Source organism: Bidens hawaiensis, unplaced genomic scaffold (genome assembly GCF_021521415.1).
Source record: "Bidens hawaiensis isolate Kalapana, Puna unplaced genomic scaffold, B.hawaiensis_p1.1 tig00032494_1, whole genome shotgun sequence".
Taxonomy (NCBI): Eukaryota; Viridiplantae; Streptophyta; class Magnoliopsida; order Asterales; family Asteraceae; genus Bidens; species Bidens hawaiensis.
In genome coordinates, this window is record NW_027495553.1 from 171,434 (window position 1) to 243,522 (window position 72,089).

A 72,089-nucleotide genomic window follows, 5' to 3' on the forward strand; every position below is an offset into this window, starting at 1 on the left:
TTCTTTACTATTAGTTTAGAATCCCAAATTGTGTGGGTGGTAAAATATATCCTATTACTGCACTGCAGTATAGTTTGTTTGATATCTTGTGCAGGATATGCTCTTAGATACTGCATTAAAAAACAAAAATGAAATAAAAATCTTGGTGTTGTATGAAGGAAGACTCACACAGTCGATCACATGCGCATGCTATGCTAGAAACAAATAAATTGTGGCCTTTCTTTCTTAATTGGTGCTGCCCCATTCGATCACGAGAAGCCCTTGCATGCATGGTCATGCCCATCCCCATTCCTCTATATAAACCTCAACTTCCATCTCGGTTACAAACACCCGCAAAAACACACACATTGCATCAAAATGATGTTGAAGGGTGTTTTTATTGTATTTTCTCTTCTTTTGGTAGCCTCCTATGCATCGGTGCAAGACTTTTGTGTAGCCGATCTGTCATTATCTGACACCCCTTCTGGATTCCCATGCAAAGATCCCAAAAAAGTCACGGTTTCTGACTTTGTCTACTCTGGGCTCGGTGCAGCCGGCAACACCACCAATCTCATCAAGGCTGCAGTTACTCCAGCATTCACAGCTCAGTTTCCAGGAGTGAACGGGCTGGGGATTTCTATAGCCCGGTTGGACCTAGCCGTTGGTGGGGTTATCCCAATGCACACACACCCTGGTGGTTCAGAGCTTTTGGTGGTCATTCAAGGAACCATCTGCGCCGGTTTCATATCATCAGCTAACACGGTCTACTTCAAGACTTTGAACAAAGGGGATATCATGGTTTTCCCACAAGGGTTGCTTCATTTCCAGATAAATTCTGGTAAGGGGCCGGCTCTTGCCTTCGTTAGCTTCAGCAGTCCAGTGCCAGGGCTCCAGATTACTGATTTCGCTCTGTTTGCTAATGACTTGCCAACTGAAATTGTGGCTGCAACAACTTTCCTTGATGCAGCAACTATTAAGAAACTCAAGGGTGTTCTTGGTGGGTCTGGTTAAGCTCATTGTTGTTCGTTTGGTACCAATTAATTAAGCATTTTGGCGTCCGGTATTGTTTGTTGTTTTTTAAGGTGTCTGTTTGTAAGCTTAGGAGTATGTTTGTTTTAATTTTTAAATGTAAGGTCCCTCAAATGATGTATGGAATAAGAAGAATATTAGCTGAATTCTATTTCATTGGTCCAAATGCTGTAATCTCACAATCTTTTAAGGAATCTAAATTTGCAGAGAAAAGTGTTTAGATGAATTAAGGAAAAGACAACTATACCCTTGTACATCATTCCATAACTCACACTTTCTACACGTGGGATGTAACGTATAAATATCCACCACAGATCGAGAGCTGTTTTTGTTCTTCAAATTTCCCACCAAAATATTTGTGGCTGGAATTTGTCAACTGAACTAACAGAAACTTAGGCACCTAGCTTGGAAATCATCCTATAAGGTGATTAACATGTTCATCCAGTTGTTCATGAAATCTGGTTTCAGCATAATACATCACATTCATACTCTTAACAGATTTCGAAAAGCCATCAAATACCCCTTTCAGAATCTACTTCGGACAAACACTTGCACCCAACTAACATTTAAAGCCCCTAGCTCCAACAAATTTTAGCCTTAAAAAAAGACAAGACTCAAATTAAGTTCTCAGCTTATTTCACTTCAGTTTGCAGCTTAGAATGAATGCAGTAAGCATTTATCCCAGACACCCCCCTAAACATCTAATTAGTATAGTTCCACCTGCTGTAATTATTATACTATATACATCAACTCATATAATTGCAAGATGTTTACAGTAGCCTGTGCTATAATTTGGGGGAAAGTAGTAGGTATTAAGTTGTTATTATGATTCAAATTGCATATGCATCTCTCTAAACAGGAATGATAAAGACAGTTCAAAAATGATTCCTGGTCAGCAAAATAATCTAAGTAGTTCCGTTTTAAACTCATGAAAACAATAGGCTAGATGATTGTACACAAAAAAAAAATGCTATTTAGCATTTACATTCTACCAAATAAAACATACATCTAATATTCTCCTTCTATGATTTTAAGGATTTAATCAATATATCTTTATTGTTAACCAAGAGGAGGGGTATAGTAAAACACGTTAGGATTCAATGAAATGTAGGAAGCCTCGGGAGGCGTCAGATCAAACGCTTCCACCACTAATAATCAAGTTGTGATAAGATTGTATCAGTGCGTCTAAAAGTTTTAGCGTGCTAGCTGTATCCACAATTATTTGCCCTCTGGTTTATGTAAAGTAGTGACTGCATAGCTAGTCTAATATTCAACAGATGTATTAATCCGAAAGGCGATTAGAGAATGACAAGATATATTAATCCGATTACAGCATTAATACAGCTAATATACAAATAGATGTTTGTGGGATAGGATGATCACCCCTTTTATGAAACTTCACCACCAGACCATCAATACAACGACAAGACTTTTAGTTTTAGGTATTTTCTACAATAGTTTGTGAAAGATCTTGCGTTACACATACATAACATCTAGGAAACAATGGGGTAAGATGCACACGTTGCAACACCTGCAATCATCATCAATTTTAGAAAACAATAGATAATGTTAAACTAGTTTTCTTTTTTAGGTACTCATTTATCTTGGAATGTGAAACAAGATGACATACCACACATGTTTTTGCCCATCTCCATCTTGAAGTAACCATTCAAACCCCAGTCGGCTCCCCACGAGTTCTTAATAAGCCAGTATGGGACACCATCTTCCTCACCGTATCCAACCGCAACAACAGCATGGTTCACATCCTATCACACACAACACATTTATGTACCTTTAAAACCAACAAGCATAACATGTACATTAAAATATTTTAAGACCAAAAAAAACCTCACCATTGGATCACTGCCACACTCATCACTAGTGTAAACTCCTCCACTGTAAAGTTTGAAGTTTTTAATCACCTCAAAGGCCACACTCACTGGACGAACAACACCCACTGCGTGCTTTAGTTCATCCTCGGCACCCTATAAATTAACAAACTTGTAACTTGGCCAACAATGATAATAAAAACTAATTGTGTATTGACATGACAATAACTTAGATAAATATAAAGACATTGTAAAAAGACAATAACTAATTGTGTATTGATATGACAATAACTAATTGTCCATAATCTCACACATACCGAGGTGATGTTGACACTATCAAGCACTTGGATTGCAGAATTCTCTGCTGAGTACTTGCAAACACCATCTTTTCCAGTGTAGGGATATGCTTCCTCGGAGTCAAGTCCACCATTGTATTTGATGTACTCAAAAGCTTGGGATGGCAAGCCACCATTGCAGCCAAAGTTATTGAAGTCGCCAGCACAGTCAACTAGCTGTTGCTCGGATAGAGAAACAGGTTTCCCATAAGCTTGGGTATAAGCAGCCTCAAGAGCTCCAGTGGTGCTGTTAGTATAATTAAAGGAAATGATGATTAAGTATACTCATCCAGAAGCTAGCTTACTGATATGCAAAAGATTAAGCTACATGCATACCTGAATGTCCAACAAGATCCGCAGGATCCTTGATTCTTGACAGGGCTCACAATTCCTGCTTTCCTCCAATCTTGCTGCAATTATTATTAATGTAATGAGATAATTCCAGCAGCACATAAAGGTTATAATAAGCCAAGGCAGCGGCGTACCGTCAATGGAAGGACTGCGTCAGTGAGTTTGTGATTGCCCTTTCGGGTAGCAGAACAGTATTGAGCTGCTCCGAGCTTGGATTTGCTGAATTCTTCCCATGTCATGTCAGCAAACTCTGTTTGTTTCAATCCAATTAACAACTAGTTGTTACTAGCGTAGGTGTATCATGTATGTATTTATGGAGTATATCAAGCAAAACATGATATGATATGCTCTCTAAATTAGGAAAAAGCTGACCGTTGACTCCAAGAGTATAAGATAGGCCCTTGCTGTTGTGCGATCTGATGGTCTCCAGACTCTCAGCAAAAATCGAGTACCTCTGCTTCATCTCTTCACTAGTTTCATATTTCTTACCGTACCTATATAATATATATATATTATTCCAAAACAGATTAAAGCTACTTACCATCTGTCTGTCTATCAACATAATAATACTAATGAATATGAAAAAGGAGGAACCTGCGAGCGAATCGAGCAAAGGTGAGAGCGTGACGAGTGTGACCAATAGCTTGAACAACAGAAGCCTCGAGTTCTCGTAGGCCATCGGACACCACTTGTCTGATCGGATTCTCATCGGAGAATATGGATCCGTGTACTCCGGCGGCACAGGCCAAGATCAGAACTGCTACTACGAGGGATGCCATTTTCTCAGCTGTAAGTTCGAGTGATAGAAGAAGAAGAAGAAGAAAGGAGAATGATTTTATAATGAATCAGAGAGATTCCACCCCGTCTCATCAAAAGTGTTCCTTGATGTCGCCACGTGTACGCTGTGGATTGTCTTCTATTGGCTGATGTCAATCATCCGCCATCAAATTAATGTTATTGGTTGGATGTCGATGATCAATAATAACACGATCACGGAGATATTTCATAACATTTAACAAGGATTAAGTTTTTTCTTTTTTCATGTGATTCTAACTTAATTATTATATCTCTTTTCATATTAATATATTATTACCATTTAGGCATTTGTTAGGTTTTATAACCGGATCGGACAGTGAACCGGACGGACAATCGGTCGAATCAGTTGGACCGACAGAACAACTTTTCTCCCAAAAACAACGATTAAGGCTGAAAAAAAAAATTTCAAACAAAAAATATATTTTTTTTCAATATTTCACGAAAAAATATTGATTGAGGATGTTGAATTATTTGAATCGACGACACCAAATAAAAGCATGCAAGACACATATATCTTGGGAGGCTACTATTTCAAGTATAACCGTTAAATACTCGTGATCACCTCTCATGTATTGACCGCATCATGTCGTTGGACAGTTCATTCAAGTCTAACATATACAATTAGTGCTATCTAGCATTCAAATAAATCCATATTTATGGGCACCTACAAAAGTTGTATGCCGTTGGGAGTTCGTTTAGCAAATATATTTTTTCAATATATCACAAAAGTATTGTAGACTTTCACGTGAAGTTCTATATTACATATTCAAGTATTCATCATACGCATAAGAAACATTCCCATATGTTAGTTGACGTATTACAAATGCACACTTTTGAATTGACGTAAAACACTTTTCCATCTTGTAACACAAGTTAAAAATAAAATTTAAAGTTCATCGTCATATCACCAACTATGCGTAGGAATAGCTATCTTGGCATTTGAAACATTCTCTAAACATATCATCATCAAATGTTGGATATCATAGAATTAATTATGCACGAGACAATCATGTGCACCTTCACAATCTCAAGTACACGAACTCCTCGACTTGCAGTATCTTTAACCTGACGACATAACGTTTCTTAAGAAATTGTAAGGTATAAAAATCGTATCATTAGACGATCTGTATCGTTTAGTTGTTGGAACTTATTGATGTGAAGTAGATATTAGAAATTTGAAGAGATCCATAGTATAGAATTAAGGTAAAAAAATTAAGATTTGGGTTTGTGTATATAGGAGTTGATTTTTTAATTTAGGTATATGTTAATACACATGTAGCCATTGAACACGGGATGATTTTGGGATGTAGAAGCCGGTCCAAAATAAGAAGTCATGATACCATGAGGGAGGCGGGCCAATTCTTCCACTGTCCCGCAACTCCTTGCCCGCTCTTTGTTTCTATCATACTATTAATTACTCATATAACTTAATAAATCAAGAAAAGTGGTGTAGTTATTATTATTAAGAGTGCCATAATTACGTTATAGGCTTGTAGAAAGTTTAAAACGAAAACTTTTGTTATTAGTAATTTGGTGAGTTTTTCAAGGAATATTAAAAGATAAAAGATAAGATGTAGGTGTTTTGTATTCTTATATAAAAGGTTAAGTGTTTGTGAAGAAAATAATAGAATAACAAATTATTTATTCAAAAAGCTAGCCGGGCCGAAATTTTCATACGACTTTAGAGATTGAAAAGCATAACGTACGTCACGGATGTTGCTTTTCGTAGTGGAGATAAATAAATGAAGAAATTAAGTGGTTAATTGTCATCAAATAAGATTTTTTTCTTTTTTCCTTCCGGACGACAATAAAGTTTTATTGAGCAACAAAAGTTGGTGCAAAATATCTTATATGACCCCCTTCCCCTTATCTTCAAGAACATGTGTTCGACCTGGAACCACAATACAATGACCATTGATTAATTGTTTTCTTTATTCAAAAAAAGGAAATTAAATATCTTATATCGCTATCCACTTGGATTAAATTCATACTCAAATGCTGTGTGCTGTCGATACATACAAACTTCATTTATATTTTTTAATCTTATCACCACTTCTCTCTTATTTGCCTTTCTCTGAAATTTACGTATTTAAACAAATACAAATACTATAATCTGAAATATGACTGTCCATTTCTTCAAACTGATTATTGATCAAACTGATAAAGTATATTGTCCATTTACATATATGCAATGCTCTACAATATATATATATATATATATGTGCAATAACTATTTACACATATGTAAAATCTTTAAATTAAGTTACTAAGTTTGTTACTTATGTTGATACTCAATTGTAGGTTGGGCTCTTGATCTTCATTAATTATAATACATTAATAATGCATATCCTTGAACTAAGTGGTTTGTAACACGTTACGTCCTTAATTGCTATTAGAATTTTCAGTTAAATTCATGTTAAATGACCAATGTATCCTGACTTATTATATTGTTTTAAATAATAAAAGCCCAATATAAAAACGTTCTATAATTTAAATAAAACCAGTGAATAATAAACAATTAAACATAAACATAAGTTGCATAGCTTTTGTTATAAATACTTTTAATCAAAAGCAATTGAACCAAATTCTATGTTTAATTCTTACAAAACTTGTTTTAAACAATCATATGATTAATTCAGATTGTGATTATAACTTCTCCCAAAATCCCTCAAGAATTATATTTTGTGACTCTTTTTCTAAATCCTATATATGCCGTAGTATTAACTAAACAATAATAAATTAATGACAAGCTTAATGTTGTATATAACTTTGAATTCATATTATATATATAGTTACCATAGAGTGGGATTTGAAACTGACCCTTGGTTCAAAATCCAAGATTTAATATAACCGTCTGATAAGGGCATCCAAGATTGAATATTAATCGTCCGACAAGAAGATTGAATATTGACCGTTTGATCAGGATTACAAAACAGTTGCATCCTTTCCATCACGTTCGCTCAAAGGCGGTTCCATGCGGTTTCAATTAAATCTCCTTCCATGATCAATATTCGCTCAAATCGATAATCAATATATCCTCAATCAATCGGTAATCCTCTCAATCAATAATCCTCACCAATTCGGGAACTCACTCCAGAAACGAAATTGACATTCAAATCCAACAAGCGACGTTAAACCCCAGGCAACGGTAATTACTCCTTCCGTTTGATTTCCCCTTCAATTGTCTCCCTAACATTTAGACCACGTTTGCAGTGCACTAACTCTACCGCTTCTGGATTTCAAAAAGGTATTGTATGTATTACATCTGCTGCTTTTTACAGGTATCGTATTACATCTTATATGGATGCGGTGGTTTTGATGAATTTGTGACGGAAGGATTCATTTCTAATTCTTCACTTCTTCTGGTTGGTAATAGTTTATGTGTATACCAGTTGTTTGATCAAATGCTTGAATGAAAAACATAGTTATGTATCACAGTTTAGAAAGATATTTGTTGGTTTGAGTAGCGAGTTCATTTTAAGAATTAATGGTTAAAATTGATGATACTAAGCATTGCTAAGTTGCACAAAATATTTGTCTTTCTAGGTCGTTTTCAATTAATTTTATGCTTTTTTTTATTAAACTTATTATTTTTAGATTATACGGTTACTCATTTATTTGATTATCGATATTTCATTTCTTTTTGCAAGGGACAGCTGTCCCGGAGCAACTACTAAGTTATACATACTGTCTTCTGTTTTTTCCGATCAACTCCGAGTCAACTTGTGCACATGCATTCAGGTCAGCTAACTCTCCTTAATTATCTGCAGCCAATTTTGTTTCTGTTTCCATAGGTGTGCTGTCCGGTTATCTCAATCATATAAAAAAGAAAAATAACAAGCAAGTATTATTGATTCATGGAGTAAATAATTACCAACAGATTATTATTCTTTTTCACATAAAACCTCGAGTTTGCTTTTTGATGGTTTGGTGGAGATAGGAACAAATTGATGGCTTGTGATGTGCACAGTAGCTGACTATTATTTTTAGACTTTTAGTTATGCTCATTTTCATCTATTGACTTTAGTGTTGTATGAGTTGTATGAGAGGAGTCTTATTAAGTTTATAGAGTTGTATGAGCTGCATATACTCCAAGGATAGAGCTCTATAGAAAATAAGATGTGGATATGTGTGTGTGTATAGTTCATTTAACAGTGTGTTTAAAGTACTGAATAGGAAATATATACCATACATATACAATTATGTATCAGTAATATTTTGTAGACCACACACAAACATGCATGCATATGTATAACGTATATATCAATCTGTTATTGTAGTTTTCTTTGTCACAAATTAATTGTATTGCATGATGTGCTGAAAGCGGTCTATAAAATATTAGACTAACCTAGACACTCTAGTTTTAAATTTATAAACCTAGACTCTTCTAATGCTAGACCATTAGACAGGCAAGCGTACCTATCAACTGTAGTAAAACCTAATGAAGTCCAGATATCGAACTCAAAGGACACTAGCGACACCTAAACTAGACTCTGACTAAGAACTTAATGATTTTACTTGTTTGACAATTAACTAATTAAACTAAAAACGGAAACTCTATGACCTAGACGAACTCAAAGATGGGAGAAGCCCTACCTAGGTTTAGAATCCTACTTGTAAATTTTGGATCTCTCTCGGCTATGGAAACTATGATGGAACCGGGATCTTAAAATTCGGCACCCTTAAGCAACCTAGTGGAGATCATTCTCCGGGTGTGACCTACATGGAAACTCTAAGGGGCGTGTAAACTTACCGGTTGGTAGGATTACCTGTCAGTCTCTCCAACAATACTAAAGTACCCTAAAAGACAGATCACCCGTCGGTCTCATTATCTCAATACACCCTAAAGTGCAAGGGGTAACCTAAGAACAATCGATAAGACACAGAGTTACAATGAAACTAGGGAAATCTAGGAAACCTCCTGTCAGAGCGTTCTAGCCTAAACACCGAATCCCAAGGACTACCCGACTATCTATTACCTCTCAGTCTCTAGATAGGTAGAATATAAAGATTTAACAAATCACTAATCAATGTTCCTATGCGTTACTACGTCTAGTAAAACCATAAAATAATCACAAACACACAGTAAGCGACCTAGATATGCGTCTATAACTGAAAGACGTTCAACAAGACACATACGGAACAAAGATCAATAATAAATCAAAACTAGATACGCAAAGACATCAAATCAATTATAAAAAGATTCTTTACTCTAGTATTAATCCAACATTAGAAACCATAAACCAATAAAAATCCTCAAATCACAAAGTAGTCATTAAAAAACCTAGGTAGCTAGGGAGTTCAACCCACAATCATACTCAAGAACAAGATAAAATAAATAGGTCTAAAACTGAATTCATAAAGAAAACAATTAATTCAAACCGAATAATAATATTTGGATGAGTAGATATTAATCTTGAACGCTCTCTATACTCGAACACCCTTGCTTGCTCCTCTCTTGTGGCTGCTCCTTTTCTTCTTTCGGCCTCTCTACCTTTTGTTGTGTGGTCTCCCATCAAAGACAGCCTAGGGCTGTCGCCCAAAAAAACTCCTTTCAGCAGTCGTAATATGGCTGCCCACCAATAGGGTGTTTTTTTTTTTTTTTGTTCATGCCTTTATATATTTGTGAGAACCCATTCCTTATTGGATCGTCCCTTTAAAGCCTGCATCACCACAATATATCTTATTAAGTTGAAAGGTGATGTTCGGTTTATTTGTACATATTTAATTGTGTTAACGTACTTGTTTTACGTGTTTAGTTTAGGAACTTTGGTACTTCATACGTGTTTGTTGTGTTTCAGGTCACAGGTACTTAACGCGTTTAATTTGGACCTGTATGAGCATGGAATGAAGACCCGGGATGTCCAGCACGCTTACCGAGGAAATCATGTGAAGTTGCTGAGAAAGGAGACCCATCGCGTAGCGCGATGGGTGTTGAAGGTGGGGCATCGCGTGTAAATGACTGCGTTGACTTTTGGTCCATCGCGTAGCGCGATTGACCAGGAGAGGAGGCCATCGCGCTACGCGATGGTCCCCAGAATCGTGAAAGTTAGGGTTTTGTTTTATATTACGTTTTGACGATCTGAGACGCCATTCTTCACCTTCCAGTCGATTTCTAGAGTAGAAGAGCAAGTCCCGATCATCCCCAATCATCTCTAAGTGTCCTACATGGCCTACCAGATCATAACCGAGGCCCGAGAGATGCCGGTGCGCGGCTAGTTTCTTCGAGTCATACCCGGGATGTAGAGTATTGTATCTTTCAGTTTTTCTCATGTATTTAGAACGAATTGATTGTAATGATCTTTGATTAATCTATGAGTATTGATGTCTAGTATTATTGTGCACTCAGTCAGTTTAGGTTTATTTCGATCAGAACGATTATTGTGCCAGTTGCTATGATAATTGCTTATAGGATTGTTTTGACTAGTTGAATGTGATGAAGCATACGTTTTCCCTTAGTTGAGTCACACTGGCAGGGACTGTTTGATAACCAGTGCCGTGTGTTAGTAAGCGTTGATGCCTAAGGTTTATCTAGTTAGTCAATCGGTATTGATCAGTGATTGTTAATCTGTTAAGTTGCTTGAGTTTACTGTTAGGTTAATTACTTGGATTCCCGGGTGTGATATGTCTTTGTTAATTGATTGAATACGTGATTACTTGGTTGCTTGTTATAACATATAAACCGTTTGCTAGTGTGATCAGCACTTTAATTGAATTACTTCATAAGTTTAGGAATTGATTTCACTTCACACTGACCACATATTCCTGGTGGATACGATACCTGACTTACCATAGCTGCTTAGGTTAAATAGGTTTTTGCATGACTCAAACGACGGTCATCAAAATGGCGCCGTTGCCGGGGAGTTAGTGCGCTTAGTGTTTTTGTGATTAATTGATTTCTTTGTTTAGTTTAGTTTAATTTAGTTTTTGTTTTTATTTTTAGTTTAGTTTTATTTTTCCATTTTATGCGGGGTGTGTTATTTGTGCAGGTAACAGGTTTATGCACACCCGCCATTCAGGAATAAATTCTCCACTGATTTACGAGCCAGAAATCGAACGGTTAGCTCGGCAGAACCGAGCTCAGATCAGACATCCAGACATGGATGGTCAGAACATGAACCAAAACCAAGACCCACCACCCGAAATTAACGTTTTCCAACCCGAACTGAATCCACCAAACAATGATCCACCACCACCGATAAACACCAATCAACAACCCCAAAATTCAGCCCGACACTCCAGAAACCGAAACCGAAACCATGACAGACCCGGGCCATCAGCCCCGAACAATACCCCTCGTCACCGACAGATGATTATTCAAGAGTTTGACCATGTCAGTATTCACACGGAAGATGAAGAAGAGGGAGATGGGGAGGAATTTGACCCGATAAATGAAAATACGGGTTTGCATGTGGAAGAGGTTGAGGAACCGGTTAGGGTGAGAGGTAACAGGTGGAGGAACAGAAATCTTGATCGAGGTGGTATAGGCAGGTATCGGGAGGAACAGAGACAACCGATTCAGGTTAATCGGGAGGTATTGAGGAACAGAGGGCTAGACAAAGGAATTACAGGCCTCCGGTTCAGGGTGTTAACAGTCGGTTCAGACCGGCTATTTCAGATGGCGCGTCACCGATTGTCCCACAGGTGCGTGTTCAGAGACAACCGACATTTAAATCACGTACGTCCTACATCAACATAGTTCCCCATTTTCACGGACTGGGATCAGAAGACCCGTATTCACACTAGTCAGATTTTTCAGCGATTTGTGGGTCTATTGGTGATGGTACATACGATCAGGATGAGGTGCGGTTGCGGTTGTTCTAGTTTTCATTAAAAGACAAAGCAAAACATTGGTTCAACTCGCTACCGATGCACAATATTGAGAGCTGGGCCGAGATGCAGCAGGTTTTCCTTAACGAGTACTATTCACAGTCGAAGACTATCGAGGCCCGAATGGAGATTAGACACTTTTCACAGTTACCGGGTGAGTTGTTTCACGAGGCTTTTATTCGTTACAAGGAAATGATTCCGAAGTGCCCGCACCATCAGATTGAGTTGTGGGAGTTTGTTAAGTGTTTCGTTGATGGGTTTACGTATGAAGACAGAAAGCATTTGAAGGCTTCGTGTAATAGTCAGTTGTTGCATCAACCCGAGGAAAATGATTGGGAATTTTTGGAATTTGTGTGTGGAGATTCCAAGGCAGAGGCAGCAGCAGATCGAACACGAAAAGTCGGGGTCACCCGAACAGTTAAATCAGCCTCGAGCGAGTCAGTCAGAATTGCAGAGTTGGAACGAGAACTCGCGGGTTATCGGAAAGAGAAAAAGGTGGATTGGTAAGGTCGGGGTGAAATTCCCGGTTTGTTCAGATTGTGGTGGATTGGGGCATAAGGTTGAAGATTGCCCCGGGTTCGATGATGACGAGTATACCGATGAGGAGGAAGTCAGTTACGCATACGGGGAGTCAAAGGGCCAAGGGTTCAATTCGAACACTTATCACCCGGGCCTAAGGAATCACCCGAATTTCAAGTACGGGAACGCGTCGAATCAGTCGAACTTGAACTTTCAGGGGTCCAGTCAGAACCGATAGCAGAGCAGCTACCGACAGGGTGGTTTGAACAGTCAGTATAACAGTCGAGGATATAACAGAGATGGTTACCGGGGTAACAGTTCGTCGGGTAATCAGAATCAGGACCAGCAGAAGGGTAGTTCGAGAAATTCAGACGAGTCGATACATTCAAAGTTAGATGCGTTGTTGAAATTCGTGACTGATAATTAGAAAGAAATGCAGAGACAGTTCGAGTTGAGAGATAAGTCAGCAGAAGCGATGTCAAAACAGATTGGTCAGCTCGCAGCAGATGGGGAGAGATTTCAGAAGAACGCGGGTCAGCTACCGAGCGATACCACAGTAAACCCACAACATGCCAGCTCAAGCTCAAAGAAAGGTAATAGTGTGCACATTAACGCGATAAGTCTTGTACCTCATTTCGAAATTAATTGTGTTGAAGTTGAGTCGCCACCGCAAGTTGTTGAGGCGGTGGTGAATGATGTTAGTGATGATGATGTACGTGTTGGTCAAAATGAAATGGTTTTCCAAAATGAAGTGAAATTAAAAACAGACGAATTAACTTTTTGTGAAAACTGCACTTGTGAAAAATTTCTAAACGCCAAATTGACCAACACGGGAGATGAGGAGGTGAAGGATAATACCACCTCAAGTAAACTCCAAGACCCGGGAGTGCCACTCTTGTCAATTCAAATTGGAAAATTCAAAACTGATCGGGCACTTCTAGATCTTGGAGCTTGCGTTAGTGTCATGCCAGGCAATTTATATGATCAGTATGAGTTTGGCCCGTTAGAAAATGTAAACACCACCGTGGTGTTAGCAAATCAAACTCATACACAAGCCCGGGGCATGGTCACTAATGTAATGGTTCAAGTGGACGATTTTTGCTACCTAGTTGATTTCCTTGTACTTAACTATGCTAAGAGTAATATTAAGCAATCTGAAATCATACTGGGCAGACCGTTCCTTGCTACAGCACATGCGGCCATTGATTGTGCTGAGGGATTTTTGGGCATTAAGTGTGGGAACCGTGTTAAGCGGTTAATACTGTTTGAAATGCTACTAACCCTCTTGTTGATAAGTGTGTACCATCGTGCACAAATAATACAAGAGATGGGTGTTTTGTAACTGAGAGGAACGAGCTGAAAGGTAGCCGTGAGAAGAGAGGTTGGAATGAGAGAGACGTTAAAATGAAAGATGGAGAGAAACCGATAGCAAGGAAAGGAAGGAGAGGAAAGAAATCGGTGAGTTCTACGGTGACCTCACAGGTTTATGAAAATACTTGAAACATTTGAGGCATTGTCGAGCTGTAGACACGCAATTCAGCGCTGACCGGGAGGCAAGCCGGGGTTTGTAAGTGTGTTCCATTTTATTTTCTGTTTGTTGAGTCGTTGTTTGACTTTTGTCTCGAGTTTTGTGCAGCAATTCCCAAGTGTGGGGAGGATTTTGGTGAAGTGTGCATCATGGAGAGTCGGTAAGTTCTTGATCAATTTCACATCAATCCAGGTATGCATTGCAGATTTTAACTTCGGAAACGTGCTCAGGTGATGACGGGATGTCGAAAAGTGACCGGGTCGTAAAATGCCCGACGCAAAATTTGACAAAACTTTCTGTTCGCAGGGGACCATCGCGGAGCGCGATGGCTCTTGAAGGTTAACCATCGCGCTACGCGATGGTTACCTTGGCATCCTAGACATCTGACGTTATCGCGTAGCGCGATGACGCCAGATCAGAGACAATCGCGCTACGCGATGGCCCCTAAACCCTAACCTAATTTGCTCAGATTTGGGTCGCGTAGCGCGATGCCAATGTCCAAGACCCATCGCGCTACGCGATGGGCCATGGATAACCCGAAAAAAAAAATATATATTTATATACACACCACCGCCTCTACATCCCCCCCCCCACCGCCGTCCTCTCTCTCTCCTCGTCTCTCTCTCCGGACAACCACCACCCACCACTGCTCATCTCTCTCTCTCTCTCTCTCTCTCTGTCGTATACACCACCACAATCACCATAACCGCCGTCACCCCACCACTACTCACCTCGTAGCTTCCACCACCATTTACCATCTCTCCGACCACCACCACTGCCGTGCACCACTCCAATGTACCACTTTGTCTGTTCGTCTTCCAAGCTTGAGGTAATTTTGAGTTTTGAGTCGGGTTTGCAGTTTGTGTTTGTGTCGAGATTTGATGGATAGTTAGTTGTGTAGGTTAGTCGAGCTAATCGAGTCGTAAACTGTGATTGCCATAATCGTGTTCTTAGTTATTACGTCGTGTTTTGCTTGAGAATTTGGTTATGATGTTTGTGGGATTTGTGATACCGGACTTTGGGTGGTTTGATTTTTGGCGGGAGATTGTTTTGTGTCGAGTTATGTTTAAAAGTGGTGTCGGGTCGGGTTTTGTATTTTTAATAATACTAGTAATGATTATATAAGTAAAATTAACTAAGTAGTAATAAAATTTTAAAAGTTTTACTGTTATTTTAATATTATAATATTATTTTAATGTAACACAATTATAAAAATTTAAGTTTAAAATTTTAATATATATAATATCACATAAATATATTTTAATTAATAATAATGATAATATGATAATAATAATAATTATAAAAATTTAATTTTAATATTTTAATATTATTTTTAAAAAAAATTGAACCATTAATAATAATAATAATATTAATAATATTTTCTAATATATTATATAATTTAATATTATAATAATATATAATCTAAGATAATAATATTCTTAAAATTTTACTTATTATTAATAATACTACTAATAAAATTTTAAATTAATTAACTTAATATTATAATAATTTAATATAATATTAATTAATTTGTGAGTTTAATAATATTTTAATATAACAAAATAATTTAATATAATAATATTATAATAATGTAAGTGAATCTCGAGACCCGATCCACCCGATTTTATGAATCCCGATTATGTTTGTCATGTTGCACGTTTTTCGAGGCATTAGTCTGTGTATCTGTTTTCGTGTCGGTCGAGTCAGTTTATTCGAGTCGAGTTGTGTATTGCGTTGTGTTCGGGATTTGGTGCGTTGATTGTGTTTAGGTTATTCGCCCGTACTCAATCTCCATTCGAGCAGAGATACCTGGTTTAGCTTATCTGTATATAGGGCATCCCGAATTTTTCTCATTTTTCGTGTCTTTTATTGATGTTATATCTTCGTTATGCAGCATGTCGGACGCTCCAGGACCATCTTCAGGCGCCGCCGGGCGCAAGCGCTAAAGACCAGCCGGCGCGGGACGACGTGGTCCCGTAACCCGGCCAAGAGGTACACCAGAGCCCCCTGCAGCCCGTGGTGCGCCCACCACGGGTCATCAGGTAAGATGGGGACGAGATCCCAATCACTCCCGATACAGATCGGGAGGCGATCGTGGGGGACGGCCGCCTTTTCCCTCACATCATTCTGCGATTCGCTCCGTTGTCGTAGGAGCAAACCGCGTATCGTCGCTTCGCGGCGATGCAGCTCTTCCGACACCGGACGATCGACTGGCCCCTGCTCGCTGCAGTGGGCCGTGAGGAGACCGTCCGAGCCATGTTGAGTGATAGGTGGGTCCAGGTCCTCACTTGTGACTCGGCACAGTACGTCGAGCTCACACGTGAGTTCTTTTCTACTTTCAGACACGTACCCTCCGATTTCTCCGAGTCACATGCGGTATCATTTGCCTTGGGACGGTAGACATTTGAGATGTCAATTCCTCAGTTTGCCGTCGCCACTGGCTACTACACCGAAGAGGAGGTGCTGACCCCGACGTTTCTTACGAGCGTCCGGGGTTATACTCTTCGGTCGCAGACCGACCGGGAATTTTGGCTGACCGAGGCCCAGGTGGGCCAGTTTTAGGCCACGATAGCGGACGGGGCCCACTCGAGCACCGTGGTTGAGTCATCCATTCGGGACCCCGTCCACCGCTACCTTCACCGCATAGTTGGTGGCTCTATCGTGGGCCGTCATTCGGGCCACGATAAGTGCAACAACATTGATTTGTTCACACTGCTATCGATTATCACGGGCCGGGAGGCCAATATAGCGACGCTGCTTCTCGCGTCGTTCTCCTGGAGCCGTAGCTGGCAGGGTCGGTCGGCCTAGCTATCTATGGGGCCGTATATCACACGCTTAGCAGAGCGCCTCGGGGTATTTGACCGTTATCCGATTGATTATTTTACCCGAGGGCCTGCTACGGCCCCATATAATTTGGAGGACGCCTGGAGGGCCGAGTACTGTGAGCTTCATGATCCACCTACGCTCGTACCGGTCCGACAGGGTCCTTAGGCACCACCACCTCCGAGGACAGACGCGGCTATCGCGCTTCAGATGGGTATTCCGACTCACCGACAGCCCATCCATGTCCCCTACATCATGAGATCTCAGCAGCAGCACCCTCTACTCCAGCCACCGCAGCCACCGCAGCCGCCAGTCACACTAGAGAGTATACATCAACAACAGATGGAGATGCGGGCCCACATAGCCCGCCAGGACGAGTATTTCCGCATACTATTCACTCATCTGCAGGTACTGGTCCCAACATCTTTACATACACATCAGCAGGCTGGAGATCAGGCGGAGGCGTCGGGGTCGGGTCAGGCAGCTGATCAGCCTGACCCCGCGGGAGGAGATTAGTTTGCAGCAAACGCCGGTTGCCGTTTTTGTTTGTTTTCCATGTTTTTTTGTTTTCATCTATATGGTCTGTATATTTTATTATATTATATTTGGGAAACATGTATGGGTAACCGGTTGGGTAACATTTGTATATATCTTGTGATGTTTGTCTGCTGTATGTGATTTGTATATTTGTATATCTTTGTATGTTTGTCTTTGTTGCTTTGGAACTTTGTGGGTGTGTTCACTATAAACCCTCACGAGACCTCACTCGTCCACCCGGGCTACCGGGGGGTTTAAAGGGCTTGTTGCATACGCTAAATGCAATCATGATTCCTACGATAGTGAGTTAGGTCTTTTATTATTTTTAAATAATTAACAAATTTTTTTTATGAAATTGACTAACTTGGCTCGGTAATGATTTTATAATATAATAATAATTTTAACTCTCGTAAGACCTAAGTCTTATACTTGTGAGTGGTTGCTTATACATGTCTCGAGAGTTGTGCAGATTTGGTTAGACAGAATTGGTCAGTGATGGAGACATGTGTCACGAGTGTGTTGAGAGTTGTGGGCCGAGTTTCGCATTGCATTGTCTTTATTATCAGGTGATTTCAGTTTCATAAACTATTTTGTTATTTTTATTTTAGTTTTTAGAATTGTAATTGTATATTTGCACTAGTTCATCACATTTGTTCCCCATCCCCCATATGATTATTAATTGTTTTATTATTATTTTAACATTGAGGACAATGTCAACCTCAAGTGTGGGGATATGGGAAAATTGAAAATTTTTAGCCCAATAGTACGTCGAAGAGTATTCAGAAACTTAAGTTGTTAACTGCCACTTGTTGCTATTAATGGCAAGTTAGAGGTTTTTGGTCATGGTTGGTTTTTCAGCTTCTCGATAGTTTTCCCGACAAATGTTTTTAAAATGAGAAGTTGGAAAATGGAATCGTTTAGGCCGGGATAACGAGTCAAGGGGACGGGTATACATGTTTCATATCGGCAGCCCATATTTCCAGACATATTGTGAGATTGGCCCCTATACTTAATACACATATTATATAATAGATATAAAACATGTCTTACTATTTATTGAGGGAAACCGGTATGTTTTACAGAATTAGAACTTGCTTGTCACATGTTTTTCGAGATCTTAATACCACCACCTATATGGAGATTAGGACTTTAGAAAACCCATTCCGTATATTTTCCTCACTAAATAAATTCATTATCCGACATTATCCCCTAGAAGCCCGTTTGGACCTTATTCCTTTTCGTTTGTTAAACTGAACATCACACACCATTTCAGCCTTGGCCTTTATGTTATTTTTACCCGTGTGATGAAATCCAGTTCGTTATCGAGTTGTATATATATCGAGTTGTACTTAGTCAGACGAGTTGTAAAGTTGTCGAGTTCTAAGTTGTAATTTTCAGTCATTTCAGTTAGTAGTATTAAAACAAAAACAAAAAAAAAACAAAAAGAAGTTATCAGTTAGTATTGCAGTTGTTTTTAGCAGTTGAGTTTGTAAATAGCAGTTGATTATGTAATTAGTTTGTTTGTATTTGTGAATCTGTATGTTGGTTTGTTTAACTGGGTTTCATCCACCTGAGTCACTAAATAAACCTAATCCGCACCCAAACCTAAGCCTTAGCAAAACCCTAGTCCGAGTCTTTATTGCAACCGGTGGTTAATGGGTGGAGATAAGACTGACCTGCAAGCATATTAAGTTGTAACTCATATTAGGTATATTGAGGGCAGAGACATATACTGGCACATTTTTTGTCAGTTTAGATATTAAACCGAGAGGAGTGTTGATAGTGTGAGAGGTGTGAACCTGTATGCTCTAACCGGAAACAAAGTACACTTGTCTGGCCGATTCTATAGTTTTATGGTAGCATTAACTTTATTTGTGGGTTGTCAATCTAGAAAGTGTCAGTCTGGGAAACTGGGTATGACCTTAAACCTTGCTAGTATTAATGGTGATAATTGGTTGACCTATGATGGCGGTTAATGTTTACTTTAGAGTTTTGCTTGAGGGTAAGCAAAAGATAAGTGTGGGGATGTGATGTTCGGTTTATTTGTACATATTTAATTGTGTTAACGTACTTGTTTTACGTGTTTAGTTTAGGAACTTTGGTACTTCATACGTGTTTGTTGTGTTTCAGGTCACAGGTACTTAACGCGTTTAATTTGGACCTGTATGAGCATGGAATGAAGACCCGGGATGTCCAGCATGCTTACCGAGGAAATCATGTGAAGTTGCTGAGAAAGGAGACCCATCGCGTAGCGCGATGGGTGTTGAAGGTGGGGCATCGCGTGTAAATGACTGCGTTGACTTTTGGTCCATCGCGTAGTGCGATTGACTAGGAGAGGAGGCCATCGCGCTACGCGATGGTCCCCAGAATCGTGAAAGTTAGGGTTTTGTTTTATATTACGTTTTGACGATCTGAGACGCCATTCTTCACCTTCCAGTCGATTTCTAGAGCAGAAGAGCAAGTCCCGATCATCCCCAATCATCTCTAAGTGTCCTACATGGCCTACCAGATCATAACCGAGGCCCGAGAGATGCCGGTGCGCGGCTAGTTTCTTCGAGTCATACCCTGGATGTAGAGTATTGTATCTTTCAGTTTTTCTCATGTATTTAGAACGAATTGATTGTAATGATCTTTGATTAATCTATGAGTATTGATGTCTAGTATTATTGCGCACTCAGTCAGTTTAGGTTTATTTCGATCAGAACGATTATTGTGCCAGTTGCTATGATAATTGCTTATAGGATTGTTTTGACTAGTTGAATGTGATGAAGCATATGCTTTCCCTTAGTTGAGTCACACTGGCAGGGACTGTTTGATAACCAGTGTCGTGTGTTAGTAAGCGTTGATGCCTAAGGTTTATCTAGCTAGTCAATCGGTATTGATCAGTGATTGTTAATCTGTTAAGTTGCTTGAGTTTACTGTTAGGTTAATTACTTGGATTCCCGGGTGTGATTTGTCTTTGTTAATTGATTAAATACGTGATTACTTGGTTGCTTGTTATAACATATAAACCGTTTGCTAGTGTGATCAGCACTTTAATTGAATTACTTTATAAGTTTAGGAATTGATTTCACTTCACACTGACCACATACTCCTGGTGGATACGATACCTGACTTACCATAGCTGCTTATGTTAATTAGGTCTTTGCATGACTCAAACGACGGTCATCAAAAGGGACAGGCCCATTTATTTAAACAGTTAGTTTGATTGAATCATTAATATATGGCCATGACATCTTATAACTTACATAATTAATAATATATATAATTGAACTCAGAGTCCATGATTTACCAAACAAAAGACTAGATTTTGTTTATCAATTTTTTTATTCAAGCATTTTTCTCCACATAAAGCTACTTTTATCTCAAAACTAGAAAATTCAAACAGTTGAAGATTTGCAAGAACTCAGATTATTAAGACCAACATAACTTTTTTTTCTTTATTCTGGTTTAATCATTTAAACGAAATGTCACTTAAAACCTTTGAAAATCTAATTATGTGCTTGTTGTGACTAATATTAAACAAAAACTAACTCAAAAGTATTAAAAATGTAAGAAATATTTTATATAATATTAGTATATTTTATACCACATCATTGCACATGATCAGAAAGAACACATTTGGATTCATAGTTCAAATGTAGTTCATGATCAATCAAACATACTTGATAGCCATGCACATAAATCAAGTGCGAATCTTGCTAAAAATATATACATGAATGCTATGCACAAGTAAAAACTTGGAGCAAAGTAGCTGAGAATTGTTTTAGTTATGCAGTAATTAAAACTCGAACGATCGATCGAACTGATTAATTCATAGTAATTTTCATTATATTTATCATCCTTTCATATAGTTGTATATGTCAACAAGACAAGAATATACATTTTACTAAGCAGATGTGGTATGCTAATATAATAATTAATCTGCTTCTAGCAAAGCTTCAATTATTTATGGATTTAAATCTTTAATACACATTCGATGTTAAAATTTTATGTTTATGAACTTCAAATTTCAGGCCGTTGACAAATTTTGATGAGATAACCTTCCATTTCATTGCATCTAGCCATCTATACACCATCATACGTGTATATCCAAGTTCAGGTACGCGATATCCGATGCTCGTGAAGGAGGTTTATGGTTACTTACTAAAGGTAACAACAATATATAATATATCCTAAGTTGCAAGCATTATATGTTATAGTCTGTCTCATAAGTTATCTTTACAGGCTGCAAAAACAGGGCGATTGGAGGCCTTTTTCCGAGGAGTTGGCAAAGTTCTACCAATCTTAATTGATGGTTGGATTTATACATATACCATATATTCATCTCAAATAAATTTTTATGTACCAGCATTGGTTTCCCCTAAATAATTGTTGACTTTTGTAAGTCTTTCTGCTCAGGTTTACAAAGTTTAGGCCTTAGTGTATTTATTGCTGTTAGCGGCATGTGAGATATCATTTTGTGGGGTAGAAGAGACCAAGATATCAATGTGTTTGTTCAAAGGCGGTATGCATTTTGAGTATTCTTATTTTACATATTTATTTTCTGCATGATGAAACAAAAGATTCAACCATCTTTAGCAGTTCGACATCTAGGGTTTAAGAGTGGATAGGTTGGCTATAAAGTTTCTACCAGGTAATTAGCATTACATATTTACACTTAATTGTTACATCAATAAAAACAAAATTTCTTATTATTTATTTATATTTTCTGTGTGACATACACTTTAATTTACTTAGCAGCATAGGTCACACAATATTTACATTGATATCTTAGATAATTCGTTTTGACTGTTTATGTCGTCTAAAAAAAGTTTTTTTCACATAATAATCAATTGAATAGGATATACATGTTTTTGATCCGACATACCACATTAGTAGTGAACAAATGACATGTGTTATCCCTTACAACACAGGTCACTCATTAGCTAATAAAAGACAACTTACATGAGACTCCTACTTATGGAGGATGGGTGGAAGCCAATTGGCCTCAGTATTACCCTTCAATTGAGGACAAGGTGACCTATTATCTTCACATTCTTTTTTAAATTAGAATTAGAATAATTTTGTGGTATTATGTGAACTTTTTGTATGAACCATGTGCAAATTTTTTTCTTCTTCTAAATTGTGAGAGTAAAAGCTAAAGACTTTCATCAAATATTCCTTGAACCAGAAAGTCAAAATGTAGCTGATCTCTATGTGCAGGTCTCTTCTCAAGCTTTCTGATTGCAATATCTATCCATTTTGATAAATTGTTCTGTGCTGGTGCTGATTTCTAGACCCCCCCCCCCCCCTTTCCCTCCCTCTTTTGGTAATCACACTATACTTTCTCAACGTGTTTGAAAATACTTTCTCAACGTGTTTCAAATAACTTCCATAGATTTCTAATGTAGAGATAACCAATTTGTTACTCTATATCAATCACTACAAGCATATAGTTTTCTGTGTTATGGTTACAACAATAATGTATTAATTTTTGAATTTTGGAAGTTGAATTTAAACTCAAAAGTAAAAAATGCCACCATTTTGCATATTGTAATGTGTATAGTTTCTTCAAACTGGGTGTATTTTGGGGACATAATTTACAGATAACAAGTCACCACATGAATTGTTCCACCTGAATGGAGTAAGACTGATTTTTAATTTAAGAATCAAGAGCTTGCATAATCGGAGCACGGTTTGAGAAACATTCGATACTAGTGACAATATAATGATGTCCCCACATTTCATTATGTCATCAAATGAAGTTGATGAGGTGGGCTTTGCTAAAAATTTATATTTAATCAAGTAAAACTAGAACACGTGATTGAAAATTGATACGAAGGCGGATTAATTGTTATTATATATACTAATTTTTAATCTTATCAGTGCAATGAAAGAAAAGTGGAGGGCTCAAACCACTGACACTGAAGTACACCGACAGAAAACAGGAAGGGCTCAAAGCTGAAGTAGCCTTTCTCACTTCCTTGGTTACAGTAAAATATATGTTGCTGAATATAATGTGGCGAAAAGGGTTTTGAGGGAACATGTTAGAGAGTCTCTCGGATTAAGTAATGAGGATATACTATTTGCAGTTTTAAACTGTAAGTTAATCTCTTTTTCAAAAAGTTATAAAAGTTTTAATGCATGATCTTGATGTGCAGGCTTGCCACGTGAAAAAGGTCAAAATTTATTTTAGATGTGAATCTATAAAAGCTTAGAATTAATACAAGAAAAAAGACTACAAGGGCATTCAGTACATGTGGTTTTTAGTGGGGAGTGATATGAGTGTGTAGACAAAATTTGAAACAAAACTTAGGGATTTTGTATCATGGAAAAAGATCCAACATCGAGTTCGTTTTGTTAATATTACACTTACTGTAGCCCTGCATCTAGCAGCAATCGATGTTTTGGTTCAAGACTCAAAACAAATGTTATATCACTCAAGTGCATAATTCTTTCATATTTGGTTTTCGTAAATATTGTTTTCTTACCCTTTGGAAGAACGAGCATATTTGACATTATCGCCCATGATGGAACAATTACTTATAGTAACCGAACACGATCTGTTTAATTAAATAGGTTAATTGACATGTTTTCTACGGGTCCAAGCTGTCACCTCGTCCAACCTAAATTGACCACTTTTTACGGGTCAAAGCTGCCATCTCTCTTTAGGGTAATTATCGTATGTCGTGTTTTTAGTGTCAAGGTGAATGTTTTGGAAGGATAACAATTGAAGATATGGCTTTCAACTTCCTGTATTTGTATACGTTTGATTTTTTTTTCAATTAAGTAGTTAACATTTAATAGGAGGGACTTTAGAGATTGTGGTGAAGGGGTTAACCGGGTTTCTACATGATGCAGGGAAAGAAGTGGTGAGTCCACTCACTACAAACATTGTTAGACTCGCTACCCATGTTGAAAAGCGGTTTACCATGGGAAACAGAGGGAATGAATGGGTCAAACTAATGTTTCTAGAATGACGCATGGCCGATAGTGAACTATTTGCAAATGGGCGACATCAGTTTAACATGTGTTGAAAAATACCGTAAAGTATAATGAAGTAGTGAATTGTCTTCATGAATTAATGTTTATAAGTTTGTAATCAGAATACTCATTATCCCATGTTGCCGGTTTATATATGGATTTGATATTCAATTGCAATCTCAAACCTACATTCAAGCGTTCCTCAATCATGATTTGGTATCCAGATTTAAATTAGGTTTCCTAATGTAGTCGTCGCATTACTACGTTGATATTCCCGTCCACCGGACGGGTAACCAACTAGTTGAATAAGTTGTAGCAAATTAAAACTGTTGCTGGCTTGTAATCAGAATCAATTAAGTTAATTTCATACATATGTATTAAGTATATTAAAACTTAAAAAATATTACCAACGGGATTGGTGGTCCATTAATAAATACACCATGAGTTGAAAGGGTTTGGGTTCAAGTCTTACCGCTGAAAAAAAAATTATCCTTAGAATACAAAATAGGTATATTTATTAATTTCATTTAATTAATGACCAGTAAATGTTTAATAATATCAGAAAAATTGGTTTTGGGGCATGATCCAAGGGTTTGGGTAGTATTTTTTGAAAGTATAAACATGATCCTAGAGTTTGTAGTAGGCTTGGTTTAAATCCTGTGTGTGGATTGGATAGTTTAGCAATGGGGCTAAGGAAGAGCCCAAACATCTAGTCATATGTACAAAGCAAGCCCAAATATTGCACATCTTCTAAATCCTAATGTTATTGGGCCGTTGTACAGAATATTATTAAATAAATAAATTTGATTTTTGAAAAGGATCGCAGTCGACAATTTCAGGATCAATCACATTTTATTCTTAACATTAAAATAGTGAGCACCGATTGTTGTTATTATTAGGTTTATTTTATAATTGTTTGCTGTTATTTTTTGTTCATATTTGTTGATTTCCGATTATGAGACGTTATAAATATTTCTTGATTTACATTTTGTTGTTATAATTAAGTTTTTTCTTATGCTGTTATAAGTATTTGTTGTTATTATTTTGTTGCTGATTTTGATTCATTTGTTGTTATTATTAAGTTTTTTTTTCTTTGTTATAATAAAACATTGCTTATGTAGATTGGTATTGTAATTGATATTGTTTCCTACATTCTCATTTTTAGTATATTGGTATCGTTTCCTATGTTCTCATGTTAAGATTATTTTCTACATGAACCTTCCAGCAATAGACATGCGTACAAGTATATAGTTTTTAAAAGACAACAAGTGAACAACTAACACATCACTCATGTAGGAATGATATACTATACTAAATCTGTAAAGCTTTATGTTCTTTCACCACTAAAAACTACAATCTTATCATAGTTCTAGCCGTTTCAAACTAAAAATGGAATTAAAAAAAAAATTAATGTCACAATGATTCACGATTTCACGGTTCAAACAAATAGAACAATTCAAGGATAATGCATGTACAACTACTAGGGGCCCAATCCAAGAGCTGATTCAATGACGCCATCAGTAACGACTTCAATAACTCTATCCCTAATCGTGGAGCTTTTGGTTGCATCCACAATCGCAATAAGTGTCACTATGAATGCATGATCCACATTAGCAAAAACGTCTAACATGAACCTGTCCTTACCAAACCTTATATTCTCCGACACTTCCATTGTGCGCATCTACAATAATAAATGTTTCATCAACATTATTTTGACTTCAATAGTTAGGGAAATTCAACAAAATATAACATATATTGGACCTAGAGATTGAAACTAAAAATTAACCAAGAAACATTGAACGATTCGATCAATAATTGATCGATATGTCACGAAATGGTAAAAATAAAAATAGAAAACAAAATGTTGAAGAAAAATTACTTGTGCTATTATGTTAGAATCTCCCATATATATCGTGCAGTTTCTCTTGGACCAACTACTTTTGATCATGAAATCCCATGCATCCTTCTTTCTTTTCTTGTTTGCCAAGAACACATGCATGTTAGTTTTAGATCGTACGGCATGTGCTGCTTGTGTGCTAAATATCATATCTGATTTTGCGACACTGTCGCTGAAATACACTTTCCATCTCTTATGTCCAGTCATCAACTGCAGATGAAATCAAACATCATTGCATGTCGGTTGCGGTGGAACCAAAGCTTTTGGTTAGAGGGTCATCAAAGGTCTTTTTCTTCTAATCCTACTACAATCAACCAAGGGTCCTTCCCATGTTTTTCTTATAAAAGAACGGTTTATATATAATATAAAGATTTTGATAAATTCTAGTGACCGCAAGGTCAATGGACCCTCTTAATCCTCATGTAGTTCCGCACCAAGGCAGCCTTGTCTCGAACCATCGCGATAGGTCTGTCATCGGCATGTAGAAGCAAGAATTGATGATGGAAGATTGTGTTGCATTCTTTTGCTTTGAGCATAACTTTATGGTTCGTATCTGTGACCAGAAGGCTGCCTTTTGAATTTGTCTCGACTATAACTTCAAGTGGATTCGATATTACGAATTGACGTCCTATCACGCAAATTGGAGATACCGCAGGTTCATCCTCAGGCTGAGCCATCGTCATCACATACGTACCGAAATTTATGTGTGTTGTGTCGTCAAAGGGAGAGTTTGAGAAATTGGCAATTAATATGATGGCAATATTGACCACTGTAGCCTTAAATGTCAATAGAAAAGCCATTCTTTTGAATATGATATTATTGTCTTATCCGACAATTTTGACCAAGGAAGAAACAAAAAGAAAAGCATGGTCCAAGAACAAATTAAGTTACCAAAACGTTTTTTCATAATATATTTTTTTACAAAATCTACACGTTCAAACTCAAATTTCAACACACTCAAATACCTCCCAATTTTAGATCAGAGAAATCACCGTTTCATAAATGACTAAACATGAACACTAATCAAGTTAAATGGTGGATATCGGATTTACTGAATTATTAAGACCAACCCAAAGATCATACATTTTTGGACCAACGGTGATCCCACGGGGCATCCAACTGGTGTTTGTGGGTTCCCATCCGTGTACAAGGAATCAAGGATGCCCTTTCCAGTACCTGTGACTCTCGTTTTTCAATTCCATGTGTACAGGGTGATCATCATCTATTATTGTACTTGTGGGTCCCAGTTGTTCGCTAAAAAACATTATGGAATGTGGCAGTGAGATATAATCTATGTAGGGTGTAAAACCTATGAGGATGACTTGTTGGCGCTATAACATACGTCGCCAAAAGGATTATACCAATAGGTGCTTTTAGCCGTTGACATAGACAAACTTACCCCGATAGCATGTCATTACCATACACTATCTTAAAAAAAAACTTTATTTATGTTTTTTCTTTTTGGCTGAACAACCATTTGGGGTGACAGATACTTTCGAAGAGGGAGAAAGAAGGGCGATTCATAAACATTTGTGGTTTTATTGCATGTTTTTGTCGGACTCAATACGTACACTTCTCTCTTTGGGTTCGGTTGTCAGTTTCAAATCTTGAACCATAATTGATGGATAGAAGTAGAGACAGGAGGTTCTTTGGTAAAGCCGCAAATACATTGTGTGCTTTTAACCCAACTCAAGCCGAAGAAGCTAGCTTACTCAGTGGTCACTGCTAATCACTTTTTATATCCAATCTTTAAGGTTGCTTTTTAAAATAAACTAGGTATTAACTAAAAATTTATATTGAAGCGTACGTAGAAATATTGACGTGTGTTTGTATTTGAAATTTAGAGGCACGCTACTTGTGAAAAAAAGTTAAAAATATATTATATTGACCATGATCGGTGTCGCACAAAACTTGTACTGCAATGTAAATATAAATAAGCGCAGCGCAATGGTTATTTGAAGTTTAAGAAACATAATAATTTAAAAATAAAGTATGTCAAATATTAATTATAGAAAGAAATAATGCAAAATCAAACATAAAAATGAGTTAAATCAATACGTCTACGAAGAGAAATAAAATAACACTAAATCAAAGTTGAAAATGAATTAAGTTGTAACCAACTATTTTGAAAATTGAGATATTATGTACACATGTAAAAAACTAATTTGTGTCTCTCATGAATAGTGAATTATGTGAGATAACTAACATTTGACTTTTAATATATATATATATATATATATATATATCTAATAACTAGTATTAAGCCCCCGCGTTGCCGCGGGAGCATAACATACCAAGTAGCGCTCATGCCACACCACGCCAGTGACCATCAACACATGTAAAAAACTAATTGGTGTCTCTCATGAATAGTGAATTATGTGAGATAACTAACATTTGACTTTTAATATATATATATATATATATATATCTAATAACTAGTATTAAGCCCCCGCGTTGCCGCGGGGGCATAACATACCAAGTAGCGCTCATGCCACACCACGCCAGTGACCATCAACACAAAAAAAAAACTCGTATAAAAAGAAAATAAAAAATGACAATATAAAACCGAACGAAAAGTAGCCTAAAAACATTGAACCATGCAAGTTAAATGTAAAAGACATAAAGCAATAACTAAGTCGATCTAGAACCCACCCGTTGCGACGGGGCCGTTAAACGGGGAAAAATATGTTTAGAAATGTTGAACCACATGCGCACAATGCGACGTGTTAACTCTCAAAATTTAGATCAAAACGTAAAATTTAAAATTTATAAAAACTCAAAAGTATAGAGAAACAAAGCTGAAAGTAAAATGTGTGAAGGATAAATTGTAAAAGATGTAACAGTTTTGGGTTAAAAGTTAAAATATTAAAGATAGAAAGGACCGAATAAAAAAAAATTAAGTACAATTTATAGAGCTCAAAATAGAACTTATGATGCATACATAAGTTTGCTATTTGTATGCATACATATATATAATAATCCCCACCCAAATTGAGCAAGCAGCATGGCTAGTTCTCTGGATGATACGATGATCGTTCGGGCTTCTTCATCTTCAACGAAGATGCGAGTTGAGATCAAAAAGTGGAACGCTGTATCTCTTTGGTCCTAGGGTACGTACTTATGTATTAAATATTATTATTATTATTATTATTATTATTATTATTATTATTATGATGTTTGTTTGTTTGTTTGCTAATTAATTAATAATTAATTTGGTTGATGCAAACAATTACAAAGCAGATATTGTGGTGGACAATTGCTTGCGCCATATGTATATGTAGGAACCACATCATGGATCTCTGTGAGTTTCTTTCTTTACTCTAGCTACTCTTTTATATCATATTAGATTTAGGTTATATATATGTATGTTTAAAGTTACTTATTCATAACCAATCAATTTTAACAGGCATTGAATGCCAAGCTAATCAACTAGTGAGGAATCTACAGTTGCTTGGGGTATGTATCACTGCTTGCTTTTCATCATTCAATTTCAGCAAACTTTATACATTTAACCAAGTTTATTTAGGCTGATGCTAATTCATTTCCTCCTATTGCATTTTTTAAACCAATCACTAACACTAACACCACATTCACTATTTCACTTCAAATTACAATTTTGCCAAACAACAAGTTTCTATATATCGTTTCACACTTTTTGAATCTGATATATATAGCCGACGTGTTTTTTCTATTTTGTTGTCTTACTTTGTACTTTTGCATAGTTCAGTTCCTGGACGATTATTTAGTTGATATAATGTAGTACGTGACATCTTTCTATTACTTATCTAATAACAAGACATTTCAATATGCTTGAAAATTAAAAGATGTTGAGACAATTTCTGAAAACAGAATCTTGCTAACCACAGTATCAAATAGAAATCTCAACTTTGTTATAGAATATGTAAAATACAGAACAAAAACCTAGTTGCAAATATAAAGAGAATTTAAAAACATAATTGCTGTTTTTTTCTCATCAATACACAACGGTTTTAACTGTATAGCAAATTAAGAAGCTTGCGTTTTAAATTTCTAGACATATAGGAAAACCTGAAAGGGGTTATTCATGGAGGCTATATATAGCAGGAGTTAGACCTGAAGTTTTCGTTATCTATGTATTAGAGCATCTCCCAGGTTAGCACTAAGTTTTTGCTCTAAAATATATAGTGTAAAAGGAGAATCTTACAATAGGAAAGCTGTTTTGTGTTAGTATAAATCCTTACGGTATATTGTTTAATTACTTAAAAATACATAATAGATTTCTCAATTAGTTTATCTTTATTTATAAGACTATAAACTAAATAGTAAATATACAATCATTTTAAATGGTATTTTATTTTCATATGACATGGAAGTGTTTTATTCTATAAATTTTATTATATAAACACTATAACTATAAAGTATATTATATAACACTAAGTTCATTAGAATCATTACAATGTTCAAAATGTGATGAATAGATGATTGATGTTTAATTTGTATATGCCGAGCGATACATTCTTGTGACCACATTGCATGACTGTAATCTTTTAAGTTTTTACGCTTCTTGTATGTAAAATTTTTTAATTCAGCTAAAGTTTTACTGTTTATTTTGCATTTGTGTTTATATATCCTTTTATATAACTTTACATTTTACCTATTTTAAAAATAATTTTGATGAGAAATTTGTTATAATGTTATTTATATATCAACGATCGGTATCAAAAGATTTGGAGAGTTGGTGTAGGTTTAATTTTGTGTAGTTTCTGTTGTAAGTGTACTTGCCTATGTTAGTGGGCTTGTTCTTTTCTTTCGTTTCGTTTGTAAGTTTCTTGGGCTCCTGGCTCGTTAGTTGTCGTTTGCAGCCCAAATTCAATTTTGATTTTTTTTTACCTATCGGCTTGTTTGTGCTGTGAACTCTGTTGTGTAAACTTTGTGCCGATAATTTCAAGTCTGTGTACACTAATTATGGAACTTGCAAATTTAGAAAAAAGGTTGGCTAAGCTTGGATGTACGAGACATGAATATTTTCCGGTTAAAATCTGCCAGTTAGAGCTGTTACTGGTGGCTGAATTTCATATTCAGTGCCAGCTAGCTATTGATAAAGTGACCCCTTTTCACCCGTATCGAATTCTGTCAAAACCAGTTACCCTGGACCAACCCACCCATTTTGTAATGAGTATGCCAACACTTGGAAATGATATAATTGAAATGGTGGCAAACATGTAGGTGTAAAAGTATTTGAAAAGGTGGCAGTGGCCTCATTCTTTGATTGATTATTATTATTTCCATACCTCTTTCCAGTGTCTGGAGCTTTTATCATCCCTTCCTGTTGGTCCTACTCCTTTATATATTCTGTTAATGATCATTTAAATGCATGTAATTGTAGGGGTGTGCAACCATGACTTTCACTTTCATTGTATTAGCAGATGGCTCAAAAACCGTCAAGTCTGCCCATTGGGTATACACTCGCACCCGCTAGCTCTTATCATGTTACTCTGCATCTAAAGATGATATTATTTTTGTATTGAGATTGACTCGTTGTGTTTTCCAGATAACAGTGAATGGGAATTCCAGAAGTATGGTCACTAGAAGTGGTGATGTTAAAATGATGATTAAACACCTTAATAATTTTTGTTTGTGAAGAAATTATTTCTACACTAAGTTTATCTATATCTGTGTATAGGTTGGTTGTAATGGATGGGCTAGTGCTCCATTAGAAGATGTTAATGGATGGGTGGGTGGGGCATTAAAGCTGTCCAACACTCACTCCCTTACTATCAGATCAAATCATGCCATTCCAAACCTACCACTTTCACTAGATTCATAATTTATTGGCCCATTCACACAAGTAACATATGGATATATATATAAAATATGTTATTACTCCCTAAACTCTGGTATGTTGTATTAACAATTTTGAAAGCGTTCATAAAGTTTAATTGTATGATATGATGATGAGTTGAAATTGAAAATATAAAGCGTGATAATTGGTGGGACAGGTATATATGGATAAAGTGTTAAATGGTGATTGACCAAATTAAAAGGGCTTTTAAAGCGTGTAAAGTAAGATAGAGTGAGAGATTGATTATGTATGCATGTTCAAACAGGTTACGACAAAGATAATTGTATTTGTATGCTTCTAAAAGAATTCTTCTCTTCCTAGAAAATCCATAATCATATATATATAAAAACAATTTAATTTATATTATTTAGACTTAAGAGTAAGTTTTGGGAAGTAGTCACGGGGCAAGTAGGAAGTGCCGGGATGGCGCCACCATTTGCGCATATGTGGACACCTAACACTATATGCTAAATACACATCATCACAATCACTAGTCACTTTGCTACATGTCCAATTCATATTTTAATGTTCTACTTATTTAAAACAAAGCTTATAGATAAAATATTTGTCAAATTTAAATAAGCAACGTATTAAATATACTTCGTGTTCTTATATTATAATAAATATATTTTACAGACTTGTTTGTTCCAAGAATCAAATTCAATTTCCTTAAACATATATGGGAAATCATTAGAGCTTAAGAGAGATTATTATAGATTAAAAGGGTGAATATGAGATTTGGAGTTGGAGTAGAAGAACCGTTGAGTGAATAGAAAACTTGTAGAAGAGATCCGGATTGGTTGTTTTCTTTGAGCTTTGTTGTTTTCTAAGTACTTGTTAGAGAATTGAGTTTGGATCTTTATTCGCGTATTTGTCCATGGTCACAAGACCGACTAAGATACAAATTATTTTTAGAGAAAATCACGGCAATGTTCATTTCTATTGAAGGGGGACGTAGTAAAGAATAACCGCTTGCTTGTGCTGATATTTCATATAAGTTAGGGGTATTCATTATTAGATTCGGACTGGAATAACCTAAATTTCGAATTCAAATTTGATTATCGAATTTGAATTTCTGGCTATTCGAATTGAATTTTTAATTTGAATTCAAAGTTAAATATGTTGAACTGATTTAGTTCACTTTTTTTCTTTTACGACTTTTAATTGAATTCGATTAATTCTTAACGCATTGCCAACCATAAATTAATAGTTAACGCATCGTCAACCAGGCGTATTTCGGCCACGCATCGTTATCTGGTTGGTTTACTAACTCATCGGTGGTGTTTCTTAACACATTGCCGGCGATGAGATACGTAAAAGATAAAGCTGGAAACTTTAATTATGAAGGACAAACTTGGAATCTCTTTTTATATAGGGGCTTTTTGAGAATTTTCCCAAAATGGTAAAGCCATGACGCGTTAGTAGTCAAAACAGGCTGGCACGACGCGTTAGTAGTTAAAACATGTAGGCCACGGCGTGTTACCGTTGGATAATTAACTCGTCGCCTCGATAATCTAACAGGTCATTGACGACGACATGGGTTATGGACAAACAAGAAAACTTGAATTGAGAGAGACATATTTGGAATCTCCTTCAATAATTAGGAACTTTTCTTGTAAAATAGGTTAAGTTTATATGTATTTAATTTATATTTTTTTCATGATTATCTTTGATTGATAGTTATAAATATATAATATCATTTAAAACGATAATATATAATTTAAGACCACTTAATTATTTATTTATATGGATGAGTTTATACCTACACTTTTAATCATAAAATTTTCATGATTATCTAGAAATAACAATTAGACCATAGGGCGTGCGATGTGAAACCATCCTGTAGCTTGTGCTCACAAACTTCATGCCATGAAACACCGCGCTATGTGAGTGTGAACTACGAGAACTATTTAGGGCTGAGCACGGTTCGATTCGATTCGGTTATTAGGCGAAACCGAAATCAAAATTGAAGTAATCGGTTATTTGAATATGCAAACCGTTCGATGTTCCGGTTTTCGGTTAATTTCGGTTTCGGTTCGGTTAGTTTCGGTTTTTTTTCCAATTATGTGTTGACATTGCAAAAAAAAAAAAATGAAACTGCATATTTTAAGCTTGTATAAGAACGTGTTGGAGTATCACAGTCCACATATATATTGAAGTCAAAAAACAAAAATAGTCACGTGTTACATGGAAATATACGAATTCAAAGTTGCTAAATAGAGTTTAAAAATTAAAAAGCATTAAAATTTTAGTCTCGATCTTCATTCATCATCTTATTTATTTATCTTAAAAGTTTAGTCTATTCATGATCATCTTGATAATCTTTGTTATCATCAATCGGTTCGGTTCGGCTTTTTCGGTTTTTTAAAAATGGATAACCGAATCGAAACCGAAATTTTGGTTTTTCAATACGAGCCGTATAAATTACTTAGCCGGAAAACGACTATATGATCGATGTCGAAAGATCGATAAAAACCATTTATAAATTACCTTTACTAGCGAGGGCAAGTAAGGTGTCGAATCCACAGGGAATCAGTGGAAAGTGTTAATCAAGTTTAATGGTTTTTAATTAATTATACGGGTGGACAAACGATGTCAAACAGTTTGAATATTGATTTGTTTGTAAAATAGTTAGAGAAAACAGTGACACACTTCAGGTTCAGGTAATGCAATAAACTGATAGATGATAATTTATACCAATTGGGAAATCACATAGACATGATTCGTTTATTAGAATAGATAAATGATTACTAGACACAATAGTTTGGTTATGATGATTCATAGAACTTAATCCGAAGAATTGACACAACTGAACACGGTCTACCTAATTACCGGTTCACTAATACAAAACTAAGCATCTATCAATGATTAATGGCAAATGGTTCAATGACGATAAGAACTTAATCCTGAATGTTGATGAACACAAACCAAATAATTTATGATAAATGGAAGTCAGAAAAACAACTGTTAATCGGGTTCAATAAACAAGTAGATTCAATCAACCAAAAGATTAATCAAAACTAAATCCCAATACATGTAATATTCATAAAAATAGTAAGTTCATATGCAAACTCTACACCTGAAGTGGTCACGAGTGGTTTAGCCTTGCCTCTTCATCATGATTAGCTTGCTTATGGATTTAAAGGATGAAACCATTGATGATTATGATGATTGAGAGGTGTTAGAATGGTGAAGAATGGCCCCAAAATCACCCAAATATGTTAAGGTATGAAGCATATCCGTCCTAGGGTTGAACCGGGCTTAAATATGGAAGAAAATACCAAAAAATCGTGTTTTTCCGCCCAGGCGACCGTAGGCTACGGTCCAAGCTCAATGCCTTACGGTGACTGCCCCCTCACACTGTTTTGCCCATAACTTCTTCGTTATAGCTCCGTTTTATGCACCGTTTTCGGCCACGTCTTCGTTTTCAAATTCTCTATCATTCCATGCAATAAAATCTTCATTTACACTCCATCTCATATGCTCCAATTTAGCTCCTTTAAACTCTGCTCACCTGTAAACGTAAAACCACTCAAAGTAATCGTGTCCAAGGCATATAAACACATAAGACACACGATATAACTTACTTAACACACATTATTTCATCCACACATCACTATACGAGCCAGTAAGAGCCGTTTAGTGCTACAAATTACTTGGCCAAATATGTTATGTAAATTTTAATAAACAATTTATTTTATTCTAAAATATCATATAATTCAACTTTTCAATATAAAACATAATTCTATACAAGTGAAACAAAATATTAAATGGTTAAAAAGGAGAGTGATTAAAATTGCAAAAAAAAATATGGTGCAAAAAAAATATAGTGCAAGTCAGATAATATATTTAGATGATAGCTACATAGGATGTTAAAATCATAAATCACATAAATACATGGTTGTCAAAAATTTGTGCCCAAAAACTTGTCTAGCCTGTATAGGCCTATACGGCCCGTATAGGGCTATACGAGGCACTACAAACAATGACCGACAAACATCCGACACAAACTGACAAGATTCAGGTGCTATACGAGCCGTATAAAAACAATGATGTGGAAAAATCTCTAGTGATGTAGGAGGATTCTACGCCAAAAAAAATATGATGGATCATACATTAAAAAATGGTAATGGTAGGAGTAAGAACAAATGTTTAAATAAATAATAGAACAATCATTTACAACGGGCAGAGGAGTGAGGCCACATTGAACTAATAAAAGAGCCGTTACAATATCCCTTAGGCTGAGGGGTGTGGGGCTTCAACGGGGGCGCTAGAGCCCCTCCGCTCGCACCCCCAGGCGCTAACACCACACCACCGGGGCGCTAGCGCGAAAAAACATGCAGGCGTGAGCCTGTTAGCGGGAGAAGAGAGAGAGAAAGGTACATAGGTTTTAGCAAAAGAGCCGTTGAGCTCATATTAAATGTGTTTTTTTTTGTGAACCGTAGTTCGTGTGTCCAGTTAGGGTTTTGACTAGTGTGCCGTTGGAGACGTCCCAGATGCTTACGGTTTTGTCGTCGGAGGCGGTGGTGGCGATGTAACGGGCGTCGGAGGAGAATGCGACGTCGGAGATGCCTTGGTCGTGGCCGACGAATTCGTGGAGGAAGGAGCCGGTGGATTTGGACCACGTGCGGGCGGTTTTGTCGGCGGAGGCGGGTGGCGATGAGGGTTCCGTCGTCGGAGAATTTGACGCTGGAGATGGCGCGTTTGTGGCCGGTTAGGGTGACGGAGTTTGTACGGTTGGGGCATGGTGGTGGTGGAGTCGATGTCTTCCGATGAAGCCATCGTTGAGTGCGGTGGTGATTGACGGCGAGGTTAAGGCGGAAATAAGAAGTAGACAATAGAAAAAAGTGTTGGTGTTTTGGATACGAGGTATAGGATGATAATAATAATCAGATAATGTGTGTGTTTTAACTTAAGTTTTACCTTTTTAAGTGTTAATTAGTCGGCAAAATTGAATTTAGTTGTTTTGATTGAGTAGTCAAAACTCCATTAATCATCGTTGGTTAGTCGGTTTGAGTTAACTCTTTAATTAATCATAATTCAGCATAATTCGAGCACAGGTTTATTATCCATTCATCGTTTATCCATTCATCGTTTATTTTTATAAAAAAATAAAAAAAAAATTCGCTGGAGCCCCTGCTGGAGCCCCTCCACACCAGGGCAAGGGGCTCCAACGGGGGCTCCAACACCCCCTTATCCAGTTTCTCTCTATGCCACACGTCATAATATTATTGGTTGGAGCCCCCACTAAAGCCCCCATTAGAGCCCCCACACCCCTCAGCCTTAGCGTCAGCATCGGTGCGCTGGGGCTCCTTTTCTTACACTTCCAACCTTTTTTTTCTTTTTCCATATAATAACAAAATAAATAAATTCCAATTTTTTTTCTTGAAAAGGTAAAAAAGAAGATGTTAAATCATGGGATTTTTGCGTAAAAATCTGAAGATAAAATCAAACCTGATTGTAATAATTTTCGTATATTATCTGTTACATACATACATACATACATATTTATTTTTAGACATAGAAAGAAAGCTTTGGTTTCCCACTAGAAGCGGACAACTCATGGAAGTGTGTGAAGCTATGCTGTCTTTTTATTTTATTTTATTTTTCCCCCAAAAATGTTGTCATTTTACCATTTTTTACCAAAATAGGGTGGATGGAAAAACTATTTACCAGAATAGGTGATTTGAAACTTATTATTGACTGCATCTTTTGGTATAACTGTTTATTCTTTACCTTTTAGTAGATATTAGTAATTCTTATTTTTTTAATAAAAGATAAGTAATATTACCCTAAAATATAAATGTCAGTAATATTACCCTAAAATAGTGAAACTTATTTTTATGTTATACGCATTTAAATTCGGTGTATTTTTTAATATATATATATATCTGTCACATCCTCAAAATTCATTAACGGAGTTTTACCGTCAGAGGGTGTGAACTAACAGGATCGGAATCATCAGTTATAATCAAACCATAAAAACGTTTAAATGATAATAAGTGCGGAAGCGTAAAACCATAGAAACAATGTTACGTCACTCAGGACGATTTAAAACCAATGATAACAGTTAAAAGTAAGTTTGCATAGTTAAAAGTTTTTTTCAAGCAATGCATGTTCCTAAACCGCGCGCCCGCCTCGGCTACCTGAGAATAACATACTAAAAGTGTCAACACAAGGTTGGTGAGTTCACAAGTTATATAAAAATAAATCGTTTAGCGTTTGCGTTCAGCGTTTTGCGTTACAGCGTTACAGTGTTTTGCGTTACAGCGTTTTGCGCTACCAGATAGTGTTATGTCAATTATATATCGATAGGTAGCTAGTCTATACAACAAGTATTACTAAGTGTTCGACACCGAAGCTGACTCGTTTATTAAGTGCCTTGTCACCAGGTCCTCCAGACCATGGTACGTGTTAGCCAAAATTACACCCGCTCGACCTCCAGTAGAGTTTAGCGTTGGGTGGGGTTTGTCAAACCCAGTAGTACTACTCAACAGTGACTCGCTATTCAAAATATTAACCGGTTCGATGTGTAGGACTTCAAATGTTTTGTTTGCCACTTAGCCTTTACAAGTGATATATAATTTATAACAAAATCTTAAATGCGTTGTGGAGTATGTTATCTCCCCAAGTGAAAAGCGTTTGAAAACAGTTTAAAGAGGGGAAAGTGAAACTCACTGTTTGCGAAGAATTTCCCAAATTAAATCACCAAGATGCGCGTCACAGAAAAACTCTCTCTAGCGTTCTAAAACAACAAAGAGATTTTCTAAGTGTCGGAATATTATCGAGTCTCTAGACCCGGCACATAATACCTAAGCACATAACATGTTTCGTGTTTCGTTTGTGAATTGTGTGTGACTTTAACAAGTGTATTTGTGACACATTACATGTGTAGGCAATCTTATACGTGTCATGTATTCATAAAGTACATAACTAGCCATTATTTCCCATAAGGGCAATTTGGTCAACACTTAACAATTAACTAGCAACTATTCCCCAAGAGGGCAATTTGGTCAAATCATTACAATCAATTAGCTATTATTCCCCGCAAGGGCATTTTGGTCAAAACACGACATTTATCTTGCAATCATTCCCCTCAAGGGCAATTTGGTCAAAACACGATAATAAATTAGCAAGTATCATGTTTCATGCAATTTCACAAAACTCAGCAGCTAGTTTCACCGAGACAGAAATCCTACTTGAAAGATTGTACTATTCCACCGATCATAGCATCTCAATTAATTTACCAAAAATCATCACAGAAGCATATATGTCTTAGGTTTCCAGAAAATATTTTATTACTTTTTTATTCCTCATAGTTTTCTCACAATCATCAAATCATTACAGCAAACTCATAACAGTCAAATTCATGCGCAACAGAATGTTATTTGCAATTCCCGTTAAACGAAAAATCCAATAAATGCAAGACCACTTGGGTTAGGTTCCTAACTCAATAAGTCAACTTCCAGAAGTGGAACCAACCCAATTGGTCTCGTAGTTCATGAGATATAACATTTACAAAACAACCTAACAGCAGGTCTAACAGCTCAGCTTTGCACAACGTTTTTGTAAAATCATAAAAGTTAACTTCTACTTGTCCAAAAATTACAAATTTATACTTTATAGAAACTAGACTCAACCTAGTTTACTTTAGTACCAATAATCCCAACCAATTTTCACGTTTACACTTCGTTACAGTCACTTAAACATCATATACACATTCTGTCCAGAAACTGTTTGCATCCAAACTCAACATAATAACAATCTATGAACTATCATGCATTCATATAACCCTCTAGACTCCATAAACACCATCCATGTACATCAATTACACATTACATACAAGATTAGGGTTTTTGCTTGAACTCAAATCAAAGACACAACAATCAACATGTTACAAGATCAATTCTACTTATCAAATCATTACTCAATCAACAACAATCATATTGATTACATGTATTCATGAAATCGGCAGCTTAGGGTTTACAATTAACCCAACAAACATCAAAATCAAGCAACAAGGATGTATAGGATAATCAATTATACCTTCCTAGCACCTAGTTCTTCAATCAAAGGCTTGATTTCTTGCTTGTATGTGTGTGTATAGTGGACGGCAGCCAAGGGAGCAAGGGAGGGAGGGGCCGATCGGACTTGTGGGGTTAATAATAATGAGTTAGGGTTGATTGTTAAGGATATATTTATAAACATACAAGTTACACTCAAGTCCCTCTACTTTCAATTGTTGTTTTTCTAGCTTAACTAACTAGTTTACATCTTGAGTTAATGCTCATAACCATGTTATCACGTAACACATAAGTCTAACACATAATTATCACATAATTACTGTTTTGACGTTTTTCGTTTATTCATTAATCGTTTGTGTCAACTCGTTTGCGTTTCGGTGCAAATCCCGAAAGACTACACATGTAGTAAGTGTTAAGCGTCATTTAAACCCTAGTTTAAATGTAATGAAGAGTGCGTTATAGATTTAGTGATCTTAAGTTTGAATTGACGGAGTTGAGTTAACGGAGTTAACCTGAAATTGACGATTGTCACATCATTCCCATGTTAAAGAATTTTCGTCCCGAAAATTTGAGTCAAGTCGTGATGAGTGTCTGAAAGGATAAGAAAAAAAATTTCAGTTTGTCATATCATCCCCTAGTAGAAAGAAATTTCGTCCCGAAATTTAATTCATACCTCCGGTGATGTCTGACGGTTTGCCGGGTTTCGCGGTTTTCTGTGTTTGGTTAGCCCTTCAAAAAGGTGAGGATAATTTTTCATCATTTGATCCTCGCGTTCCCACGTGAACTCCGGTCCACGTCTCGAATTCCAACGAACCTTAACGATTGGAATTTTGCTGTGCTTGAGCGTCTTGGTTTCCCAATCCAAAACCTCGACTAGTTCCTCAATGAAACGTAACTGTTCATCAACTTGCAGTTCCTCCAAAGGGACTACTTGGGTTTCATCAGATGGGCATTTCTTCAAATTGGACACGTGGAATTCATTGTGTACGCCACTGAGTTCTGTTGGTAGGTCCAGTCGGTACGCCACTGGACCAACGCGCTCAGTTATCCGGTAAGGACCAACATATCGTGGGTTGAGTTTGTTTCGCTTACCAAAGCGAACCACACCTTTCCAAGGTGAGACTTTGAGTAACACTCGATCGTTCACTTGAAATTCGAGAGGTTTTCGGCGCTTGTCGGCGTAACTCTTTTGGCGATCTCGTGCTGCTGCCATGCGATTTCGGATTTGAACAATCTTTTCCGAAGTTTCGAGTACCAGTTCCGGACTAGTGATTTGGCTGTCACCCACCTCTGCCCAGCAGAGTGGTGATCGACACTTCCGTCCGTACAGCGCTTCAAACGGCGCTGCTTTAATACTTGCGTGGTAGCTGTTATTATACGAAAATTCTACCAAAGGTAAGTGAGGTTCCCAACTTTTTCCGAAATCCAATACGCAGGCACGCAACATATCCTCCAGGGTCTGAATAGTTCGTTCACTTTGCCCATCCGTCTGAGGATGGTATGCTGTGCTCATATCAAGACGGGTGCCTAGCGCGCTTTGCAGCGACTTCCAAAAGTGCGACGTGAAACGAGAATCTCGATCGGAAATGATCGAGACAGGCACTCCGTGTCTAGACACCACTTCTTTCATGTAAACACGAGTTAGTCTTTCCATTTTGTCCGATTCCTTAATCGCTAAGAAGTGTGCAGACTTAGTCAACCGGTCAACGATCACCCAGATGGTATCGCATCCCGTCGGTGTCTTAGGTAAAATCGTAAAAAAATCCATTGAGATGTGTTCCCATTTCCACATTGGGAGTTCCGGTTGTTGCAGTAGACCAGATGGTTTCTGGTATTCTATCTTGACTCTGGCACAAGTCAAGCATTTGCTCACGTAGGTGGCAATGTCGGCTTTCATGTTCGGCCACCAGTAAAGTGCCTTTAAATCATGATACATTTTATCTGAGCCAGGGTGGATAGAATATCGGGACTTGTGGGCTTCGTCCATCACTAGAGTTCTCAACTCTTCGAACCATGGAACCCAAATCCGATTATCAAAATATCGGACCCCGTCCGATCTGGTTTCAAGTTGCTTGTTCATGCCCCGCATGAGTTCCGATGGAAGATTGTCATCTTTCAAAGCTTCAAGTTGCGCATCGCGAATCTGATCGGGTAAGCTGGCATGAATCGTGAGTTGCAATGCTCTCACCCGTCTAGGTTTATCTGTTTCTTTTCTGCTGAGGGCGTCGGCCACCACATTGGCCTTGCCAGGGTGGTACTTGATGGCACAATCATAATCTTTAAGTAGCTCGACCCAACGACGCTGTCGCATGTTCAGCTCCTTCTGATCGTAGATATGTTGGAGACTCTTGTGGTCGGTGTAAATGATAAACTTGGTACCGTACAAGTAATGCCTCCATATCTTAAGAGCAAACACCACAGCTCCGAGTTCCAAATCATGGGTCGTGTAGTTCTTCTCGTGAACCCGTAGTTGTCGAGAGGCGTAGGCTATAACCTTCTCGAGTTGCATCAGCACACAACCGAGACCTTGTATAGATGCGTCACAGTGTACCTCAAAATTTTCCGTTCCCTCGGGGAGGGCTAGAATAGGGGCGCTACAAAGTTTGGTTTTCAACAATTGAAAAGCGGATTCTTGCGCGTCACCCCAATTGTACTTAGTGCCTTTGTGAGTCAAAGCGGTGAGGGGTTGAGCAATCTTTGAAAATCCCTCGATGAAACGCCGGTAGTAGCCGGCCAGTCCTAGGAATTGCCGCACCTCAGTCGGAGTCTTAGGTGCTTCCCAGTTTTTTATGGCCTCTACCTTACCGGGATCGACATGGATACCATTCTCGTTGATCACATGTCCTAAAAAGTGAACCTCGCGAAGCCAAAATTCACATTTCGAGAGTTTAGCATACAGTTGTTCCTTCTTCAATAATTCCAAAATTAACCTCGAGTGCTCTTCATGGTCAGCCTCGTTCTTGGAGTAGACGAGAATATCATCAATGAAAACAATCACAAACTTGTCGAGGTACGCCTTGCATACTCGATTCATGAGATCCATAAATACGGCTGGTGCGTTGGTTAAGCCAAAAGGCATAACCGAAAACTCGTAGTGACCATACCGTGTTCTGAAGGCCGTCTTTGAAATATCTTCTTCGCGCACTCTCAGTTGGTGGTAACCGGATCACAGATCGATCTTCGAGTAGTAACTCGATCCTTGAAGCTGGTCAAACAAATCATCTATTCGGGGTAAAGGATAACGGTTCTTGACCGTCACCTTGTTCAACTCCCGGTAGTCGATGCACATTCGGAAAGTCCCGTCTTTCTTTCGGACAAACAAGACAGGGGCTCCCCACGGCGATGAGCTAGGTCGGATAAAACCCTTATCCAACAAATCTTGCAACTGAGTGGACAGTTCCTGAAGCTCCGCCGGTGCGAGCCGATACGGGGCTCGTGCTATGGGTGCTGCACCGGGTGTCAACTCAATTTGAAATTCGACTTGACGAATAGGAGGGAGTCCAGGCAAATCCTCCGGGAAAACTTCCGGAAAGTCTTGCACAACCGGTATATCTTCATTTCGTTTCTCCTCCGCGGGTTTCTCAACGATCTGGCCAAAATTGCCGGATGACCCTTTCGTAGATACTTATGCGCCTTCATAAGGGTAATGATGCTGGTGGTCATGCCGCTTCTCTCACCTCGGACCGAAATGATCTCGTCGGAAGGGGTAGAAATGTGAACTATCTTGTCGTGACATATAATCTCCGCTCGGTTCTCGGATAACCAGTCCATGCCGACAACGACATCGAAACTACTAAGCGTAAAAGGAATAAGGTCGATGTCAAAGACATGACCTGACAGTTTTAACTTGCATCCCGCAAGTACATGAGTCGTTACTATAGTCTTACCGTCAGCTAATTCAACAAGAAACTTAGCATCTAACGGAGTTGGAGTTAAGTCTAAGAGTTGACTAAAGGCTTTCGACACAAAACTCCTATCAGCTCCAGTGTCAAACAATACAGAAGCAAAACAATCGTTTACAGGGAACTTACCAGTCACCACGTGCGGATCATTGCGGGCTTGACCCGACCCAATCACAAAAGCTCTTCCCTTGCCATTGCTTCCACCATTACTGCCACTTCTATTACCCCCATTGTTGTCGTTCTGTTTCAGCTTGGGACAATCCTTCCTGAAGTGACCTTCCTGCCCACATTCGTAACATCCCTTCGTCGTCATAGGTGGTTTAGGAGCACCCGTTGCCACAAGGTCTCCTCTACACTCCTTCGCCTGGTGACCCATCTTTCCGCATCTCTGACACTTGACACGGTTACACGGGCCAACATGATGATAGTTGCACCTATTGCACTTCGGATATTTCCCAGCATATCCGCTTGAACCCTGCCCGCTACCGTTGTTATTGTTGTTGTGACTTTGATTGTTAAAGCTCCGAGGGAATTCGGGCTTACGGTAGTGCTGTTGCGGTGGGAGGTTCGAGGATGAGGATCTGGTGTTGTCAAACTTCCTCTTTCCGCTGCTCGGGTTGTTGTTGCTGTTGTTGTCATTACTCGGGTTGTCACGGGCCTTAGTGGTTGAACCCCTAGGTGGTAACGCACCTTGGGTCACAGCCTGATCCGTCAGTTTGTGAGCTAAACGGATCGCTTGTTGAATCGTGGCTGGTCTGGAAGACGTCACCATGCCCTGAATCTGCGGTGCTAACCCATCAATGTACATTTCAATCCTCTTACTCGGTGGATCCACCATCCGCGGACACATCACAGCCAACTCGTGAGAACGAGTAGTGTAGGCTTCAATTTCCGAGCCCACCATCTTCAGTGACCAGAACTCTGATTCTAACTTCGAAATCTCTTCTCTCGGACAGTACTCCTCTCGCATCATGTTTTTGAACTCCTCCCAGTTCATAGCATTAGCCAGTTCCAATCCAAGGATCTGCACGTTCGAATTCCATCAAGTGAGGGCAGAATCCTCAAGTGTTCCAGCAGCAAATTTGACCCTACTGGCAGGGGGACAATTGCACATCTCAAATGCCGACTCAGCCTTCTCAGCCTAACGCAGGAAGCCTATAGCTCCCTCAGTGCCCTTAAACGTACTGAGCTTGCAGTCAAGGTAGTTCTTGAAGGTACACGTTCCACTTGGACCTCCAGCTTGATTCTGAACGTGTGCGGCTAAAGCGGCCGCTGCATGGTCGTTCAGCAGAGTTTGGAGTTCAGCTGCAGTCAAGTTGATGCTACCACGTCCACGTCCAGCGTTTCTTCCAGCCATTTCCTAGAATCACAGTATAAAATGTTAAACATGAATTTTTTCTTTCATATACAACACTCCATACATGTAATAAAAAGATAGGTAAGAAAGAAATAAGAAACAACATCACATCACAACCACATATTAATCTAAATAAAAATTCATGATTAAAACCATTGTATTCGCTACAAAGTATTTCCAATCAATCCTTAATATCATAGAAAAATAATAGTTCGGATGGAGACATCCCCTCCATCTAAGTGTCATCATCACTAGATGTCATCGTCTGAGGACACCTCTGAGTGTGCCTCCTCCTCAGCCGGTTCTTCCTCCGGTTCTTCTTCGGGTTCCTCCTCGGGATCTTCTTCAGGCTCTGCCTCAGGCTCGGCCTCAGGCTCTGCCTCAGGTTCGGCTGCGTTCTGAACAAGTTGCATTTGTAAGACATCGCAACGCTCTAGAGCTATCTCGGTTCGGGTCCTTGCTACCTGGAGTTGCTCTTGCAAGTCTATCATCTCGGCTTGCATCTTCCCCATAATCTTCATTTGTTGATCACTAGCTTCTTGCATTTCCTTCATTGCCGCTGCCATGCGGGCAATCTCCTCCTTAGTCTCGGTTCCGTCTTTTAACAGTCTGGAAACGTTCGCTCTCGTATAGCGCATGTAACCAACATCACGCTCCAAACAAGAAACAACAGCTGCGAGAACTCGCTCTACAGGTTCGGTTATGGGTGGTAGGGTGTTGGGATAAGCAGGGTGGTTCGGGTGAGGTAACGGGGGAACTTGCTCGCGATAGACCATACGCCTGATCATCTTAGGGTACCAATCCCAGCTAACGTCGTTTTCGTATATGCCTCCGGATAGGCGGTACCTCTTCGGTGCGGGAGCTTCGAGTTCCGGGACTACACGGGGTGGCGATGCGGTGGGTAACTGCGGTTCCTTCCCGTGAGCATGCGTCATCGAATCGGATGATGATAAGGGTGGCGTCGACATTCCTACAGGTAAGCCGTGTATGCGCGCGCGTATGAGTGAAAGAGGTAAAGAGATAAGATTACAAGACTACACAAACCTATGCAGTGCGTATCATTATAACTAATGGGTCGTCGCGGTTATAGTCTAGTATGCATGCAGCTTCTAGTTCGCTATAACCAATGGCTCTGATACCAATCTGTCACACCCTCAAAATCCACTAACGGAGTTTTACCGTCAGAGGGTGTGAACTAACAGGATCGGAATCATCAGTTATAATCAAACCATAAAAACGTTTAAATGAAAATAAGTGCGGAAGCGTAAAACCATAGAAACAATGTTACGTCACGCAGGACGATTTAAAACCAATGATAACAGTTAAAAGTAAGTTTGCATAGTTAAAAGTTTTTTTCAAGCAATGCATGTTCCTAAACCGCGCGCCCGCCTCGGCTACCTGAGAATAACATACTAAAAGTGTCAACACAAGGTTGGTGAGTTCACAAGTTATATAAAAATAAATCGTTTAGCGTTTGCGTTCAGCGTTTTGCGTTACAGCGTTACAGTGTTTTGCGTTACAGCGTTTTGCGCTACAGCGTTTTGCGTTACCAGATAGTGTTATGTCAATTATATATCGATAGGTAGCTAGTCTATACAACAAGTATTACTAAGTGTTCGACACCGAAGCTGACTCGTTTATTAAGTGCCTTGTCACCAGGTCCTCCAGACCATGGTACGTGTTAGCCGAAGTTACACCCGCTCGACCTCCAGTCGAGTTTAGCGTTGGGTGGGGTTTGTCAAACCCAGTAGTACTACTCAACAGTGACTCGCTATTCAAAATATTAACCGGTTCGATGTGTAGGACTTAAATGTTTTGTTTGCCACTTAGCCTTTACAAGTGATATATAATTTATAACAAAATCTTAAATCTGTTGTGGAGTATGTTATCTCCCCCAAGTGAAAAGCGTTTGAAAACAGTTTAAAGAGGGGAAAGTGAAACTCACTGTTTGCGAAGAATTTCTCAAATTAAATCACCAAGATGCGCGTCACAGAAAAACTCTCTCTAGCGTTCTAAAACAACAAAGAGATTTTTCTAAGTGTCGGAATATTATCGAGTCTCTAGACTATGTACATAATACCTAAGCACATAACATGTTTCGTGTTTCGTTTGTGAATTGTGTGTGACTTTAACAAGTGTATTTGTGACACATTACATGTGTAGGCAATCTTATACGTGTCATGTATTCATAAAGTACATAACTAGCCATTATTTCCTGTAAGGGCAATTTGGTCAACACTTAACAATTAACTAGCAACTATTCCCCACGAGGGCAATTTGGTCAAATCATTACAATCAATTAGCTATTATTCCCCGCAAGGGCATTTTGGTCAAAACACGACATTTATCTTGCAATCATTCCCCTCAAGGGCAATTTGGTCAAAACACGATAATAAATTAGCAAGTATCATGTTTCATGCAATTTCACAAAACTCAGCAGTTAGTTTCACCGAGACAGAAATCCTACTTGAAAGATTGTACTATTCCACCGATCATAGCATCTCAATTAATTTACCAAAAATCATCACAGAAGCATATATGTCTTAGGTTTCCAGAACATATTTTATTACATTTTTATTCCTCATAGTTTTCTCAAAATCATCAAATCATTACAGCAAACTCATAACAGTCAAATTCATGCGCAACAGAATGTTATTTGCAATTCCTGTTAAACGAAAAATCCAATAAATGCAAGACTACTTGGGTTAGGTTCCTAACTCAATAAGTCAACTTCCAGAAGTGGAACCAACTCAATTGGTCTCGTAGTTCATGAGATATAACATTTACAAAACAACCTAGCAGCAGGTCTAACAGCTCAGCTTTGCACAACGTTTTTGTAAAATCATAAAAGTTAACTTCTACTTGTCCAAAAATTACAAATTTATACTTTATAGAAACTAGACTCAACCTAGTTTACTTTAGTACCAATAATCCCAACCAATTTTCACGTTTACACTTCGTTACAGTCACTTAAACATCATATACACATTCTGTCCAGAAACTGTTTGCATCCAAACTCAACATAGTAACAATCTATGAACTATCATGCATTCATATAACCCTCTAGACTCCATAAACACCATCCATGCACATCAATTACACATTACATACAAGATTAGGGTTTTTGCTTGAACTCAAATCAAAGACACAACAATCAACATGTTACAAGATCAATTCTACTTATCAAATCATTACTCAATCAACAACAATCATATTGATTACATGTATTCATGAAATCGGCAGCTTAGGGTTTACAATTAACCCAACAAACATCAAAATCAAGCAACAAGGATGTATAGGATAATCAATTATACCTTCCTAGCACCTAGTTCTTCAATCAAAGGCTTGATTTCTTGCTTGTATGTGTGTGTATAGTGGACGGCAGCCAAGGGAGCAAGGGAGGGAGGGGCCGATCGGACTTGTGGGGTTAATAATAATGAGTTAGGGTTGATTGTTAAGGATATATTTATAAACATACAAGTTACACTCAAGTCCCTCTACTTTCAATTGTTGTTTTTCTAGCTTAACTAACTAGTTTACATCTTGAGTTAATGCTCATAACCATGTTATCACGTAACACATAAGTCTAACACATAATTATCACATAATTACTGTTTTGACGTTTTTCGTTTATTCATCAATCGTTTGCGTCAACTCGTTTGCGTTTCGGTGCAAATCCCGAAAGACTACACATGTAGTAAGTGTTAAGCGTCATTTAAACCCTAGTTTAAATGTAATGAAGTGTGCGTTATAGATTTAGTGATCTTAAGTTTGAATTGACGGAGTTGAGTTAACGGAGTTAACCTGAAATTGACGATTGTCACAATATCGTTTTAATATATTTCAAAGATTAATTTTTTTCCGAACGACATTCAAAGAATATAGCTGTTAAAGAATATTGTTGTTGAATTTTGTATCGCATCTTTTATTAAAAGTTATTCAATTTTTTTTTAAATCATTCAACTAAGAGGTTTATAGAACATATAAGAGGTTTCAAAAACTGATTTCAAAATTTTATAATCATTGTAATTACTATATTAAATGTTTCTTAGACAACGTTTATGGCGTAAACTATACCAAATGTCGATATTGTACCGGTAACGACACGAACATATGCCGACCAAACAACATTCACTACAAGGAAAACCACTTTTATGGGCGACGCCTGCCGCCCTTAAAGACCCCAAAAATCGTCGCTAATTGATATTATCAGAAGCGGTGTGAATATCCTTTTTTTTAATCTTCAATTTGTGTAATATATTTAATTATTTTTAAATGTTATGTTTTATAAAATTTGAAATATTTGGTCGTGACATGCTTGTGTTTATCTATGTTTCTACCCAACACATCGATCCAACATAACAGTCATTAATTTTATTCTTGAAATTTATAAAGTTTTGAAAAAATATTTTTGCATTTTCAGATGCATTTAGTTATTTGAATCAATTTTGATGGAAAAATATTAAAAAAAATTCTCGTTGACCTGATATATAAAAAAATTATCATTCATGTATAATTTCTTATTCATGTTTTCTATATTTTACATTTACTTTTTATATAATTTGTATGATATATGATAAACAGAAATAATAAACATAACTATATTTTGATGTAATACCTTTTTTAAAATCACTAGCCATTTTATTTTATAGCTTTAATATTATTGGCATTTTTTAACAACAACTACTTTTTTTCATTAATATTAGGAGTGAGAAAATGTAAGATTCCAATAAAATACCTATTTTAGTAAATAAGTTTCAAATCGCCTACTTTAGTAAACAATTTTTTCACCTGCCCCATTTTGGTAAAAAACTCTGCTTTCCCATGAATCAAACAACACTGTTTTATTATTTGGTAATATTATGTAACGCACGGCAAATAACAAAGACGATATTATTGTAACAACACATACACATGGTTACAAATATCTATCTCAACTGTAAACACATGTGATTGCAAATGGAAACACAGGAAAAGGAAATGGTGTTTTTTATTTTAAGAAGCAAACAAATGCCTTGTGACTTTCTTCAACTTCTTCTTCCCCAATCTTCATTCCTTTAACTTGTCCTTTTAATCCTTATTATATACTTATATTGATTATTATTATTTTCAACATATCACTGCTGTATAGATTTTTGTGTGCGATACTCTTTTTTTTTTTTAATTATTATTATTTTGTGTAAATTGAAACGAAAAGGTAAAACAAGAGACGCGCAAAATCGAAATGAGATGAAGATTTAAGATATTTAATAAAAAAATAAGCACCCAAATTTGCAACACACTCGCCTATAAAAGCAACACCAGTCCTAGATCCCATTTCATTCTTCTTCTTCTTCTTCCTCTCTTCTCACAGAGGGTTACTTCACTTACTAAACCAACCAACAATGGCATCTGTTCTTTGGGCATTATTATTATGCTTCCTGTTCCCAGTTCACCCTTCAACCGCCGAGAAACGAACCTACATCGTCCAAATGAACCACCACCAAAAACCCACATCCTACCTCACGCATCACGACTGGTACGCCGACAGCCTCCAGTCACTCGCCTCCACCACCCCTGACGCCATCCTCTACTCCTACACCAACGCCTACCACGGCTTCTCCGCCTCCTTAGATCTGGACCAGGTTCAGGCCCTCCGACACTCCGATTCCGTACTCGGGGTGTACGAGGACACCGTCTACCAACTCCACACCACCCGCACGCCCGAGTTCCTGGGGATTCAAAACGAATTGGGTCTGTGGTCGCCGCAACAACTCAATGCGGCTTCCCATGACGTCATCATCGGTGTGCTGGATACAGGGGTTTGGCCCGAGTCCAAAAGCTTTGGCGATTCATCAATGCCTGATGTACCCGCTCGGTGGCGTGGGGTGTGTGAGGAAGGTGAGGATTTTAAACCAACTGTGTGTAATAAGAAACTGATTGGTGCCAGGAAGTTTTCCAAAGGCTTTCGCTTGGCCGCGGGGGTTATATCCAAAGAAAAGGATTCGCCCCGTGACCAAGACGGTCACGGGACGCATACGTCCACAACCGCTGCGGGTGGGCAGGTGGGCAACGCTAGTCTTTTTGGCTTTGCTAGCGGTACTGCGCGTGGAATGGCAGTCCACGCGCGGATTGCCACGTATAAAGTTTGTTGGAAAACCGGTTGTTTCGGTTCGGATATCTTGGCGGGTATGGATCAGGCAATTTCCGACGGCGTGGATGTGTTGTCTATGTCTCTTGGTGGAGGCTCGGCGCCTTATTATCGTGATACGATTGCGATTGGGGCGTTTAAAGCAACTGAAATGGGTGTGTTTGTTTCATGTTCTGCTGGGAACAGTGGGCCGTCTAAGGCGTCGCTTGCGAATGTGGCTCCGTGGATAATGACTGTGGGTGCGGGGACTCTCGACCGTGATTTCCCGGCTTATGCGATTTTAGAAAACGGTAAACGGGCGACTGGGGTGTCTCTGTATAGCGGGAATGGCATGGGTGATAAGCCGGTGGAAGTGGTTTATTTCAATGGGAAAGGGAGCAATAGTTCTAGTAATTTATGTTTGTCAGGTTCCCTTCAACCGGAAGCCGTTCGCGGTAAAGTGGTGTTCTGTGACAGGGGTGTGAATCCGCGTGTTGAGAAGGGCCAGGTGGTGAAAGAAGCTGGAGGGGTCGGGATGATACTCGGGAACACGGCTGAGAGTGGAGAGGAGTTGGTCGCAGACAGTCATTTGTTGCCGGCTGTGGCTGTTGGTAGAAAGATTGGGGACCAGATCAGGGAATACCTGAAGACAGAGGCAAAACCCATGGCACTGCTTAAGTTTGGAGGGACGGTTTTGGGGGTTAAACCATCGCCCGTGGTGGCGGCATTTAGTTCCAGAGGTCCTAACATGGTGACACCGCAGATATTGAAGCCTGATGTGATCGGTCCAGGAATGAACATCCTGGCCGGGTGGTCAGAGGGGATAGGACCAACCGGGTTGGAGAGCGATACCCGCAAAACTCAGTTCAACATTATGTCAGGTAATTGAATTTCACTATTGTTCCTTGTTAATACACAAAGGGTAGGAACATAAAATTTGATGCCAAGGATTAAATAAATAATCAAGCCTAAGATCTTATCATGTGTCTAGATGCCTCTATTAATTGATGCCATAAGTTAAAGATACCTAAATGAATGCTTGATTACTATAATATTTTGAATTTAAATCTGGTTAGTTGATGTTGTGCAGGTACATCAATGTCCTGCCCCCATATCAGCGGATTAGCAGCACTGCTGAAAGCCGCACATCCAGGATGGAGCCCGAGCGCCATCAAGTCTGCTCTTATGACCACTGCCTACACCCTTGACAACACCAAATCACCCCTACGTGACGCAGCCGGCGGTCAACTATCCACCCCATGGGCTCATGGAGCAGGTCATGTTGATCCACACAAGGCAATCTCTCCTGGCCTCGTGTATGATATCACAACAGACGAGTACATCGCATTCGTTTGCTCTTTGGGCTACAACATTAAGCAGGTGCAATCTGTGGTGAACCGCCCAAATATGACGTCTTGTGCCAAAAGGCTAGGTGATCCAGGCAGATTGAACTACCCATCATTCTCAGTCCTTTTTGGGAAGTCACGAGTAGTGAGGTACACCCGTCAACTAACGAACGTGGGAGCTGCTGGGTCGGTTTATAGTGTGGAAGCAGAGGCACCAAAAGGAGTTCAAGTTAGCGTGAAACCAAAACAACTTGTTTTCAAGAATGTGGGTGATAAGATGAGGTATACGGTCACTTTTGTCTCACAGAAGGGTCTGGGTGGACGCGAGGATGCATTTGGGTCTATAACTTGGAAGAATGCTGAGAACCAAGTTAGGAGCCCGGTTGCTTTTGGGTGGGAGCGATTTGCTTAATTAGTTTTGTTTTTATGATTATGGCAATTTGCACATAGAAACCACAATGAGCTCTGTTTCTAGTGCTTGAAAAACTAATGTAATAGTAGTAATAGGTGTTATTAAATGCATGTAATCAATCAATCAATCAAGAGAAAGGAACTTTTGGCATTGATTATTTAATAATAGTTACACACTTACCCTAGCATTGACAATAAGAAGAATAACAACAGTTGTTTTCTAAGCCACAACCACCACCGCAACTGGGACATCTTGGAAATGAGCAATTGGTAGGCCAGCACGAACACGAACACGAACACGAACATGATGGGCACTTAGTTGGCCAACACGAGCATGAGCATTTGGTTGGCCAACAACATTTGCACCCGCAAGTGTTGCAGCAACTAGAATTACAATTAGGGCAGCACGAGCATGGTTTTAAACATTCAGGGCAGCTTGGAGGCTTAAAGGCACAACTGGGCTTTGGTATTGACCAAGAACAACAACTGTCGGGTAGGGGTAAAGAGCAACAACCATTGCAGCAGCGTGGCATTTTAAAAGAACAACAACCACGGAGGCAGTTGCAGCTGCAGCCGCAACAACTTAGACATGGCAGGTTGAAGCACGAATTTCCACTGCAATAAATAAACATATAACATAAACAAAAGGCTGCAATATATATAGTTAAGAGACTAATTGTGAAGAATAAGAATGATACCATAAAAGCCACCTCCAAAAACCACAAGATTTGCGGGTTTTCCTGCACCTTTTAAACAAATCAAATCAAATGAGGAGTTTTAAGACAAATAAAAAAAAGGGGATGGATGAGAATAGGCCATACACATTGATCAATGGTTCAGGAGTTGTGACCACATAATCAGCAACCCTATAAGTATGTATATCATCAATCAGTGAACATGGGGTTGGACAGTGAAATGTAATTAAATTAAAAGACAGACTTACTCTTTGATGCAAGAAGAGGCTGGCTGTAACGTCTCAATCGACTTCAACTCTTCCTACAAATTAGAACAAGTCACTTGAATATACATGAATGTATAATCAAGTAATAATGATAATATATCTTTTTGACATGTGGGAATGGATTCAAATATTGCATACAAACAAACAAACAAACAAACAAACAAACTTTGTGTTGGAATATCAATACAATACAATGCAAGCAATTTACAATAATAATAAATAGGTCTAGTGTCCAATTGTAAGGTTAGGATTTGGATTGGGGGTGTTTAATCGATCTGGGCTTATAAATCTACAACAAACAAGATCCAAGAAACAGACCACATTTTTGTTTCTGTCAAGACTCACTAAACCAAAACATAATAATAATAATAATAATAATAATAATAATAATAATAATAATAATAAAATAAAGAGAGAACATTGTAATTGCCAAATATAGAGGTTGATGATGATGCATGCAGCAGCAGTAGTTTTAATTTTAGAAAACATGAGAGAAGAAATTAATAAAAAAAAGAAGAAAAAGAAACCTGAAGGAAACCAATTTCTCTTTCTAACATGACAACCTTTGCCAACTCTCTCCGTTTGCCGTATAACTCCGGCGGAGACTTGGGCCTGGGAACCGAAGCCATAACCCACCCCAGAGAGAGAGAGAGAGAGAGATAGAAGGGTGTGTGTGAGTGTGAATGTGAATGAAGGAAGGGTATAGAGGATGAAATTGAAATTATTACTGTGACTTCTGGTGGTGGCAGCAGAGTGGGGATAACTGCTGCTAGTACACTCTCAATAATGTCATTCAATTCAATTCAATTCAATTCAATTCAATTGCATTGCAATTTACCATTTATGATTATTAATAACATTTCATGTATGTGCTCTGCACCAACTAATTACCCAAAATCAAACACGAAACCCACTGACACTCCTCACGTGACTGCTACCTGCCACAATCCTTTTCTTTTCATTTTCATTTTCATTTTTGGCTAAAACACACTCTTTTCTACTACATCATTTAACATACTTATATTTGGTAACTATCCCTAATAATAATAATAGCTGATTATCTATGTATGTGTCAAATGATTGATTGATTGATTGCTTACCACCATTTGAGTTTCAAAAATAAATATACATACTTACATTTATTCAAGAAAGAAGGAAAAGGATAAGTGTCACATGTGATGGCAGTCCTTTTTTTACACAAACTTCCATTACCATTACCATTACCATTACCATTACCATTACCATGTCCAACATCTTTTTAATTCAGAAATTCTATAGACATCATGGGGTTTGCTAGCAACCCCTAATACGCGACGTATAGGTCTTTTGATGTTTTTAATAATAAATTGATAAAATAAATAATTGTTTCTCGTAGTCAGATTGTTTGGTAAGAGTTCGGTCCAAACAGATAACACATATATACACCAAACACAAGTATTATGTGTACAATAAATGTACAAATAAAACTAAATACAACAAATAAAACAAAAGTATAAAAATCTACGTATACCTCCCGAAGTCTACGTCGGCGGGGGCCCTAAACGCCGCGTCGCCGACGTTGGAATCGTTGCCCCGTCCGCGTCTCACACCTGACGTGCTCGCCTCGTGGTCAAAACTGGGAGGGGTGGCGTGGGCACGGGGTAGCCTTGTCCAGACTGCTACGCTGCAAGATAGCGAACAATCCAGCTAATCTGACGCGCTATCTGCATCATCCCCTGCTCCGTGTGCCCGCGCCCGCTCGTCACAGGCTTCCAAAAACAGCCAACAGATGACTGCGTTGTAAAACGGGGTCATCTGTCGTAGGTGCCTATACCGGACATCATAGTCAGTACCCTCCTCAAACTGCAGATGTGGGTACCCGACCAATAGCTCGTCACCCTCTATCGGCTCCGGGACACCCAACCCATGATTATTTATTTATTTATTTATTATTATTATTAGTGATTATTATTATTATTTATTAATGATTATTATTATTATAAATTTATTTATTTATGGTTGAAATATAATGAAAAAAGAGATTTGAAATTTGGTAAAGGGCTTTCAGTGCAGGGCTTATTTGGGGAAATTGGCAGCATATGAGGAGAAAAGCGTTGTAATTATTATTATTATTATTATTATTATTATTATTATTATTATTAAACCATGTAAAGCATCAAGAATTTGCACATAATCATGTAAAGCATATAACACCAAATCAAGCATTTATTTAAGTAAACATATACAATAAGTGTTGTGGTTTAAGACTCAAGTATAAATCATTTGAATTTGAATACGTATGCAATGCCACCCCCAAAACGAAAGATGGAAAACGGGGGATGATAAAGTACTCACATTAACAAATAACTTGAAAGATAGTGTCGTGAATAATCGGAGAGATCGATTTAACGAGCAAGACCTATATTAAACGGGTCTTGTGTTAGTAGGTAGTCTTGGAAGGGTTTAAAGTAAAATACATGACAAATAAAGTAAATAAATAAAGTTTAGGATTTAAAATGTAAATATTTGAGAAATTAAAGAAACGAGTTTTGTAAAATAAGTTTACTCGAAACTGGGTCTCGGTATTCTATTCATTAGTTTTTTTTTTTAAGAATACAAGTATAAAATAACCCAAAATTGACAAATGTCACAGTATCCCCTACTTTAGGAAATTTCGTCCCGAAATTAAGATGATGTAAGCAAATGTGGATATTTCTTCTTCATCGAGTCTTCTCGTTCCCATGTAAACTCTGCGCCATGTCGTGATTCCCATCGAACTTTAACTAACTTGATGCGACTTCGCTTGGTTTTCTTTTCATTGCGGTCCATGATTTCAACGGGTCGTACAACCATAATCACTGATTCATTGACTTGTACTTCGTCGAGAGGTATATGGAGACTACCTTCGACCAAGCACTTCTTGAGATTTGTAACATGAAAGGTCGGATGAACACCGGTGAGTTCTTCCGGTAGTTCGAGTCGGTAGGCTACTTTTCCGACTCGCTCAAGAATCTTGAATGGGCCTACGAAACGAGGGGCTAGTTTTCCTTTCTTTCCAAAATGAACAACTCCTTTCCAAGGGGATACCTTGAGAAGGACGAGATCGTCGACATTGAATTTGATCGGTTTTCTCCGTTTGTCGGCGTAGCTCTTTTGTCAATTTCTAGCGGCAAGTAGGTTTTTGCGGATTTGGTCGATACGGTCGGTGGCTTCTTGGACCATTTCGGGTCCGGTAATTTGAGCTTCACCGATTTCGTTCCAACTAATCAGGGAACGACATTTGCGACCGTAGAGAGATTCGAAAGGAGGCATACCGATGCTAGAATGGAAACTGTTATTGTAAGAGAATTCGATGTAAGGAATGTGAGAATCCCAATTCCCACCGAAATCGAATACACACGCTCGAAGCATGTCCTCAAGTGTTTGAATCGTACGTTCGGATTGTCCATCCATTTGAGGATGATAAAAGGTGCTAAGATCAAGACGAGTTCCCAAGGTTTCTTGAAGTGATTGCCAAAAATGAGACGTGAATCGAGCATCGCGATCAGAGATGATAGTCAAAGGTAAACCGTGGCGACACACGTTTTCGCGAACGTAGATTTGGGCAAATTGCTCAACGGAGTATTTTTTTTCGAATTGGAATAAAGTGAGCAGACTTGGTTATCGGTCAATAATCACCCAAATGCTATCGTTGCCTTTTTGAGTAGTAGGTAGTTTCATTATAAAGTCCATAGCAATGCCTTCCCATTTCCATATAGGAATCGGTGGTTGCTCGAGTAACCCAAAGGGTTTTTGATGTTCGGCTTTGACTTTAGAGCAAGTAGACATTTCGAAACGTACGTTGCTACGTCTTTCTTCATACCCGGCCACCAAAAGGTAGAACGAAGATCGAAATACATTTTATCCGCACCGGGATGAACAGAATATCGTGACTTGTGAGCTTCATCGTGTATGCAAGTACGAAGGTCATCACGATCGGGAACCCATAAACGATTGAGATAATACAATAAGCCATCGGGTTTTGTTTTGAGTTGAAGCTCGGCTCCACATGACATTCCGTCGTACATGTTGCCTTCGTCAACGGAGGTACGTTGGGCTTGATAGATTTTGGCTTGGAGATCGGTTTGAACGGTGACGCTAAGAAGCAAGACGGATTTGACATTAACCTTTCGACTAAGGGCATCGGCCACGAGATTCGCTTTACCGGGATGGTAGCGAATCTCGCAATCGTAGTCACTAAGTCACTCAGCCTATCTTCACCGTCTCATGTTGAGATCTTTTTGGTAAAAAATGTGTTGAAGGCTTTTGTGACCGGTAAAAACCACACATTTCGTTCCGTAAAGGTAATGTCTCCAAATTTTGAGTGCGAAAACGACGGCACCAAGTTCAAGATCGTGAGTCGTGTAGTTATTCTCGTTGACCTTGAGTTGCCTTGAAGCATACGCGATAACTTGACCTCGTTGCATGAGAACGTAACCGAGACCATGGTGAGAAGCATCGCAAAATACTACAAAGTCATCGTTTCCATCGGGAAGGGTTAGAACGGGAGCATTGCAACGCATGTGTTTAAGAGTATTAAATGCTTCTTCTTGTTTGGATCCCCATTCATAAGTCTTTCCTTTGTGAGTTAGGGAAGTGAGAGGTAAAGAGATCTTGGAAAAATTTTGGATGAAACGCCGATAATATCCGGCCAAACCGAGGAAAGATCGAATTTTCGTGGGTGTAGTCGGAGTTTTCCAATCTTTGACAGCTTCGATTTTTACGGGATCAACATGAATACCCTTGTCGTTGACCATGTGTCCCAAAAATTGAACTTCCTCTAGCCAAAATTCACATTTTGAGAATTTGGCGTAAAGTCGTTCGTTTCTTAAAACTTCGAGAATGGAACGCAAGTAATACTCATGTTCGGCCTTGATTTTGGAAAAGATGAGGATGTCATCAAAAAAGACAATGACGAATTTATCTAGAAACGGTTTGCAAACGCGGTTCATGAGATCCATAAATACCGCGGGTGCGTTGGTTAAACCGAAAAGCATGACTAGAAATTTGAAATGTCCATATCGAGTACGGAATGCGGTTTTTGGGATGTCTTCTTCGCGAATACGCAATTGTTGATATCCCGATAGAAGATCGATTTTTGAGAAACACGTTGCGCCTTGAAGTTGATCGAAGAGGTCGTCGATTTGTGGCAAAGGATAACGATTTTTAATAGTAAGTTTGTTAAGCTCACGATAATCGATGCACGTACGAAACGAACCATCTTTCTTTTTCACTAAGAGGACGGGAGCGCCCCAAGGAGAAGAGCTTGGACGAATAAAGCCTTTGTCGGAAAGTTCTTCGAGTTGGTTTGATAACTCTTGCATTTCCAACGGGGCTAAACGGTAAGGAGCTTTGGCTACGGGCATTGCTCCGGGCACAAGATCGATTCGGAATTCTACCGGGTGAATGGGTGGAAGATCGGTGACGTCTTCGGGAAAGACATCGAGGAAGTTACAGACGATGGAGATGTCTTGGATTTTTCTTTCCTTAAGGTCTTTAACCACCACTTGAGCTAGGAACAGAACATACGTTTGGCACAAATATTTTTGGGATTGAGAGTATGACATAAGGTTGAGCCTTTTAGGAGTAGTCTTGCCGTGGACCTTGAGTGTTTTACCGTTTACAAGCGGGATTCAAATGATTTTATCGTAAAAAATGACTTCGGCACGGTGCAAAGATAACCAATCCATGCCTACTATGACATCGAAACTTCCCATTTGCATCGGGATAAGATCGATCGAAAATTTTCGCTTACAAATAGTGAGAATACAATCACGAATGACCGAGTTGATTGTGATGGAATTTCCGTTGGCGACTTCGACGAAAAAAGGTCTAGATAGTTTAGTGCGAGGTATGGCAAGCATAGACTCAAATTTTAATGAAATAAAACTCCTATCAGCACCAGCGTCAAATAAAATTGAAGCCAAATGTTCGTTCACTAGAAACATACCGTTCACAACGTCGTTTGCGACTTGAGCTTAATTGGTGTTTATCATGAAAACACGCCCTTGGTTACCGGGATTTCCTTGTGGTGCTTGGGGTGGAGGAGGAGGTGCTTGGATGGCTTGAATTGGTTGGATGAGAGGTGCATTTTGTTATGGGATTTGAGGTTGGTAGGTTTGGACTTGGTAAGCTTGGGTTTGGTAATAAGGCACGGTTACGGCTTGGGCTTGGTTTGCGTAAACGAGTTGGGGACAATTGTTGCGGAAATGGTTAGGGTCTCCACAATTATAGCAAGCTCAGGGTTGTTGTGGGTTTTACGGGATTTGCGGGTTGGTTCTTGGTGGAGCGGGATGTCCACGAGGTGTGTTTCGACATGTGGTATTGAAGTGACCGTAACGGTTGCAAATGGTGCAATGGCGACAAGTCATGTTTGAGGGATGGTGAAATTGACATTTGTTGGATAATGGATGAGGACCAGTGTAGGGTTTTCGGTTTGGAGGAGCTTGATATTGTTGTTGGGTTTGTTGTGGGTGGGTGACGGCATAGTTTCGGTGATTGGGCTTGAATTTCTTCTTGGCTTGGTGGGATGAGTTGGAGTAATTTATGGCTTAAGGAGGTGGATCAACTTTGATTTGAGGGGTTGGTTCGGGTTTACTCTTGTCACACTTTTTCTTGATCGAAAGTGTACCCACTTTGACATGGTTTTCGGAGAGGGCTCCGGCTAGCGTAATAGCGTCTTCAAGGTTTGCCGGTTTACTACTCATTACCGAATCATGGATTAGCATGGACAAACCCCCGATGTATTTGTCAATTTTGCGTTCGAGCGGGGTGACCAAGTGAGGAACAAGAGTGCTCAACTCGTGAAAACGGAGTGAGTAGGCGGCGTTATCACCACTTTCTTGCTTAAGTTCCCAAAACTCGACTTTGAGCTTTTGGAGCTCGTGTTTTGGGCAGAACTTCTTCATCATAAGTTCTTTAAGATCGGTCCATGGGAGAGCCATGGCGATTTCCGCCCCTTGGAGATGCATAACACTACCCCACTATGTAAGAGTGGTTTCCTCAAACATGCTTGAAGCAAAATTAGTTTTCTTTGCTTCGGGGCACTCGCTGTGTCGGAACACACTTTCCATCTTTTCAAACCATTGCAACATGGTAGTCGCACAGTTCGTACCAAGGAATTTGGTTGGGTTAGCACCGGTAAATTGTTTGTACAAGTAGGGAGCGGGTGTGGGTTCAATGAGTGCTACAACGGGTGGAGGTTGGTTTGCTTGCAAGTGAGTTAGGAGTTCGGGAATCATAGCGGCGACTTGTTCGGCTACTAAAGCGGCCATCTTGCGTTTGGAGTCCTTGCGGTAGTGGCGTCGTAGCGGAGCCATTCTAAAAATTATAAAAAATTGTAGTGAATTTGAGGGCATTGAGTTTAAAATAGAAGATGTATGTAATCATTTTTTTTACGTAAATCCTAGTGTCATGAGGATGAGAATGTTAGTAGAAATAAAGTTTATACAAAAACCAAATGATAAAAACGTATATATAAGTATATGTTTCAAAGTTTCGAGAATTTAAAATTTGGAAGTTTTGAAGTGTTGAAATTTGTATACAGTCGGAAAAATCGTACATGAACCACCATGATTTGATATTCCGAAAAAATAACAAAATTTCTTGTAAACATATATATAATCGGGAAAATCATACATGAACCACCATGATTTGATATCCCGGCAATAAAAACTTATGTAAAAGTAATATATATGGAGTCGAACATGTGCACGTATCACCGCGTCTTTCATGTTGTTGACTCAAATCATGTTAATAACATACAATAAAACGGAGATACAACGAGATGTTAAAAACACTTGTCCACGTATCACCGTGGCTTTTATGTTTTCAACACCAAAAATAAGGAGGCGACCGGAACGCTCGCATTCGACAACTTAAAGTGTCGGCTCATATAACTCGAGTTGCTTGACCTAGAAACCAACACTAAACCCAATCATCCCAGGTAAGTAAATCACCTTCGATTCTTGGAATCTTTTTTGTCAAATGATCGAATCAAGTGTTTCGTTCCCTACGGTCATCACAAAACAAATTATAGAACCTAGCTTTAAGGAGATTGTAAACAACGAGATCCAAGTTAAGCTTGTTATAAAAGCTAATGTTTTGTTTTAAGGTAAAAATACCTTAGAATACTATTGAAAGTGTGTGTATGTGTACATTTATGATGAGATAGATTTTTAAACAAGTTTATAATAATTAAATAAATGCAATAAACAATCAAGTAGGGTAAACACGTATGAGCACACGTATAGGACCCTAGAGCATAAACTATACTAGGCTGTTACGTCTAACCACATATCCTATAGTCGATGACTCTGATACCAATCTGTCACACCCCGACCAATGAAGGCGGAAACGTCGAGGCGCGACATCATTTCTCATTGCACAACGACACTATAAAGTTACAATATTTAAACAACTCATTTAAATCCATATCATCATAAATAACACAAAAATTGTTCATACAAAATGCCAAATAGATAGATAAACAAATAACTTGTTCTTTCATTTTCTAATAACCTAAAGCCAAGATGATAAGTTTCTTCAAGTAATTCAATCAAGCTAACATCAAACCTGTAACATTGCATAAAATAGAGTTTGTCAACACAAAGGTTGGTGAGCAATTTTCGTAGTTTTGGACAATAAGTATATAGTATGAAATCCACAACTAGTATATGAAAATCGGAGAGATCGGTTTAACGAGCAAGACCTATATTAAACGGAGAAATCGGTTTAACGAGCAAAACCTATATTAAACGGGTCTTGTGTTAGTAGGTAGTCTTGGAAGGGTTTAAAGTAAAATACATGACAAATAAAGTAAATAAATAAAGTTTAGGATTTAAAATGTAAATATTTGAGAAATTAAAGAAACGAGTTTTGTAAAATAAGTTTACTCGAAACCGGGTCTTGGTATTCTATTCATTAGTTTTTTTTACTCAACCTATGTTAAGTAATAATGTTGGTTAAAATGCAATATTGCAAAACCCTTGGTTATAAGAATACCAAAACGAGGTTTAAACGAGTGTTCGAGTTTGTCGGTTCGAAATCAAACTTCCAGTATATATTGAGGGAACTAACTCCCTACAAAAATTTTGTGTTATTGACTCATTGTCTTGTTGTAATGTGATATTAGGCAGGCCCTGGATCCACAGCATGAAGGCAGTACCCTCGACCTACCATCAGTGTGTGAAACTCCCAAGTCCCTGGGGAGTCATCAAAATTGAAAGTGATCAGCAAGATGCCAAGGAATGTTATACTTTATCAATGAAGTGGACTACAAAGCCTACTCAAGCATAGCAATTACAGCAACAACCAGTGAAGGTCTGCAAACAAGAGAGCAGGATGTAAAGGAAGTATCTTTGGATCCTCAGGATACTGAAGTCAAAGTATTGTTGGGAACAAGTATTCCTGAGGATATTGAGATGGAATTAATATCCTTTCTAAAGAAAAGAGCTTCTACCTTTGCCTGTAGACATGAAGATATGACAGGTATATCTAAATATATTATCACTCATAAACTTGGTATAGATAAATCTTTCAGGCTAGTACATCAAAAGCGACGGAAGTTTGCTCCTGAGAGAAACGCTATCATACAAGAAGAGGTGTAGAAGCTGCTCAAAACCAAGATGATAAGAGAAGTCCAATATCCAAAATGGTTGGCCAATCTAGTTGTTGTCCAGAAGAAGAATGGAAAATGGAGAGTGTGTGTGGACTTCACAGACCTGAATAAGGCCTGTCCAAAAGACCCATTCCCACTCCTGCACATTGACTCAATGGTGGATGCAACTGCTGGCCACGAACTGTTAACCTTCATGGATGCATCCTCAGGATTTCAACATATTCAAATGGAACCTTCAGATCAAGAAGACACAGCCTTCATGATTCCCATAGGTATATACTGTTATACTACAATGCCTTTTGGACTTAAAAAGGCAGGTGCAACATATCAGAGGCTCGTCAACATGATGTTCAAAGACCAACTGGGGGACACGATGGAAGTCTATATAGATGACATGGTGGTAAAGTCAAAGAAGGCCGAGGATTATCTGAGAGACTTGGCAACAGCATTTGATATCCTGGATGAATACAACATGAAGTTGAATCCAGCCAAATGTCACTTTGGGGTCAAAGCAGGAAAATTCCTGGGATACATGGTCACCAAAAGAGGGAAAGAAGCAAGCCCAGAGCAGATCAAGGCTAACCTGGATATCAAATCACCAAGAGATGTCAAAGATGTCCAAAGATTAACCGGAAGAATAGCTGCTCTCAACAGATTCATCTCAAGATCTTCAGAGAAGTGTAAAGACTTCTATGATATCCTAAGAAAGAATCAAAAGTTCAAATAGGGAGAGAAGCAAGAAAAGGCATTGGTATCTCTGAAGGAATACTTGTCCTCAGCACCACTCCTGATGAAGCCAATTGATGGTGAGCCATCATCCCTGTACCTAGCCATTTCCGGGAATGCAATCAGTGCTGTCTTGGTCAAAGATCATGAAGGTCAACAACACCCGATATATTATGTAAGTAAAAGTCTACTAGATGCTGAATCCAGGTATTCTTATCTTGAAAAATTAATTTTAGCACTTATAATGGCTTCCACTAAACTTAGACATTACTTTGAAACTCATGCAATACACGTAAAGACTAAGTATCATATCAAGGCTGTTTTGAGAAAACCAGAGATGTCAGGTAGAATGGCAAAGTGGGCTATAAAACGTAGCGCATATGATATCTTGTATGAGCCAAGGACAGCCATCAAGTCTCAAGCACTTGCCGACTTTGTGGCTGATTTTAGCCAGGATATAATTGAAGAAGTTGAAAAAGAAGTTCAGCAATTGGAGATCAAGAAAAGTTGGACCCTACATACTGACGGTGCCTCCAACATAAGAGGAACAGGTCTAGGTATCCTGCTAAAATCGCCACAGGGGGACATTATACCTCTATCAATATCTTGTGAATTTCAGGCTACTAATAATGAGGCTGAATATGAGGCCTTAATAGCTGGTTTGCAATTAGCTAAGGATATGAAGGTCAGGTATCTTCAAGTTTATGTTGATTTCTTTGTTATTAGCTAACCATTTCAATGGCTCTTATGCAGTGAATGCAGAAAACCTAGCAAAGTATTTAGAAATAGTTAAGAAATTAGCTATGCGTTTCGAAACATTTGATATAATACATGTACCAAGGGAAGAGAACACTGAAGCAGATGCCTTAGCAAATTTAGCATCGGTTCTCAAGATACCGAATGATATCAAGATACCCATCATTCATATCTTGACTCCAGCAACAAAGGAAAACTATGAAATCATGGAGACTTCAGAAACTGAAAATGATCCAGTATCCTGGACCCGTCCCATAATACGGTATCTTCAGGATAACGAGATCCCAAAAGAAGAAAATCCCAGAGCGTTCCGAATGAAGGTAACCCAATATATTATCCTAAATAATGTGTTGTACAGAAAATCACTTGCAGGTCCATACTTGAGATGCTTGGAATATCAAGAAGCATAAGAAGTTCTCAAGGATATACATGAAGGTGATTGTGGAAACCACACTGGGGGCAAGCCTTGGCATCCAAGATATTAAGGACAGGATACTTCTGGCCAACAATGAAAAGAGATGCAATGGATTTCTCCAAGAAGTGTGATACTTGCCAAAGACATAGCAACATATTACATCAACCAGCTGAACCATTATATCATATCATCTCCCCATGGCCATTTATGAAGTGGGGAATGGATATTGTGGGAAAGCTACCCAAGGCTCCTGGTGGAAAAGTCTTTATGCTAGCCATGACGGATTACTTCTCCAAATGGATCGAAGCAGAGGCATTTGTTTAAGTCAAAGAAAAGGATGTGATCTCATTCATCAAACGCAACATCTTAACAAGATTCGGTATCCCAGCAGAGATTGTTTGTGACAATGGATCACAATTCATCGGAAAAAGAACAACCAACTTCTGTGAAAGTTGGGGAATCAAGATGGTGACCTCAACTCCAGTACATCCTTAAGCTAATGGTCAAGTAGAATCCAGTAACAAGATCATTATCAACAACCTGAAGAAGAAATTAGGGTCCAAGAAGGGTAAGTGGGCTGAGGAAGTACCATTTGTTCTTTGGGCCGATAGGACCACTTCAAAAAACGCAACGGGGCAGACACCTTTCTCCTTGGTGTTTGGGCCAAAGCTGTTATCCCTACCGAGATGGTAATCCCTACAGCAAGAATCAGCATCCAGGATACTGAGTCCAACAACCAAAGTCTTGTCGAAGACTTGGATCACAATGGATCACAATTCATCGGAAAAAGAACAACCAACTTCTGTGAAAGTTGGGGAATCAAGATGGTGACCTCAACTCCAGTACATCCTTAAGCTAATGGTCAAGTAGAATCCAGTAACAAGATCATTATCAACAACCTGAAGAAGAAATTAGGGTCCAAGAAGGGTAAGTGGGCTGAGGAAGTACCATTTGTTCTTTGGGCCGATAGGACCACTTCAAAAAACGCAATGGGGCAGACACCTTTCTCCTTGGTGTTTGGGCCAAAGCTGTTATCCATACCGAGATGGTAATCCCTACAGCAAGAATCAGCATCCAGGATACTGAGTCCAACAACCAAAGTCTTGTCGAAGACTTGGATACCATCGATGAACTCAGAGATCTCGCCAGGATCAGAATGGCGGTATACCAGCAAAGAATAGCCAAATCATACAACAAAAATATCAGAATTCGAAGATTCCAAGTAGGAGATATGGTACTAAAAAAGCGTTTCAGAATACCACTAACCCAACAGAGGGAAAGCTAGCTCCTAAATGGGAAGGCCCTTACTTGATCGAAGCCGAAGCCGGAAAAGGGGCCTACAGGCTAATAACTATGGAAGGTATTCCTATACCAAGAGCTTGGAATGCTATTCACCTAAAGACATATTTTTATTAGTATCCTCAACTGGTACGTTCGTATCCTGAAGATAAAGGTATGTTCCCTCATCTAGTTTTATATTCCTTGAACTTTATTATCTCTAAATCAAATTTACTGACTTAATCATCGGAGGGGTGTTAGCCAGGCTAACACCCACCCCTCATCAAGATCTTAGTGTTTTGCAGTTATCCTCAGGATATGTGATCTCGACAACAGTCAGAGGCTGATCACCTCCCAAAAGAATATGATATCCCTGATATCCCTCAAGGTTTAAAGGTCTTCACCTTTTCAACGAACGCCAAGGGTGCACGAATAAGATATCCTGGATATCTCAAACGGTTTAAAGGTCTTCACCTTTCTAACGACGCCTGGAGCGCACGATGATTCGGGTATAGTTCGAGGCAGGCTGACCAGACCAACTGACAATCCGTCTGTTGTTGGCTATATACCGAATCCTTAAGATAAGTGGCAGACGTGTCACACAAACGGTTTATAACATTTTCATGTTATCTAAGGTTTATAACACTTTCGTGTTATCTAAAGTCATGGCATAATCATGCCCATGCGTTTGGGACCTTCCCTAGTTTTATCTCAAGATTAGACATTTTCATGTCTCTTAAGTAAAGGCTAGTCGCCAGTAAAAAGGCTTTATCGCCAGTTAATGGGCCTTGTCGCCAGAATTGTCTAACTTTGTTTTGACAGATTGCTAAGAAGTTCACTAAATTGTTTTTAACTTAACAAAATCCCAGAAGCTTGATACTTAAAAAGATCAACGATTGGGGACATCACATGTAAGCCCATTAGATTTATGAATGATCTCCACAAAGGTACTCTTTACATTTAGTTTTATCACTCGATTTATACTTCAAAATATAATCTTTTGGTTTGATTATGATAACTCACACAAGGCGTAAGGATACATTGTCCTTAAGATATTTTTTATCAGTTCCTGATAATCCTTTTTATGTTTTCTAAAAACTTATAATCATTAAAACATTTCTTGATCAGGATTCATTATTCTCAAAATGGTAAAAATATTTTGGAACCATGTTTTCAAAATATATTATCCTCGACATAAGTTATTTCAGAAAATTAAAGACATATAATCTTCCAACTAAAATTTATAAGTTATTGAACACAATACTTAAAGCCAAAAGATTATATCATTACTAATCATAAAGTGCAGGAAACTAGAAAGGCAATACCCGGGTTTCGTCTTGAAAAGCCAAGATCCCTCCACCCAAGTACTGCCAGATGTTCAAAAGTTAAGATTACATGGGCTTCGTCTTGGAAAGTCAAGATCCCTCCACCCATGTATCCTGATATCCTAAGCATACTTGTTCAAGACAGAAAGATGAAAATTGTTCAACAAACATCACAACCCGATATCAAACCATAGACAAACACATAAAAAATTGGGCTCAAGCCTTGTCTTTACTGCTATCATCGCCCAATTGCACCTCCTCACCAACCGCCTTCACCGCACCCTTGATAGCTACCTCCACAGCCTCTTCTGCAACCTTCTCCACTCCACTAGGACCAGCATCCTCCACCTTCTCCCCACCAAGCTCAGCCAGTATCTTCTCCCAACCAGCTACATCCCAGAAAGGAGTATCCAGACCAGCATCCTTCGCCTCTTTAGCCATCTTAAGCCGGGACTGGAATACGGAAACAGCAGCAGACTTCTTCGCCCCCTCCATAGCATCGTAAACTTTTATCATACATTCCGCCTCTTGATGAACCAACTCCTTCTTGACTAGTGACAACTCCAGCTTCAGGTCATCTACCTCTTTGGTCTTCTTATCAAGAAGACTGGTCTTTGTCACCCCCATCTTCATCAGTTCAGAGATACGAGTATGGGCTTCGTGGAGTTCAAGGCTCATGGCGGCAAACCGGGAGGAAAGATACTCAAGGCCCTACAAGGATAAAGAATCTCCAGTATAAGTTATTCTCAGGATATGAGAAATCATGACAAATGAAGAAGATACATGCTGAGTCTTATTCATGGCATCATGGAAATCAACATGGGTTATTTCTTAATAGCACTCCAGGTGGACACCATGCTTTCAATATCTTCAAGGGCAAAAGAAGAAGCAGACTTGCCTGAAAATACACAGGTTAGTATCCCTAATCCTTAAAATATTTATACTAACATCTCAGATGTTTCTTACCAGACATAACGGAACTTGAGGATGGATATGGTTCTTGAAAGCTCGACTGAAGATGGAACGCCCTTTCCTCCTTGTCAATAAGAAATAAGGATGCAAGCCTGTCCTCAGTTTCTCCGGTGGGAGGAGCGATCTCAAAGAACTTCAAAGCTGCAAAAATAAAGAAAAACACATCAGTCACAAAAGATATCAGTATATATTCAATATACAGTATCCTACTTTTGGAAACCCAGAGATAAGGAAGAGTATTGGGCTGTGGAAGAGAATCTCTCCTAACAAAGAAAAATTTGTCTCTTCCATTAGTCATTGTTCTGGGTATTTTTCAAGACCAATGGAGATTGACCAGATTTGATCTTAAGAAGATATTTTGAAGACCCATGGCTACGAAGGTCGTATACAGAAGCAAACTCCGAGAGAGTAAAATCAAGAGCATGGTCGGCGATTAGTCTCTCCAAAACAAGCAAAGTCCTCCAAACCATGGGCATGGTTTGGGCATAACTGAGACCAGTTCTAAGAAAGAACTCAGTGGTGAAGGCAGGAAATGGGTAAGAAAAACCGATTTTAAATGGCAAAAATGGAAAGCAAATCCAGGTTCTAGAAACAAAATCGGAAGATAAAGCGGCATCAAAAGGCCGGAAAACAATTCCAATAGGAAAGCAACCCCAAGATCAAAGGTTTGCGATATCTGCATCACCAAAAGTGCATATCTCGTTCGTAGGACTTGCAAGGAGATTCTGACATACGAAATCCTCGATACCGGAAGGAGAAAGTTTCGGACTCATGATTGCACGAAGATAAGGAAAATAAGGAAGAAATAAGTTACCTGAAGATGAAGATAAGATAAATTTAATCATCTGGGTAGTTATAGGGATTATCTAGGGTTTGGCGAGTAGTTAAAACAGCTGACGCGTGTATCAAATATCCACCGCACGAAATTTGAAATTCAAAATTCAAAAATTTTACAGCTGTAATCCTTATCCACAGCTGTTAAAATTTAGGGACAATTGTTAGGGCACGGATTTTCAGTATCCTCAGCAAAGATTATGTTCAGAGCAGATTCAGGATGCGGTATCCTCCAAGGTAACAGGTATCCTAATTACATTTTGAGGAGGGTAGGGCAACGGGTGGTTGCTCTCCTCCTTCCTCTTTGGTTCGGGTGTTCATTCCTCAAACTCAACTCGAGTTTTGTTTTATTATTATTTTTCTTGGTGTGGTACTTGGCTACCGGGGTGTTTTGTGGGTCGGGGGTGGTATGACCGGGGCTATTGAGGAGGTTGTTTGGCCGTGTCCGTTTAGAGGCTTCCACTGTTGCCCGGATGGATTACCGGGGTCCAAGGGGGTTCGATTGGCCGCACATATTAAGCGGCTTCATTTGTCATCGGATGACAAGAAAGAGACCTTACGGGAGGCGATCTCGACAAATTTGGATTTGTTTATTTCGGTTGGTGAGGCTTTAAAGGTCTCGCGTAGGTGGATGTGTGGAGCGTGTATGGAGTCACATGCTCTCCGTCGGGGGTGCCATCATGACGACGGGTCGGTCTGGTACAAGTGTGTCACGGGAGATGTGAAGGAATATATAGTGGGGATTGTGAAGCCACATGTTGGGAGGGAAGTTGTCGTGGTGGGAAGGGTGGAGGTGGATGTAGCTCTCCTTGAGCGTGTCTTCACTCTTCCTATTACGACTGTTAAAAACATTCCTCATAGTTTTCGTATGGCTTTTTCCCAAGCCTTAGTGGGTGCTCTGGGTAAGGTGGCGGCTATGCCAGAGTCTGTTGAGGCGTGGGTGAAACTGTTGTTACCACGTTGCACCTTACGAGTTTTCAGACCTTCTAATCGTCAGCAACGCAGGTCTAGCAATAGAAAGTCTGAGCAATGCCGAATTATTCAACGGTCGCTATCCGCTTGGGGTGACCGTGACGGTTTCTTTGAGCTCCTTATATCGCTTTTTAACCAACCCCTAGGAGATGCCCCGGGTGGTGATGCGTTTGTACCCGAGTCTGACAACGCCGGGTTGGGCGCCAATGTTAAACAATGTTTGTGAAAAGTTGCGGACGGGCATTTCACTGCTGCGGTCAAGGTATTATGCTCTTCAAGGGTTGCACCTTTCGGTAAGGATACTTTGAACTCTTTGTTGTCTAAGCATCCCATCATGGCACCTCCGATTATGCCTGCTTCCTTGCTTTCTGAGTCTCCCCTTGTCGTGGACGTTGATAGTGTGCTTGGGTGCATTAAGTCTTTCCCTAAAGGGACTTCGTGTGGGCGGGACGGTTTGCGAGCCCAACACATTTTAGATGCGTTGTGCGGAGAGGGGTCTCCGATTGCGGATGGTTTGCTCAAGGCTATCTCTGCGGTGGTTAATTTATTTTTGGGGGGAAGGTGTCCTAAGGTGTTGGCAGAGTTTGTTGCGTCTGCCCCACTTACGCCGTTGCTTAAACCGGACAATGGGATTAGACCTATTGCCGTTGGGGCCATTTGGAGGCGGTTGGTCTCTAAGGTGGCTATGAGGGGTGTCGGGAAGGAGATGGTTAAATACCTCGGTGACTTTCAATTTGGGGTGGGAGTCCCCAGTGGGGCAGAGGCCGTGCTTCATAGCGCGAACAGGTTTCTAAATCAGTTTCA

At 38.7% G+C, this 72,089-nt stretch overlaps 5 protein-coding genes across 5 annotated transcripts; 2 read left to right on the plus strand and 3 right to left on the minus strand.

Annotated features, from left to right (window-relative positions):
* Positions 1–340: 340 nt before the first annotated feature.
* Positions 341–1,094, plus strand: LOC143583733 (auxin-binding protein ABP19a-like). The gene has a single exon (XM_077065963.1). The coding sequence runs from the start codon at positions 358–360 to the stop codon at positions 988–990; it is 633 nt and encodes a 210-aa protein (XP_076922078.1). The 5' UTR covers positions 341–357; the 3' UTR covers positions 991–1,094.
* Positions 1,095–2,306: 1,212 nt separating this feature from the next.
* LOC143583724 (vanillin synthase-like) lies at positions 2,307–4,311 on the minus strand. The gene is made up of 8 exons (XM_077065952.1): positions 4,118–4,311; positions 3,896–4,017; positions 3,658–3,773; positions 3,509–3,582; positions 3,155–3,419; positions 2,862–2,993; positions 2,639–2,774; positions 2,307–2,539 (listed from the first exon to the last, which is right to left on the minus strand). The coding sequence occupies exons 1-8, from the start codon at positions 4,300–4,302 to the stop codon at positions 2,502–2,504; spliced, it is 1,068 nt and encodes a 355-aa protein (XP_076922067.1). The 5' UTR covers positions 4,303–4,311; the 3' UTR covers positions 2,307–2,501.
* Positions 4,312–26,022: 21,711 nt separating this feature from the next.
* Positions 26,023–27,122, minus strand: LOC143583741 (protein LURP-one-related 10-like). Its single transcript, XM_077065969.1, has 3 exons — positions 26,883–27,122; positions 26,422–26,649; positions 26,023–26,223 (listed from the first exon to the last, which is right to left on the minus strand). The coding sequence occupies exons 1-3, from the start codon at positions 27,120–27,122 to the stop codon at positions 26,023–26,025; spliced, it is 669 nt and encodes a 222-aa protein (XP_076922084.1).
* Positions 27,123–50,927: 23,805 nt separating this feature from the next.
* Positions 50,928–53,581, plus strand: LOC143583725 (subtilisin-like protease SBT1.8). Its single transcript, XM_077065953.1, has 2 exons — positions 50,928–52,533; positions 52,743–53,581. The coding sequence occupies exons 1-2, from the start codon at positions 50,928–50,930 to the stop codon at positions 53,408–53,410; spliced, it is 2,274 nt and encodes a 757-aa protein (XP_076922068.1). The 3' UTR covers positions 53,411–53,581.
* Positions 53,582–53,591: 10 nt separating this feature from the next.
* On the minus strand, positions 53,592–55,022 carry LOC143583740 (uncharacterized). The gene is made up of 5 exons (XM_077065968.1): positions 54,898–55,022; positions 54,353–54,405; positions 54,231–54,275; positions 54,108–54,155; positions 53,592–54,024 (listed from the first exon to the last, which is right to left on the minus strand). Exons 1-5 carry the CDS (start codon positions 54,997–54,999, stop codon positions 53,592–53,594), a joined length of 681 nt encoding a protein of 226 aa, XP_076922083.1. The 5' UTR covers positions 55,000–55,022.
* Between the last annotated feature and the right edge of the window lie 17,067 nt (positions 55,023–72,089).

Bases quoted from the DNA above. Each gene is read 5' to 3' on its own strand.
- LOC143583741 (XM_077065969.1), bottom strand. From the start codon at position 27,122: ATGACGATGGCTCAGCCTGAGGATGAACCTGCGGTATCTCCAATTTGC. The intron at 26,650-26,882 runs GCTGCCTTGGTG...TTTCATCTGCAG, and splicing joins TCGCGATGGTTCGAGACAAG to TTGATGACTGGACATAAGAG. The intron at 26,224-26,421 runs GTAATTTTTCTT...TTATTATTGTAG, and splicing joins ATTCTAACATAATAGCACAA to ATGCGCACAATGGAAGTGTC.
- LOC143583724 (XM_077065952.1), bottom strand. From the start codon at position 4,302: ATGGCATCCCTCGTAGTAGCAGTTCTGATCTTGGCCTGTGCCGCCGGA. The intron at 4,018-4,117 runs GTTCCTCCTTTT...TATATTATATAG, and splicing joins TTTGCTCGATTCGCTCGCAG to GTACGGTAAGAAATATGAAA. The intron at 3,583-3,657 runs GTACGCCGCTGC...TAATAATTGCAG, and splicing joins ACGCAGTCCTTCCATTGACG to CAAGATTGGAGGAAAGCAGG.
- LOC143583740 (XM_077065968.1), bottom strand. From the start codon at position 54,999: ATGGCTTCGGTTCCCAGGCCCAAGTCTCCGCCGGAGTTATACGGCAAA. The intron at 54,406-54,897 runs GTTTCTTTTTCT...TCTAATTTGTAG, and splicing joins GAGAAATTGGTTTCCTTCAG to GAAGAGTTGAAGTCGATTGA. The intron at 54,025-54,107 runs GTATCATTCTTA...TATTTATTGCAG, and splicing joins TTTTGGAGGTGGCTTTTATG to TGGAAATTCGTGCTTCAACC.
- LOC143583725 (XM_077065953.1), top strand. From the start codon at position 50,928: ATGGCATCTGTTCTTTGGGCATTATTATTATGCTTCCTGTTCCCAGTT. The intron at 52,534-52,742 runs GTAATTGAATTT...GATGTTGTGCAG, and splicing joins TCAGTTCAACATTATGTCAG to GTACATCAATGTCCTGCCCC.
- LOC143583733 (XM_077065963.1), top strand. From the start codon at position 358: ATGATGTTGAAGGGTGTTTTTATTGTATTTTCTCTTCTTTTGGTAGCC.